Source organism: Triticum dicoccoides, chromosome 3B (assembly GCF_002162155.2).
Source record: "Triticum dicoccoides isolate Atlit2015 ecotype Zavitan chromosome 3B, WEW_v2.0, whole genome shotgun sequence".
In the NCBI taxonomy this organism is placed as follows: Eukaryota; Viridiplantae; Streptophyta; class Magnoliopsida; order Poales; family Poaceae; genus Triticum; species Triticum dicoccoides.
The window spans coordinates 99,128,583-99,199,805 of NC_041385.1; the positions used below are offsets into that span (position 1 = coordinate 99,128,583).

Below are 71,223 nucleotides of genomic sequence, written 5' to 3' on the forward strand. Positions count from 1 at the left end.
TATTAAAAAGTAGCATGGATACAGTGGAATGCGAAATCCACGTTAGAATTGGAGATCGCTACGTGACACACACTCTAATTCAAATAACTAATTATGTGACACACACTCTAATCCACGTTAGCGTGGGTACCATTTTGAATTTTTTTCAAATAACTCATCATTAATTAATTTATAGTACTCCCTCTGTTCACTTTTATAAGACCTTGAAGACATTTCAGACAATGTGCAAAATTGTTCATTTTAAGTTGTCTGAAACGACTTACAAAAGTGAACGGAGGGAGTATCTCGTTTCGAATGACTAATTATTGCAAGGAAAACACGGGCATGGTAATACATACAGATTCATTTGCAAATGAAAGAAGATTCATTTGCATTCTCAAATGTAGGCGCACCAGGAAGACCAGGGTCGTGTCAGGGTGGACGCTGCTTCAGTGCCTTAAAGGCAACTGCCTTTGGGTCACTGACATGTGAGCCAGCCACCTGTTGGGCCCACATGTCATGGACACAAAGCCAGGCGCCTGAAGGCACCGAAGCATAGTCATGTCGGGGTGGTCGCGTGTGTCGGACGGATGCGTAGCACCTAGCCACCCCCCCCCCCCCAAAAAGGACGACGACAAAATAAGTTCGCGCTTCCATGTTTCAGATTGAAATATCTGGCGGCCCCAATTCCAGCCCTGCAAAATCTCTCTTCTCCACCGTCCCCTTCCGCACCCAGATTGCTCAAATCCCTAATTCACTGCCAACCCAAGCAAAGTTTGAATCGCCCCTCGTCTCGTCTCTTTCCCCACCATTCCTCACCTCTGTGTCGGACGATGACGACGAAGACGATGGTCGCGCTTCACCACCGCACCGGAGCTACCTCATCTACGCCCTTGTCCACCGCACCGGGTGGTCCACCGACAACGTCGGCCGCCACAACCGACGTGCATCACAGACACCGAGTTCCACCGCATCAGGTGCGCTTCACCGACGTCGTCTCCCAGCTCACCGGGGCTACTTCACCGAGCACATCGTCGCACCTCTGCCCCCCGAGGCCATTGGGGCTTCACCAACGGTCTCGTCCACCACATCGTAGCACTCCACTGCCACTCAAGATCTGCATCCGTGCATGGCCAGCCAACGCCAGCGCATCACCCTCAATGGCTCTGAAGTGACCCGCACTCTAGCTAGGCGAGCATGCCCAAACGCTGGCCCGAACTAGGTATCCACACATCACTCCCTTGTGCACTGTTCCGATGATGTTTGGATATCCTTTCACTGCTCTCTTAGCTTACACGCCTATGCAACTCTGACTTTAACTCTTATTTCTTCTGGAGATATCATCTGAAACAAGCAAATCCATTTTTAGCGAAGCATGACGGCGCTACGGGATCTGGTACACATCCTGCACACCCGTATAACCTTGTAAGTATCTGTCCTCTGGTACAACATCAAGGTCGATTCCTCTTATTGGATCAACCATTCGCCGTGTCAAAAATGCAGAGGGGGATGCAAGGAGCACACGGCCTGCACATTCAAGCAAGTGGTAACATGGACTTGTACATGGAACATCCCAAGCACGAGCAGAGCTGCAGTAAGCCTGTACAATGAGCTAGTGTAAGTCCCTGCATTTCATTTAATTCGTACTCGCATTCATGTATGATTTGCGTGAAGTGGCTGATCCACGAATTCAAGTTACCAGGGCGAACGTTTAACTTAAAAAATACGAAGGCACTTGCACTCCGGAAATCAACATAACTTGAGAAATGTGAAGCTACATGCACTTTGAAAACCAGCTAATGATCCAAAATAGTTCAGATTATAAACACTAAATGATGCAAGCACCAAAAAACACAAAATGCAACATGGTGTACAAGGACTACAAACATGGTCTGTACCTGCTTCAATTATTCGTTCTCTGGCTGAAAATATCGAAGTGTAATTGCACATATAACCAGTGCGCAAACTGCATATCAATATATCTATCCTGCACAAGTATGCCAATAGTTTCAAACAACATATTAGAAAAGTATTTATGCTATGTTGTCATGATACGGGGACTTTCTGGTAATGGCCTCGACGTTTCCTCAAGCTATGAAAATGCACTATAATTTGCTTGTCATCAATGCCTGCAAATCTTTGTCTCTCTCAACATAGTAGATCATCATTAGACACTAAATCCTTCAATGAGCTTGCAAAATGCTTGCATTAGATCCCTCATTATACACTATATGTTCATCACCAGGAGCATGTAAAATGTTTGCATCAAATCCTTCATTAGCAGTCTGTTCATTAGACACTTCAGGCTCAAGAACAACATGAGCTTGTATGTTTGCACCGGAAACTTGATTAGATACATCAGATTCAGTCAGTTCAGTATTGATTGGGGGAGTTATAAAATAAGTAGAAATTGGTTTCATTTTCTCATAGATTCCCTACATACAAGCAGTTTTACAACACCGTCGGGTTTAACTATTGGCCAGAAATTGAAGAGTTGAATTAGATATAATCAGGGATGTGATGTACCTGCTCGTTGCACATGCTACTCTTGCAAGCTGCGACTGTCCGTTTGCGCAAGCTCGATGCCATGCCCGTGCTGCCACCGCTGCCTCCCACGCAGGCTACACCCAGGGTTGTATCTTCATCTTCTTGTCCTTCCGTTCGCTTGAAGCCCGGCGACCGCCCTCCAACGAGGGCGTGAGGAAGTGCTGTGTCGGCCTGTCCAGTGGCGGCTATGTTAGGAGCGAACCAGACTGGAGGCTGGAGCGAATGAATTGGGATTTTTCCTGCTGTCGATCGAAATGGGAGGCGCTCGTTTGGGCCACGAGCCTGCTATAGGGCCTGCCTTGCACTTATGTTATTGGCCCATCCAAATTGAAACATTTTTCTTCATTTTTACATTGCCTGCTCGTGCATTGGGATGAACAAAACTAGTGTGGGCCAACCTGGACGACTCAAACTAGGTGCACACTTTCCAGTCACCTGAGGCGGCCGCCCATACCAGCCTCTATGGTGGCGTTGCCCCTTTTTGCGTGTATGATTGGATAGTGAAAAATATTCCAGTGGCGCTTTTGATTTACCCACAGAATGGTTGAATTCCTTGTTTCTATGAACTGAGTTCGCCAATAATGTGAAGGATGCCAGTCTTTTCATCCTATTGTAGATTGCTTAGATCTCGATATGCCAAAAGTAATCGCATGAAATATACAGTAAAAGCCAGTGTGATGTGTGTGGCTACAACTAGTCTGACTACACGTCCTCATATAACATATCAAGGACGAACCATCTCACTAAATTAACCATTCGACTTACCCATGCAGTGTGGGAGGAAAGAAGTATTGGGACTGCGTATCCAAGAAATTGATGCCATGGACTCCTCCGTACAACCTTGTAAGCGAAAAAGAAGTTGTAGTGTACCTGTACAAAGAACTAGCATAAGTACAGTTACCTGCTTCTCGGAATTTTAGTTAGCCACTTATTGCAAAATTGTTCAATTATGTTGCTTGGCTTAATTTAGTTTGCTACTGATTACATAATGCCACAGCCTGTTAATCATATTGTAGACTGTACCTATCTATGTGTTTGATACTTACTGTTAAGAATTACCTGTTTGCCTTAACTTAAATGTCTACTTGTTTGTTTAACTACTTTGCTGCTGCAATAGCGGGTTACAATGATGTTAATAACTACTTTTCAGCATCCAATTGAAACTCTTTAATTCCTTGTTTGTTTAACTGGTTTGCTGTTATAACTCCCAGTTGAGATGTTTTGCTAACTTCTACTTTTCTGAATCCAATCGGAACTTTAATGGCAAAACACGTTAGCCCAAGATCAAAGAGCGAGGTCCCCATGGACGTTGCATCATCCCACAGCAGTGGCACCGGCCCAATCATGCATTATGAATTGCCAATTGCTGATGCTCTAGAGGCTAAACTAGTGGTAGAAAGAGATTCTGCTTCTGCACTTAGAGATGAAGTTGACATGTTGAGGAAGCAAACAACACAATCACAAGCAGTACTCAAGACAACCATTAAATATTTGGTGGATTTCAAAATGAAGGAAGCTGAGACTGACCAGATTGTTAAGGTCCTGAAGGAAAAAAGGAAATTAAATTCCTACTTGGTAAATCATAGGTGAAATGTTCTTTCCATCGTTGAATAACCTTTGTGTTGTATGTTCATGTAGTCAATCAAACCATTTGTTTTAGAGATCATGTAACAATTGTTTTTTTTTGGTTTGTGATTTTATTTGAGCACAAGTATGTATTAATTGATAAGACTCAGAGACATTTCATTTGGATTGTTGTGCCAGACCTACAAATATGCCAATCGGGCTGAATGTGCATTCAGCAATAGTAGTAGTATAGATGGACCATAAGTGGCACGCACCGGAAAGGGCCAAGATGCTCGCTAAAAAAAGGATGTTGTTGTAGCCAAAAAAAGTACAGCGGCCTGGCTTTTGTATGTTAGTTGATATTATTGATCCATATACTCTATAAGTGTTTATATGTCTGTTAGTTCTGTACATTCTTGGTTGATTGACTCGGTATTTGAATCTTGATACATCGCTTGTGTACATATCTAAATGGGAGTACACATTATGCTGCGTGTGACATTTGAGTTGGACATGAAGTGTTCCAAATATTCGAATTCACCTTAAACTAGATTCTAGCTTCTGAATTTGAGTATCGGCATTTGTAAACCATATTCATATATGACAGTGGAATACATCTTTGTCGTCCTTTTGAAGATATATAAAAACACATAGAATGATTTACAAAGATTCATATAGGAATACAAAATGGATTCGAATTTAGTTGCCGGGGTAAACGTGGATGCTTATTGTCCCAAAATTCGAAAGAAGCGGCAAAATGTCCACTCCCACGTCGGTTGCCCGAAGCCAAGTGTTTGGGAGATGGAAATTACTGTCTACCCATTACACGGACAATCCATCAGCCCGATTTCCACTGCTCTAAATAGGGGTAGGTTAGTAACTTCAATTAGACGTGACACGACCGCATCTGAGCCCATTCCGACACGGTGTGCGTCAAACATGGGCGGCAAAACACATTTGATTCAAGCTCGTCCGAAAGATCTCTGTTTCTCCCTCCATTCCCCATTCATACACGGTGGGCGGCAAAACAAACTCGACTCGGCCGAAATCAATGTAGGCAAATATTTTCAATAGGGGCAGGTTTGTAACTTCACTCAGACATGACACAACCGCCCTACCTGTCATCCCCATTCATACATCGTGGGCGCCAACCGTGGGCGCCAACCACCCTCTCCTTGCCTAAAATCGCTCCGGGCAAATATTGGCGAGATGCGAGATTACCGTCCTATCCCCAACCGATGAGACGTCCAAATTTTAAACGGGGGCTAAGTTCGTAACTTTCCGATATTTCAGACAGGCGTGTCCCGAAAACATGGTTCCCGGTACCTCTCCCTCCATTTTCCCATTCATACACCGTCCGCGCTAGAACACCCCATCCCCACACCAGCCTTCGTCCGCCACCCCATCCATCGCCACCGTCCTCCACCACATCCATCGCCACCGTCCTCCACCATGCCGGAGCGCCTACCAAGACCGCGTCATCCACTGCTAGAGATGGATGTTTCTCATCCACGGAGACGGATCAATAGCCTTGCATCGCGTCCTCTCGCTTCATCGGCGTCATCGTCCTCTTTGTCGGGGCCGCTCACACGACCTTCTCTTCCATTGCAATGGGACTTATCCCCCGATGCACCCCTTCTACCGACGCAGATCTGCTTCAACACCAAGGACAGCCATCGCACCCCCGATGCCTACATGGCACCGCAAGAGAGGTGGTACTTCATATCTCCTCAACTTTTTGATCTCAACCAGAAAATAGATCTTAACTTCGTTACTATACTTTCTTTTCAGCTCTTAGAATTTAGTTCTTAGTTCGAAGCAAAAAATGGATGGTAAATATCATTTCTCCGGTTTGCAGCTTCAAATCTGCCATGGCACAGCCATAATACGGTTTAATTGATCATGCTTGGGGTTTAATTGATCATGTTGGTTCCGTGGTGGTTTCTTTAATAGAAATCGGAGGGGAAACCCTCTTTTGCTAAAAAAAATATGCTTAGAGTTTCCCCCTTTTATGATCACTATACGATCAGAATACGTGTTTCGTGTCATAATAACACTACTCCACCCATCAAGTTAAACAAGCTTAGTTGTTCAAATACGAATCTGATATTATTAAAATAGAGTTGTTTAATTGGTCAGGTAAATGTTCCTAAATTAGTTTCGAAAATGCATGTTCGCCGCTCGGGTGTGTATGTGCCCACGGTGGGTCGGCCCACCCTGGGATTTTGGGTCGTCCCAGGCCCCGATTCCCCTCTGTTCTACTGCGCGCTTCCGATCTCTACTCGCCCCCAGCCGCCTGCCTCGCCGGCGACTTGCCGTCCTCGGACAGCATGACTCTAGGAGGAGATGCCGGACTAACAGGAGGCCAGGAGCTGCTCGCCCAATAGCGTCACCGCTGCCTGGGCGCACCGCCGTGCCTACCTTCCCAGTCCGTTCAGGGCTCAGGCATGCAACACCCACCAAGCCAACCCGATTTATCCTGAGATACGTCCTCAACACTCAGCAGCCACTCCTCATCACCCATTTTCTAATTGATTCATTACTCATTAGGCAGGACTGTCATTAGGGTTTGTTGTGTGCTCAGTGCTACCTACACTTAATGGTTCAGATGTATTTCGGTAATCTTTAGTACCTCTAAAGTTCACAGGGTTTTCAAAATTCCGGCCCTCGGAACAGACACTAGTCATTTTGGATTGTTGGTCGTAGTGACATTGACCCAGATTACTACTGCAAGCCAGGTTTGTTGACAATTTTACTTGTCTTTCTTACTCATTCGATATAATATCCAATTATTCACATCGATTAGTTGCAAACAATAAGTGCTAGATAAACTTCTTCATTCAGATATTGGATGGTCTCTTACTGCAGTTACAATTCTGCATACTTGTCCTAGTAAGCTCACAAGTAAATGATTGATTCACTACATCTATGCTTGCCTTGTCATATTTGTTGTCAATATTCTTTTAGGGTGGACCACCCTGTTTCTAAATACTAGAGCCGTAGACATGAGTGAATAGTATTTCTCTATGTGATCTCTTCCATCATGTGTGGGCAACGAACACTGCATTGTATAGAAAGAGAGTGTCATTTCCAGCTTTTACATAGGTTTCGATCTTTTACATGGAAGACAATCTGCCTACTTACTTTGTGTCGCACTACCAACACTCCACCCTTGAAGCTAAACATTATGCCACTCATAATTGCTTAGTTTATTTGTTCAAATACGAATTTCATATGATTCTAATGTTCCTACTTCAGTTTTGAAATGTGTGCCTGACTGTTATAGAGACATGAGGGGTTTGTATTTCTGTGTGTGGTCTGGTCAGCACGGTTGGGGAGGTGAACTTTGCATATGCAGGGGTTTATAGGGACACTCTTCGAGTTGAATCCGCAATGCATTCCATAGATAGTCTGACTACTTTTTATGTTTTCATGAATCTCAGATTCTGAACAGCATCATAATGATTATGAGCTTGCGCGCATGAAAAGAATAAAGCAGAACAATGCCATGGCTGTCAAACTTGGCATTAAGGGACTGAAATCAAGTCTGGATGCAATGCAATGCAAACGCTCTCCACCTACAGATTCATGCTCAGAATATGATCCTAATAGTGATTCTGAGCTAGAGGGAGACCTAAGTCAATGTAGCTCCCTAGTGGAGGAGTCGGAGGAAGATGCCCTATCTTATTCACCCATCAAGGTACTTGCTCTAACTTTCCAAGGTTACATTGCTCGCACATATCTTGCAACTGATACTTTGCATTGCTTCTACTTTGTTGAACTGCCATTAGCTTAGTTTACACATCGTGTATATGAATACGCCATGCCTATCCATTTTCAGTACATATTCCATCTGTCATCATACCATATTTATCCATTCAAATGTTGTTCTTGTGTATCAAACATTCAAAAGGAAGAGGGCGATTGTTGATCGTGGAGGAGCACAAGCAAAGTATTTGGAAAAAGGTAGTGGCACCTGATAAATCAAATAGCCCATTAGGTGTAGTTGCAATATCACCTAACCCACAAAACACCCCAACTCTAGCAGACTCTAGCCCTACTACACTGGTCATTTCTGATGCCCCAACTCAGCAGACCCCAACTGCAGCAAACAGTATGATTATGCCAGTTGACATAGCACCAGCTGTACGATGAAAAAACCCCATTCCAGCAAAGAGTACACCAAATCCAGTTGCCAAATCCCTTTTTGAACCAGAGAGAGCCCCAATTGCAGCAAATAGGACCCCTGTTCCATTTCTTCCCAGTTTAGAAGACGAAGCTTATGTTGTTGTCAGGAACTTTGTGCGCATCTTTCCTTCATGGAAATATTATACTGCAGACACAGAACAATTTCCAGTCTTCCTCCGCAACTTATGCGTAAGTAATGTACGAATGTTATTCGTGGTCATTACTGCATATGTTTCTGCTGACAGAAGACACAAGATTTCATTCTTTTAAATAGGCAAGGAGCAAACTGGATTGTGATGACAAGCAAGGGTTGGTTGCACTTTTCAAGCACTTGTTGATGAAGTATCGTTCCTACCTGAGGCAAGCGCACTTTGATGGCAGGTCTCTGAACGAAATTTCTGTAAATTCTCTGGTGCTACATTTATCCGATGGTGACTGGAATAATCTTGTTACACATTGGTCTCGGCTGCAGCGTAAGGTACTGTCTATGATATCACATCAGAATTTGAACTACATTTCTGCATTTGCCTTAATGACTCACTTGTACGAAAATTGTTAGCAGAAGAACATTCGTTCTCAAGGGACCACAGAATCTCGCAACTATACTGCACACTGCATTGCTCTTGTGAGTACCTCTTGCCATGTATGACCATACTTACTTTTATGGTTGTTTGATTATGTAGCATCACTGCACATGTTAGCCTCGTAATCGTCCATTTGGTGGACATTATAAGATCCATATGGACTCTTACATAAATTTAGAATCAACCCAATGCTTTTGAAGAGGTTTAGCTCTACAGTCCTCTTGTAAGGACTGAACATGGTCTATCACTGTACTTGCATTAACAACTACTCCCTCCGTCCCATAATATAAGAACGATTTGTACAGTACACCAGTGTTCAAAACACTCTTGTATTATGGGAAGAGGGATTGGTTCATTTTGTAGCATTCTGAATCTTATATCCCTCGCCCACCATTTACTAAAAAAGATCAGATCTATATTTAATCTTGCCAACAAGCAGAATACACAGACAATGCCAGTGCATAAGTGTAGCTCATTGCTCTTGTCAGTACATTTTGTCTTGTAACGCTTGTACTTCCAGGGATTGGTAGTTGATTATGTAGCATCAATCTGCATCTTATCTTCATTACCCTCTATCCCTTCTAGTATTATCATATCTATAATTACTCTCTACAAAATGTAGAGTACAGACAATGCTTATGAAGAAGATTTTGTGCTGAAATTCTTGAGTTATCCTTCCCTTGACATGGAGAAGGGCATTATAAAGTCGGTGTTAACTGTTAATGTAAGTCAGTCCTTCTAAAGCCTTTATCCTCAACTGCTGTTTAATTTGCTCATACTCCCTATCGTTTATTGCTGTTTAGTTTGTTGTTTCTACCAAAATGCATGTTCGCAAGAACCATAAGTTCTAAGTTTTACTTGTAAAACCAAATTCCTTATTCATACCATGCACATTACTTAATACTCCCTATATGTATGCTTGTTTTTGTGGATCTATAATCCAGTGTGTGGTGAAGCAGCCCACGTTTGCACCTTGTCATCTCCTGTTTTATCTTACTGATGTGGCTGATGATATGAACAACATGCCATGCACATTATCCAAAATAGATACGATGATTTTCTTTGCCCTTCATCTATGCTTGTTATGTTGACATGGTAATCCAGTAGTGTGGTGAAGCTCCCCGCATTATGAACAATGCCAAATTATGCTATTGATATTTTGAACTTACTATTTATTTTCTAATTTGAAATTGGATGGAATTGACAGCAAAGTTATCATCTTTGTTTATACACATGCAAAACATGTCATCTCTCTGCTTTGTTTCAGGGTGATATGCCTGATGGCATGCACAAGTCTGCTGAAGGCAGTGAGACAAACCCAACATATATTGCAACAAAGAAGGTAAAACATCTTGAAGATAGCGAGACAACCCCAAAGTCTTGTCTTAATGCAGTGTTCAAGTTACTTGAGACTAACAGTCAAACAAGCTCACATAATTCATTGTCTGAATCAGTTCGACTTCTTCAGTCCCAAGTTCTAGCAGAAAGGCATTCTGCAACTCAACTTTGACTTGAAGTCCTATCTCTAAGAAAGATTGCGGAGAACACCAATGAGAACCTCATCGCTAAACAGCTACACCTGGAAGCTATGACTGACATGCTAGGACGGTCTCATAGCCTTGCTCAGCAGCTTGCGCAGCAGTTTCCCCGCAAGGCTAACCTTTCTTGAACTGTCTTGGAAGTGGTCTCGGTTCAGTATTATTTTGTTACGCTGCAATGGTGCCCAGTTTTTGTAATCTGCTTCTTCGTTGCGCTTTATGATCACTGGTGGCGAACTTTGATGCCCAGTGGATGTAATATACCTTAAATCCTTTATTGTATAGTGTAGGTTTATTCTTAGTTACTATGTCGTAATTTTTTTATTGTATAGAGTAGGTTTGTTCTTAATTCCTACTAGTTACTGCCATCATTCGCTATCTGAAAAAAATCAGATGTAGTCGACCGGGCCAAAACATTCAACTCTAACGGGCCAGGTTTTTAGCGGGCCACAATTGGGTCGGCCTGCGTCTTTCTTGGGCCCGAATGATTGGGGCCTTCACACATTGCGCTAGGCCCAAACTTACACCGGCCTATATTTTAGTTGGGCCTTTTGTCGACCCAGCGCTTAGTTTGGCCCAGGTAGCGTTGGGCCATTAAAAGGCTGAATATTGTACTAGCCTGTTACGGCCGAGATGAAACCACGGGCCTTTAGCAGGCCCAAATGCATGTTGGGCCTCAACTTTCACTAGTCGTCGATGGACCTTCAGCAGGCCGAAATGTAGACCGGGCCTTTTTCGGCCCAGATAGCTCACGGGCCATTACCAGGCCAAAACATATCTCGGGCCTTAGTTGGCCCACTGATATCATGGGCCTTTAAGAGGCCGAAAGCTTAGTACAGGCATCAACGGGCCGAATTATGCGATATGCCTTTAATAGGCCCAAAGTCACGTTGGGCTTAACTGTTGCCACCTTTAGCAAGGGCCATTAGTGGGCCCGATGTCCCGTCGGACCATAAATGGCCCATGGGCAGCACGAGCCATTCCCAGGCCAGAAGTCACACCGGGTTGAAATGGGCCCATGTCTACATTAGGCCGCTAACAGGCCGAAAGTCACTGGGCTATAGTTGGGCCCAAATATTCGGCGAACAATTAACGGGACAGATCTGGTTCGGGCTGCAAATGGGCCCAAATATTGGGCGAACAATTAACAGGCCAGATCTGGCTTCGGGCCGTAAATGGGCCCAAATATTGGGCGAACAATGAATGAGCCAGATCTGGCTTCGGGCCGTAAATGGGCCTTTATTAAGCAGGTCGTTATTGGGCTGGCCCACTAGTACCTGATTAAGTACTACGGGCCTTTGACTGGGCCGGCCTTTTTAACCTATATGGGTCTCTGTGGGGCCCATTCACGTGTCGACGTATCATAGGCATGTCTCCTCCAATGGACGGGCGACATCTGGTCCATTGACGAGCTGACAGGTGTTCCCTTCGGCCAATCAGAATTTTACACGTGGAAATTTCCCATTGGTCTGGGCTGTTAACGGGTTATCGGATCCAATATCCGACCCGATAGCTTAACGGTGTTCCGTTACGATGGATGCCACGTGTCAGTCACCCTTGACGAAAGCACTTCTATGACGCGCGATTTATCGTCATGGAAGTGGACACTTCCGTGATGATAATTTTGGTAATGTCATTGAACACTTCTACGATAGCACGGGTATGACTATCTTGATTCTGTCATAAAATCATCATGGATGTACATGCATGACAAAAAACGCGACCTACTATGACAAACACGTATCATCACGGAAGTGTATTTTTTTTGTAGTGATGGCGGAAATCGACCGGTAGGGGTAACTCGTGTCACGACCTTTGCGTCACGGTCACGGAAACAAGATCACAAAACCAACCTTCAATACTGACGTGCGCGGCCGATCTCATCGACCCGCACCTGAACTGATCTACATATCTCATATGCATATCATCGAATCTATCACCACACAGCGGAGGCTTTGATACCGTTGTTGGATCATGAGGTACACTACGCTAGCGCCAAATAAAAATTTTCTACCGTGCACCCAAGATCATGCTCCTAGAAATAGATTACGAGATCGGGTTTAATTTCCACTAGACGCGCAGTCACTGCAACGGAAGTAGAGTTGGTGATGCGTGTAGCCGACCTCCGAGGCCGTCTCCTCCTCGTGTCGCCGATCTCCCGTGAACAGTGAAGACCCTTGAACGGTGATCTCCCACGAATGGTACCTCGCGGTTCCCTCGAACGGTTCGTCCAAGCACCGCAGATGTGATGCCTCCAAGGTATCCACACGTGTGGGGTGTAGCGGCGAGCGGCGGACTGCTAGGTCCGGTCGCACGTCATGGGCATGGGGAGTGGCGGTGGCTATCGAGGGTGGGAAAAAGATCAACCCTAAGTGGTGCGCCCACTCCTCTTTATATAGACCTCCGAGGTGGGCTCAACACTTGAGCCTACGAGGAGTCTGCGTCCATTTTCCACTCGAATCCAATCCGAATGGGCTGCAACCCCTTAAGTGTGTGACCCTATAGATTCACGTACCCATGGACACGACCAAGTCGATAGTTGGTAGAGGCTCCTAGCAGAACGCGCCAACTCCCATGTGTGTGTAAAGTCGTTTGACGAACCTTGACAATGTGTCATGTGCAACATTCCTTTTGCCTCACGATATTTGTTGTCGAGCTCAAGGCGAGTACTTGCCACCCTTGTGATAGCTCGACCTCTCTTCTCGAAACCGTGATACAGATTCCTGAACTGGGTTAACACTTAACCCAAGTCGCATGTCCATGCTTTCCAAATCTGATCACTCGAGAGAGCCTAGAGAACGTCTCTCCAAATAGGAGGGTCAAATTTCATCTTGGTCAACCATGTCTCGCGGCATGTCTCACGACTCGCCCGAAAGCTACCTTTATAACTACCCAGTTACAGAGTAGCGTTTGATAGATCCTAAGTGAGTCAATCCTCATCGCGAGAACATGTGAGGACCTCTGGTCTAGGACATGGCATAGACATTGTACTTGAGGCTAACAGATGACTATATCTCGCTACAACTCAAAGTGGGTCTGTCCGACTCGGTGATCTCCATCCCCGAGTCCATACTATCGGTTTAGCATCTCCATGCACATGACTTGTGAAACATAGTCATCAACCGAGTTGTATACTAGTCAAGGATATGTGTACACATAACATTATCAACTAGGGACCATTAGAACAATCATCATACAATACATAGTTCCATAAACAAGTCACATACTTATTGATACATATCATTGATGATGTTGAAGGACAATACAAAGGACTCATGAATACATATGGAAATATCATCATCACATGATTGCCTCTAGGGCATATCTCTAATAGTACTGATGCAAAAGCAAATAAATTCCTCCATGCACTTGTTCTGACTGCCCGTTCTAGCCTCACCGTGACATTATTTGAGCCACTTCTTTTGTTATCATAGGTAAAGGGAACACCTATGAATCCCAAGTCCACTAGTCCACAAAATTCGAGCGTGTCCCTGAATGCCACAATTTGCGCCTCGGATCTTGGTATTGCAGATAAATGCTCAAAATCCATAAGGCTTGAAGTCACCGATTACTAACCATGGCAGGTCGTTCATAGATTTTAGATTCTGCAGTCCACATTAAGTGTCTATTTTCCACTCATGGTTCCCCATACACAAATGTAACTCGCCTCTGAACTGCACCCTCATGTACACGAACCAACGCATCGATATGTCATTCATCTTTGTCGAATCTCCACCATACAGTTTTCATGCCAATAGACCGCCAGGCCATCACTCATTCCAGAACTATCGACTCCACAAAACCCTTTCAGACCCAAACGACTCCTCAATCTTTTCATCTTTCCTTCTTTCTGCCTCGTTTCACATAAAAACACAAACATGGGGGGAATGTGACCGACACAACCTCGCCAATTCTCGAGCTGTCCGGGTATTCCCCCTCCCCGGCAGTTCCAACTTAGACAATTCATTGGGCCCGGCAGTCCTCCATCTCGGAGGCTGCCTCATTAGAAGCATCCATGTCAACTCCGTCCATATTATCATCTGCACCAGCACCATGCCGCATCCTTTTTACTATAGGATTTTTGCCTGCTGTGGAGACAGGCACAACTGAGTTGCCAGAACCATCTCCTATTGCCCCATTTTCGATCATCAATACAATATCCGCAACTTTACCAGCTAAGTTAGGGACGGGATGTCCCCTTACATTGATTGTACCATCATGATCAGCCTCTTGCGAACTGATCAGTCATCCTTAGTTGGCTCGACGTTCTGAATGATATCCATGCCTCTCCCAACATGTGTATGATAAGCATCTACATCCCATCCTCCCATGCCGCATACTCTTCCTCCTCTATCTCCTCTCCCTCCACCACCTCTCCTTCCCCCCTGTGCTCCATCGCCCGGTGCGCCTCCTCCTCTTCCCAACTCATTCCAGCCACCTCTACCTCCCCTTGACCCACTACAAACAGGCTCACTATTCCAATGTAGTGATCAGCCTCCCCATTCACATGAACTTGGGTCGTGTATCCCATCTCCACATTCCTCCACCACATGACCCATACATCCACAAAAGAAGCAGAAGTCCGACAAGTTCTCATAGTATACGTGATATTTTTTTCCTTTCCTTCAAGGTAATTGGGACAAATCTCACTAAGGGTATATTGACATGCACAAAACACTCTGACTCTCAGATAACTTGATGGATTGATCTTCCCTTCATTGACTGTCACCGTAAACGGAGGCTCTCCTACCTTTTTTGCCACCTTCTCCGCCAACTCTTTCTTTCTGGTTAAGCCATCAAGAAGGCCTTTGATCCTTGCCCATAACAGGTACATGTTTAGCGAGTAGTCACACACATTGGTAAACCCATCATATTCTACTAGAACCACTAGATCTCAACGGAACTGCCATGGCCCCCCTTCCATCACGCACTTCCAATCTCCCAAACAATGGCACTGTGCCAAGAACAAGTTTGGTCCTTTAATGTTGAAAGTGACCCCTGAGCGCAAGCCCACACGTTCTTCATGGAATTTAACAGTGCAACATGGATAAATGGGCGCAATGTATGAACCCTAAAGAGAGCTAGCCATCTGACGTCTTTGATCAAATCATCAACCTCACCAGACAGGTCTAGATCCTCCTCCTCCTCTCCGTGCAGATTTGGGCCTGCAAAAACATCTTCTAAACTCGGAACTGGAGCATAACGATCCCAATAGGCATCTTCACCTTCCTCTCGATCTGCATCAGTATTTTTTACTTCCTCGCCGCCCTCCTGACCCTCCGCCATCGAAGGGTCCCCCGAAGTTTGCCCCTCATCCAACCCCTTCATCTTCTGCGCTTCTCCCTCCACCTGAATTCCCTTCGTCCCCCTCCACCATCAGACTTCCTTGGATCCTCCATGTCAATGTCAACCTTGATCGATCGCACTCTAGAGTCACTGATCGCCGGCGGGAGCGCAACAGTTGGCAAAAAATTTATGTGGATATTTGTGGACATCGGCGCCGTCGCCGAAGGACGAGGTAGACCCTAGGAAACCCTAGGGGAAAAACTTACAATGTAGATTAATGTTCATGTGTTGTTGTGGAACAACAAATTTAGACACTTAGATTGATCAAAATATAATTATAATTCACAATGTATACATCGTATGTGACTTGTGATTTGTTACGACAAATAACACCTTATACTTGTAGGCAAATGTATGGGGTGTTCAAACGGGTTATTGGCACTGATCGGTTGCAAGGAGGGGTGTTTCCCGAAGCTGCGATATCACTTTCCCCTCTCTCCCTCTCCTCACACCATCCCCACATGCAGCCCGGGGAAGCCCCATACCTGTCGCCTCTAGCCCCCCTCCCTCCTCCTCCGCCCCTCCTCGCCGTCGCCGGCGCATGTTGACGGGCAAAGCCCAGTCAGCCTGGGCGGCGTCGGGGTATCTTCTCCTCCTCCCTCTGGCGGTGCTTGAACCCTATTTTGTAATAGACTACAAAGCCTTGTTGTAGACAAATAATAAAATGAATTTAGGTGGGGATAACTACCCCGCTTTGACTTTTTAAAAATGCCTTTTGTTTTTTTTCTCCGTGATGATATCAAACAAACTAAAATCCTATAGGATTTAAATAGTCATGACATTACAATTCTATTTGTTTTTCCTGTCCTGCATTTTTTAAATCCATTTCTGAATGTCTGAAAAAAAAAAGAAATCCATTTTTGAAATCCTGCTAATCAAAGAGTTTCTGGAACTTGTAGTCAGATATTTTTGTTCGGGCCATAGTTAAAAAAAGGTTACCCCTACAACATATACACTCGTCGGCGCCTTCGCGTCGGACGAAAGTCCCCGGGGCCGGCGCCGCCGCCGCGGCCCACCCCTGGTTCGCCCTCGCGCCCGACGACGCCCCCGAGAAGCTCCATCGTCGCGTTCGTCAACCCGCGCAGCGGCGGCCGCCTGGGCCCCGTCTCCATGAGCTCATCGGCGAAGACCAGGTCAAACCATCTCTCTCCCCCTCTCATATTTCACATTGCGTGGCGCTGCCTGTGACTGTGAGTGAGCCATTTTAGAGGAAAACATACCGCCACTACGTGATGAGATGGTGGTCGTCCGGCGCTACCTGGAGCTGCTGTCGCGGTGCCGCGGCGGCGCCGACGCGCGGCCGATCGCGCGGATCCAGGCGGCCCTGGTCACGTCGGGCCTGCTCCGGCGCAGCGCGGAGCTCCACGACGCGCTCATCCGGGCGCTTGCCAGCTCCGGGACGCCGCACGCCGCGCTCCCGCTCTACGCCCACCTCATCCGCGCGGGCCTCCTCCCCACCCCGCACACCCTCCCCTCCCTCCTCAAGTCCCTCGCCCTCTCCCCCGCCGTCCCGGGCGCGCGCCGCCTCGCGCTCGCCGTCCACGCCCACGCCGTCAGGCTCGGCCTCACGGGGTTCCTCCTCGTGAACAACGCGCTCATCCGCGTCCACGCGGGCCTGCTAGGGCCGCCTGTCCGACGCGCACCTGCTGCTGCGCGCCTCGGCCGCCGTCGACGCCTCCACGTTCAACACGCTCATCACGGCGCACGCGAGGGCTGGGCGAGTCGCCGACGCCCGCTCCCTGTTTGACGAAATGCCCGAGAAGAATGCTGTGTCCTGGAGTGCCATGGTGAATGGGTACGTGCAGGCTGGGGACGGGAGGGAAGCGCTGAGGGTGTTCTCTCAGATGCAGGCCCAAGGTGTCCGCCCGGACGACACGGTTCTCGTCGGGGTGCTTGCCGCGTGCCCGCAGCTGGGGGCTCTGGAGCAGGGGAAGTGGGTGCATGGTTACCTCAGAGCAAACAATATCAGGATGACCGTGTTCCTGGGCACTGCGTTGGTTGATATGTATGCCAAATGCGGTGAGGTGCAGCTTGGAATGGAGGTGTTTGAGGGAATGAAAGACAAGAATGTACTGGCCTGGACTACCATGATAAAGGGCCTGGCTATGCACGGCCGAGGCTCAGACTCATTGGTGCTCTTCTCCCAGATGGAGAGCTCAGGTGTGAAGCCGGATGACATTGCCTTCATTGGTGCTCTCTGTGCTTGCACACACACTGGGTTGGTTGACAAGGGTCGGCAGCTTTTCAATTCCATGGTGAACAACTATGGTATTAAACCAAAGATTGAGCATTATGGATGCATGGTAGACCTCCTGGCACGGAATGGCCTGCTGAGTGAGGCCAGAGACATGGTTGAGAAAATGCCCATGAAACCGGATGCCTTAATCTGGGGAGCTCTAATGGCTGGTTGTAGGTTTCACAAGAATGTGGAGTTGGCTGAGTATGTTATAAAGCACTGGATTGAATTGGAGCCAGACAAAAGTGGTGCTTATGTACTTTTAGGTAACATATATTCTGCCTCTGGTAGGCATGCTTCTGCGAGGGAAATTAGGCACCTAATGCGTGAGAAGGGAGTTGAGAAGACACCTGGATGTAGCAATGTGGAGATTAACGGAGTTATCCACCAATTCATTGTTGGAGATCTGTCTCATCCGCGCATAAAAGATATTTTGACAAAGTGGTATGAGATAGATAGTAGGATAAGGCTGGAGAGAAGGTTACGTGCCTGATAAGAAAGAGGTTTTGCTTGACATTGAAGAAGAAGAGATGGAAGGTGCACTCAGCCGCCACAGTGAGAAGCTGGCAATAGCATTTGCTTTGATAAGTACAAATGATAATATACCCATTCGGATTGTCAAGAACCTCAGAGTCTGCCAAGATTGCCATCATGTCACCAAACTTATATCCAAAGTATATGGGAGAGAAATTGTTGTTAGAGATCGAACACGTTTCCATTTGTTCAAAGATGGCACCTGTTCGTGCAAGGACTATTGGTAGTAACTGACTAATTTGTCTATTAACAGTGGTACTTGGTCTCAATATAGAGCATGGGCTGTTTAGCACAAAAAAAAAATCTCTTTCATGATACATCAGCGATGCATGAGTTGAGGCGATAAAGTTGGTGAACAAAAAAAAAAATCTTGCTAATTACAATGTACATATATGGTATTAGAGAAATTATTGTTAGAGATCGAACACGTTTCCATTTGTATTAAAATGGCACCTGTTCGTGCCAGGATTATTGGTAGTAAGTAATAGAATTATGTATTAACAGCGGTACTTGTCTCATCATAGAGCATGGGCTGTTGAGTACCAAAAAAAAAAAACTCTTTTGTCATACTCCCAAAATATAGCGTGTATTAGTGATGCATGAGTTGAGGGGATAAAGTTTGTGAAGAAAAAAAGTTCTTGCTAATTATAATGTACACATGTAATCATGCTGTTATTAAGTCGCGAATAGATATTCATTTTCGTCTCTGATAAAAATATATATTACAGGGGTATAACCTTGACGATACAATATCATTAATCTGCATTTGGTTTCATGTTGCATTTAGTTCTGAACCATTTTCATATATCAACCTTTTTGGCTTGTGGAATTTCAATATGAATGCTCGTTCTACCGATAATTTTGGTTCAGATTGCTGCAGTCAGCTTCTTAGCTGTATTGCTGATGCTAAGTGTGTTTCTGTTTTAGCCCGGGTATCTCTTCAGGTAGAGAAAACCTCAGAGTCAGAGTTCAAGTCGATAAAACAAACCGGCCGTTTCATTTGTTTAGTTGATGGCACTAACTGACATATTTGAGCATCGTGTGTGAAACAAACCAGATAAAATACTATCTCCAAAGAAAATGGATTGATTATATACTCCTATCTGACAAGTGTGTAGCACATAAACATTCGGCATATCTTATTTTCAGGAAAAGAATTAACACACTGCATATTATGTGTAATAATTGTATATACCATAAGGTTGATCAGTGTTGGCAATCCAATGCAACGAAAGGAAGCAGCTAATTAACTTCTGCCACAGAAAAGTGGCTTATTTAAGCTGTCTCATCTAACAAGTACAACCCATATGCATCGTAAAAAAAGTACAACCCATATGCACACGGCATATGTTTTTTCAGGAAGAAAACTGAATACAGTACATAGTAAAAGTGCTCTATTATTACATATGGATCCATGCTTGCTTGCAGATCCATCCTTCCACGCGGCAATACAGTCGCAACAAGAATGACAATGCAAAGCCGACTCCAAATCCCAAGCCAACAAATGCGAAAAAAAGGATAATGCCGAGTTTGTCCTGCCACAAACCCTCAGATTCCGGAGGAGCCACTCCAGTTGGAGAAATTGAACTTTGATTGTCACAGTGTTTGGAGAGTGGAACTCCACAGAGACCTGCATTACCTTCAAATGAACTGTCTGAAAATGTTGAGAACTGGTTTCCTTGCGGGATTCTTCCATACAAGTTGTTGTACGAAAGATTCAACCATTCAAGAGAAGTAAGTGAGGTTAACTCCTGTGGTATTTCCCCTGTTATCTGGTTCCAAGAGAGATCCATTGCTTCCAGCTGAGACAAGTTTCTGTACTGAAATGGAATTTGTCCCATGAAGTTGTTGTATGACATGTTAAGTCCGCGCAGGGCAACAAGCCTCCCAATTGACTCCGGAACAGGACCATCAAATGAGTTATTTGAGAAATCTATTGCATTGAAAGTGCTTAAGATTTTGGTGAAACTAAGATCAAACCCTTTGAATGTTATGGTAACAGTATCTTGATAAAATCGTGCACCTGAATATGTCTCATGTCCTAGAACTTCTCCCCCATCACTGACATTTTCCATCATTGCTTTCAGTTCATTAAACCATCCTTCTGGTAGGTTTCCAGAGAAGTTGTTGGAGGCCAAATCAAGTATTTGCAAATTTGCAAAGTAGTTGTTGATTGTATGATCGCCTTTAAAATCCCTTATGGTGCCGTTTAGTTGGTTGAATCTCAAGACAAGAACTCGAAGACGTGGAAGAACACCCAACCAAGATGGAAAAGAACCGATAATTTGATTGTTACCAACATCAAAGAGTTCTAGGCCTTGGCAATTTGATAGTGATCTGGGTATTTTCCCTTCAATTAGATTGTTGTTCAAATCTATTGTCTGAAGCATACATCCTTCTCCAATATTTTCAGGCAGCATCCCATGGAAACGATTCTCTCTCAATTTCAATGTACTCAAGCTATTGCTACCTTGCATTAGACAGGATGGCACCACACCGCTGAAATTGTTGCATGATAAGTCCAGTATCTCAAGATCTTGTTGGGTACAAATAGACCTTAGTATGTGACCACTTAATTTATTCCTGGACAAATCAAGGTAGGTGGTCTTGTAGGGAAGGTACCGACCAAAGTCATGTATAATAGAAGTGAAGCTATTGTTTGAGTAATCTAAAAAAGCCATGGAATTGCTAGCTGTGAGTGGTATAGGTACACTGCCATGCAGTTTGTTGGAACTAAGATTGAGATATCCTAAATTGTGCATATGAACGACAGATGGAGAGTTTTCAAGGCTAGTGAACATATTGTTTGAGAGGTCCAGCGAGGACATGGTATCCTTCCAATTCACCCAGATCCAACTTGGTATGGCTCCATCTATTTGGTTATGTGAAAGGTCCAACAAAAACAACTCATTTGTATATCTCAATGCGACTGGAATTTTTGTAAGGTAGCAAGACGCTAGTCCTAGTCTTGTGATGTGTGGGATATAAGGAAATGGATAGCCATCCTCAACATCTATGACTGATAACATATTATTGGAGAGCAGCAATATATCCAATGCCTTCACCTTCCAAAGAAGGCTAAGTTCCACTGTGCCTTCAAAGTGATTTTAGTCAAGCATGAGAACTTGAAGTCTCATAAGATCAAAGAAAGATTTGGGTATATGACTTGACAAGTTGTTAGAGCTTATGTCGATGTAGTACAGGAAGGAAGATAAGGGGTCTGGAATATCTTCTAGGGTACCACATAGTTCATTTGATAATAAATTTAGTTTTCCCAATGACGGAAGAGTGAACAAAACCTTTGGGATTTTTCCTGCATGCAGATAGAGAATAGTAGTCAAAGAATAGTAAATACCCCCAAAAAATAATGTTATAATGATGTGATATGAGAAGGAAGGAGGCTGCCTTACCGCTCAGCCTATTATCTTGTAAGCCCAAATTTGTAAGCTTGGTCAAGTTCCCAATCCACGTGGGTATTGCCCCAGATAAATTGCAATCAATGAGCTCTAAGCTCATCAAATTTGTACAATTTCTGATCCACAACGGGATTGGCCCAGATAAATTATAGTCTTGTAGCATCAAGTCTGTCATATGCCTAGCGCTGCCAATCGAAGAGAGCATTGGCTTCTCTATTCCTGATCCCGACAGCCACAATGTATTTAGGGATGTAAGGTTAGCAATGGAAGTAAACGTCTGCCTGGGAGATCCTATGTTGCTAAGGCCCAAGAATTTCAGTGACTTGAGATGAACAAAAGAGTCTGGCATCACACTAGAAAGGTTTGTCTCCTCTAGATCTAAGTGTTCCAAAATATTTTTTCCTGGTGGGAAATCTGGTAGTTGCACGGAAAGTCTGGGGTTGTAGGACACATCAAGATATGTGAGATTTTTTAGCAGGAAGATCTTTGTTGGAAACTGTCCTTGCAAATAATTTGCTGAGAAGACAAAAGAGGTTAAGAAAGAGAATTCTGCGAAGAATGAAGGAATCTCAGAAATACTATTTGCCCTGAGGTTGATTGTTGCTAGAAAATGGAGTCGGGAGAATGAATGATGGATATGACCAGATAGATCGCATCCAGACAAGTCAAGATTCTGCAGTAGAGGAACAGAGTCCGCAATAGCAACGGACCAAGTTGGTCCACTGCTGGAGATGTCCACTTCATTAAGATACAGATCCCTAAGATTGGTCAGGTTTGCTACGAGTGTTTGAAACTGTGGCTCTCGAAGATACAAATAATCATTGTAGGAAATATCAAGCGTAAGCAATTTCTCGAGGTGCGCAATTCCAATAGGTATCTGACCAGACAACCCTGTTTCAGACAACTCGAGACTGAGTAACTCGGTCAGCCGCTCAAACCCGAAACTAGGAAGGCTGGCATGGTTGAAGTCGTTACCAGAGAGGCTTAGGCTTCTAAGAGAGGTGAGGTTGAATAGCGCTGAGCTGAGACCACCGGTGCTCTGCAGGCTACGATAACTTAGGTCCAAAGTGATCACCTGACCGGAGGCCCTGTCGCAGCCAACACCCTCCCAGTGGCAACAGTCCGTACCATGCTGCCACGAGGAGAGGTCGGGGTTGTGGAAGGAGTGCTTCAGCTGAAGTAGAGACAAAGCCTGATCAGGGAGGCACTGGACTGTAATCCCATTGCTGCCTTTGGCTGCGTTGTAGGTGGGGCGGTAGTATGTGAGCAGCAGCAGGATGAAGTGAAGCTGTGGGTGCCTGGAGCTCATCTCACTTCTACTTGTCTGCTTTGCAACTTCAAGCTGGTGCCCAGGACAATATATATAATACAGGGTAGCTGTAGAAATCTTCACACTACATTTCGCTCATTCGTTCCTAGCAGTATGAGTTCATGTTCAATGCCACTACCGTTATGGGGCACTACCATTATGGGGCACTAGCAGTTCAAGTGAAAGTTTGTGCACTACCATTATGGGGCAGCGCACGTTGAGGTGCACACTACTGGTTGCAGTACTGGCAGCAGAATGCTTCGTTGTATTAGAGAGACTTGGACTAATTCAAAGTGTAAAGAAGGACTTGATACCATTGATGAGTCAAGGCCCATTTGTCCATTGATTGTACTGTAGTGCCGTAGCATGTCTCCTTGGAAAAAAATATACAGCAGGAGCAAGAGAACGTGGAGGTGTCATTGCTTACTTGTACTCCCTCCGTTCCAAAATAGATGACTCAACTTTGTATTAACTTTAGTATAAAGTTAGGTCATCTATTTTGGAACGGAGGGAGTAGTTATTTTGCTAGTAGCTTGTTGCTTCCTCAACGTAAATGTCTACATATACCAAGAATACTAGGCCCGTAAGGGATTCTTTTTCCTGAATTTTTTGAACTTTTTTTTACGACTCTTGTCAATTTGACGCGTGTGACTGGGTTAATTATGTGCATAGCTTTTTTAACTGGTTAAACAATCTTGCACGTTTCTCTCCTCCACCCTTTGACCGGGCCTTCTGGGCTATTCGATTTACTTGGTACATGCCACGCGTATCTTGCCTGCCCCCGCTTCACACCGCGTGTCCAGTTCTCTCGAGGGCTCTATTCCAGAAATTGCTACATCACAGGTTGCGACTGTCGGTGTACTAGAGTAGGGGTACCCTAGCATCCCGAACTTGTGCACGGGCGGTTGCAGCCACCCGTGGCAAGGCTTGCCGGGTGACCGCCAAGGTCCTCCGTGGTTCCTGTGGAGCCATTCAAGAACAAAGTATCCAAGCCAAGAAGACAAGGCCCCGGCTAGAGGAGCTTGCCGGAAAGACCAACCAAGGCATAAGAACAAAGTATTCACGCCAAGGAGACAAGGCCCCGGCAAGAGGAGCTTGCCGGGAATGCCAACCAAGGCATCTTAAAGAACTTGCCGCGATGTGCCACGTGTCCCGGCGAGGCCCGGTTAGCGACAAGCTTCCGGACGCGACAAGACAATGACCGCGGCAAGGCGCTTGCCGCGGCAAGCTACCTCTCTGTACCTGCGCTCCAGCACATCCACCAACGTGTCGCCCTAGGGCCTTTCCAGGCACGCGTGGCAAGAGGCTATGCAGCCAGCGGTGCGCAGTGCAAGCGGCGCTGACAAGATTGCCATCGTGGCGAGCGGTGGCGTCCCTGACGGTCCCTGTTTGCACTATTTGGGCGACGTAGACGGGCATTTAATGCCTTTGTCCCCTGCCGTCAGGGTTAGGTATGATACACTGTACAGGTTGTTGTACCAACCGCAAGTCCTTTTCCATTTTTTGCCCTTGTCTACGTTGCCACCTGTCGGTGACCCCTTTAGCATATAAAAGGAGGCCCATGCGCAACGTAGAGGGGGGTCGAGGTCAGAAAACATTCACGCTCGGTCTTGTTAGCAGCTGGTGTGTACTGTAGCACTCAGCGCTCCCGAGCAAGAACTCAATACACTCAGACATGCAGCAGTAGGAGTATTATTTCTCCGGAGAGCTCCGAAGCTGGGTAAACCGCTCGTGTGCTTCGCCTCGATCTGCTCTTCGTGCGATCTCCGCCCCCCCGCCGAACCGAAAGGGGCTCGGTCCGCCGGTCCCATAGGTGTTCGTGGATCAGTTTCCCCGACATATTTGGCGCGCCAGGTAGGGGGCGTCGAGGTTGTGTGAACCTGATCCGGTGTTCACACGAGCTAGATCTTCATCTTCTTCATCGACATGCCACCGAAGAAGAAGACTTCGGCGGCAGCTGTTCCGTCCTCGTCGATCCCACCACCACCGGAGCAAACGGGTGGTGGGGTAGACGTCGGAGGAAGAACGGACATCGACGAGGAAACCCACGGTGCTGCCAGGTCCAAGGACAAGGTTGCACAGACCTCGGCGTCCGTACATGTACCGCGCCTATCTCAGGAGGCGCAGGACCGACAGCGTCATGGTATTCGCAGTGCCATACGCTTGTTGGACCAAGATCGAGCTGGAGGATCTCGGGGTGCTCAAGATCAGCGTGCACGCCAACATGCTAGCACGAGCGAGACACGGTCGCCTGGACGGGATACTGCTCCTTCTAACATAGTTAGAAGTCCGAGCATATTCCGCTCTTCGCACCGTTCGCCACTACCGCCCACCACTCCAGCAGAAGCTTTGGCGCGAGCTCAACTGCTCCTGGATTACCCTCCAACGGCAGACAAGATCAATGAATGGAGGGCCACCATTCAGAGTCTCATCGGCTTCGCCAACGGCGACACTCCGCGGCAGCTGAGTACATCGCTGCCGCGGCAGGACTGCCGGGCACGAGCCGGTGGCGACGAAATCGGTGGAGGTGCAACCACCATGCACTCTTCACCCCGAAGGCCAAGATCGCCGACTCGCCGGATCCACCTCGACAGCGACTCCACCGCGTCATCAGATCCACGAGCTCGTCGCGATCAGCGCCAAGTTCTTCGCGAGCGACAGCAAGAAGACGCTCGAACTCGCATCGAGCGCCGAAGAGAAGCGCGGCGTCAATCGGACCAGCGCGCTGGGCCCTCTGTCGACATGCATGCACCGAGGGGACCAGGCGACTTGCTGTACACGGTAGGTTGCCCTGTGTTCACTCATGAGCTGCGGTAAGTCCAGTGGCCCAGCACGAAGAATTTCAAGCCAGACGTGCCAGAGAAGTACGACGGCAAGTCGCATCCGTCGGAGTTCCTCAGCATCTACAACATCGCGGTGCAAGCTGCTGGGGGGCGGGATGACAAGATCCTTGCCAATTACTTCCCGCTGGTACTCAAGCCCAATGTCAGATCCTGGCTCATGCACTTGCCGAACAACTCCATATCCTCCTGGGTAGACCTATGCCATCAGTTTGTCGGCGCTTTTACAGGCAGCCATAAGCCTCCTGGCCAAGAAAGCGACCTTCATCTGCTCGCCCAGAAGGAAGGAGAGCCCCTGCGCAAGTACATTCAGAGATTCAGCCACGTACAGCACAACATCCCAGATGTCCACCCTGCCGCAGTAATCAGCGCGTTCCATCAGAACGTGCGGAACCGCAGGATGCGGGAGGAGATGGCGATGTGCAAGATCAGAGACGTCAGTGAGCTATATGCCCTGGCCGACAAGTGTGCACGAGCTGAGGAAGGAAGGAAACTCCCCGGGGAGAATACAGAAGCAGGAGGATCTGATAGCGAAGGGACTGCCCCGGCAAAGAAAAACCGGCGGCGGAACAACAGGAAGAAGAAAGGCAAAGATGTGCTAGTCATTGAGCAGTCCGGCAACGGAGGTAGCGCCAAGAAAGCCAAAGCTGGTAGCTCCGGCGGCAACAACTACCAGGCTGTGGCGGTCGCCGACAAGCAGCACGGCACCAACAAGCAGTACTGCAAGATCCACCGCACCAAGGGCCATGACCTCCAGAGCTGCAAGAAGGTCGAGCAGCTTGTCGAGCAGCAAAAGGCTGAATACGAGCGACGCGACAAGGAGAAGGCCCAGGAAGGTGCTGGAGGAGCCGGCAAGAAACGCCCCGGCCGAGGAGGACGTCGCGGCAAGGCCAAGCAGCGGCAAGGAGACCGACCTCCCCGCGGCCGCGACAAGGATGAAGATGACGACGAGGATGAAGATATGGATGATGACGAGACCGATGAGCAGGAGTTCCAGAAAGCCACGGAGGTCCTGTGCGTTGACGGCGGTGCTTCTCTGCATACTTCACACCGCCAGCTCAAGCAGTGGGTGCGGGAAGTTAATGCGGCAGAACCACCCGTCGAGTCACGCAGGCCTCTGAAATGGTCCAGCACGCCTATCATCTTTGATATTGAGGACCACCCTGATCGCATAACTGCGGTCGGGTGCTTGCCGATGTTGGTTTCACCAACTATCCGCAACCTCAAGGTCACTAAGATGCTAGTTGACGGCGGGGCCGGCTTGAACCTGATCTCCTTCGCGGTACTCCAGAAACTCCAGATCCCTGATGGCGAGCTCGAAGAGACCGGCACATTCCAAGGAATCAATCCGGGAAGGAGCAAGCCGAAGGAAAAGATCACGTTGCCAGTGACATTTGGCAGCGAGTTGAACTTCAGGACTAAGAGGGTCACTTTTGACGTTGCTGACTTTCCATTGCCTTACAATGGAATACTCGGCCGTCCAGCACTCGCCAAATTCATGGCAGCCTCTCACTATGCATACAACGTGCTGAAGATGCCAGGCCCGATAAACGTCATCTCTGTCCCTGGCGACAAGAAGGATGCTCTTATCTGCGCCGACAAGATCTACCGGGAAGCAGCAGCCGCAGCGGATCGCAAGCCACTTGCCGTTGAAGCTCCCGGGGCGAAGAAAAGGACCAAGTCCGGCAAGAGTTCTGATGCCCACTCCGGCAAGCGCACCTCTTCGGAGTGCTGCGCTACCGTCGAGGACGCACCATCGAGCTCCACCGGCAAGTGTAAGAAGACAATGGCAGCTCCACCAGAGACCAAGAAGGTGTCCGCCAAGGAGGATGGCACTGGTGGTACCTTCACCATCAGTGCCACTCTCGACCCTAAATAGGAAAGCGCGCTCGTTGCTTTCCTGCGGGCGAACGTCGACGTGTTTGCGTGGCAACCGTCTGACATCCCCGGTGTTCCCAGGAAAGTAATCGAGCACCATCTTGCCGTCTGTCCTCATGCGCGGCCCGTCAAGCAGAAAGTCAGGAAACAGGCAGTGGAGCGCCAAGAATTCATCGCAGAAGAAATCAAGAAATTGGAAGCAGCAGGCCTTGTCAGAGGAGTGCTCCATCCTACGTGGTTGGCCAACCCTGTAGTCGTGCGCAAGGTAAACGGGAAATGGAGGCTTTGTATCGACTTTACCGATGTCAATAAAGCCTGTCCCAAAGACCCGTTTCCCTTGCCGCGCATCGACCAGATTGTTGACTCCACGGCCGGATGTGACTTGCTTTCATTTCTTGATGCATACTCAGGATACCATCAGATCTTCATGGCAGAAGAGGATGAGCAGAAGACTGCATTCATCACCCCATGTGGCACATACTATTTCATACGGATGCCTTTCGGTTTAAAGAATGCTGGTTCAACATTTGCAAGGGTAGTCCATAACGCTTTTGAGCCGCAAATACACAGAAATGTGGAAGTCTATATGGATGACATAGTGGTCAAGAGTAAGGACAAGGCGACTCTGATTCAAGATTTAGACGAAACCTTTGCAAATTTGCGCAAGATCAACCTCAAGCTTAACCCCGAGAAGTGTGTGTTTGGAGTCCCCTCTGGCAAGCTCCTCGGGTTCTTCGTGTCTCAGCGGGGAATTGAAGCCAATCCCGACAAGATCAAGGCCATTGAGTAGATTGAAGCACCAAAGCGCGTCAAGGATGTACGAAGACTTGCCGGTTGCATAGCTGCTCTCAGCAGGTTTATCTCTAGGTCTGCTAAGCGCGCCCTGCCATTTTTCAAAATATTGAAAAAGGCAGGTCCAATGAAATGGACTTCGGAAGCGGAGGCTGCACTGCAGGACTTAAAGAGATACCTGTCCTCCACTCCAACACTTGTCGCACCTAAGCCACAAGAGAAGTTGCTGCTATATATAGCGGCAACCAATCAAGTGGTTAGTGCTGCGTTAGTAGCAGAGAGAGAGGCGGATGATGAGCCAGCAACCACGGCAGATGCATCCAGTGACAAGCAGGGGACTTCACCGGCAAGCTCTGGTCCCGACAAAGATAGATCTACGCAAGCGCGTGAGAAGATGCAGAAAAGAATGGTGCAGCGCTCAGTTTACTTTGTCAGTTCCCTTCTGCAGGGGGCTAGTCAAGGTACTCTGGTGTGCAGAAATTGCTTTTCGGCCTTCTCATGGCCTCGAGAAAGCTGCGCCATTACTTCCAAGCACATGAGATCACAGTCGTCACTCGTTTTCCGCTGAAGAAGATACTGCAAAATCCAGAAGCAACAGGCAGGATTGTCGAGTGGGCACTGGAACTATCAAGCTTTGGCCTCAAGTTTGAGAGCACTTCAACTATCCAAAGCAAAGCGTTGGCGGAGTTCATAGCAGAATGGATGCCAACACAAGATGAAGAAATTCCAGAAACGAGCATCCCCGTCAAGGAAGCAAGCAAAGAGTGGCTGATGTACTTTGATGGTGCCTTCTCGCTGCAAGGCGCCGGTGCGGGCGTACTACTTGTTGCACCCACCGGAGAGCACCTCAAGTACGTAGTCCAGATGCACTTTCCCAAGGAGCAAGCAACAAACAATACCGCAGAGTATGAAGGTTTGCTCGCCGGTCTCAGGATCGCAGCAGACCTTGGGATCAAGAAGCTCATTGTCAGGGGTGACTCACAGCTTGTCGTCCGCCAAGTTAACAAGAATTATCAGAGTCCGTTGATGGAAGCTTACGTTGATGAAGTGAGAAAGCTAGAGGAGCACTTTGACGGCCTACAGATGGAACATGTTCCAAGAGCTCAGAACGACATTGCCGATGGCCTGTCGAAGTGCGCCGCACTTAAGTTACCTGTGGAACTAGGGATCTTTGTGCTCAAGCTGACTCAACCGACTGTAACACCGTCAACTGGACAAAGCAAGAAGAGGAAGTTGATTTCTGGCGACTATTTTCCGGCAGAGCTTCCCGAAGCCGCCGCCAAGAAGGTCCCAAAGATCAACGCCAAGGGTGATGAGGAGCAGTCTGCTCCGGCAAGCCCTAGAGTTTGTTCCGTTGAAGCAGACGCTCCCGACAAGTTTTGCTCCGGCAAGCTTGCCGGGGAACGTCAAGCTCCGGATGAGCCGCAGGTTCTCGCCGTAGAAGCGGATATTCCCGCAGCAGCAGATGTGCCTTTAGTCCTTGTTGTCGAGCCGCAAGCTCCAACATGGGCACAGCAGATTGTCTGTTTCCTTCAGACAGGAGAACTTCCCGAAGAGCAAGAAGAAGCGGAAAGAGTAGTCCGGCAGTCAAGTATGTACCAGTTTGTCGACAACACACTGTACAGAAGAAGACTCAACGGCGTGAAATTGAAGTGTATTCACCGGGAAGACGGACAAAAGCTGTTGGCAGAGATACATGGAGGCATATGTGGTCACCACATTGGCGCAAGAGCACTTGCCGGCAAAGCATTCCAGCAAGGTTTCTTTTGGCCGACAGCCCTCCAGGATGCAACTGCACAAGTAACCAAGTGTGAAGCGTGCCAGTTCCATTCCAAGCAGATACACTAGCCAGCTCAAGCTCTCCAGACGATCCCTTTATCCTGGCCATTTTCGGTCTGGGGGCTCGACATCCTCGGCCCTTTTCCCCGAGCTGTCGGGGGCTTTGAGTACTTGTATGTTGCAATCGACAAGTTCACAAAGTGGCCGGAAGTGGAACCAGTGAGGAAGGTGACAGCACAGTCAGCAGTCAAGTTCTTCAGGTCGATTGTTTGCCGCTTCGGGATCCCTAACTGGATCATCACCGACAACGGCACACAATTCACGAGCCGCGCCTTCATGCACTACGTCCAAGATCTTGGCGCCAAGGTCTGCTTCGCTTCTGTTGCTCATCCGAGAAGCAACGGTCAAGCGGAGAGGGCAAATGCTGAAGTGCTGCGCGGGCTCAAGACCAGGACTTTCGACAGGCTGCGCAAGTGCGGAAAGAACTGGATTGAGGAGCTGTCGGTGGTTCTTTGGTCGGTCAGGACGACGCCAAATCGAGCCACTGGCCAGACACCTTTCGCTCTAGTTTATGCAGCAGAGGCAGTTCTCCCCACGGAACTCGTATACGGATCACCTCGAGTGCTCGCTTATGATGAGCTTGAGCAAGAGCAGCTGCGACAAGATGACGCGCTGCTCCTCGAGGAGGATCGTCTTCTGGCCGCTGTACGAGCTGCTCGATACCAGCAAGCTTTGTGCCGCTACCATAGCCGCAAAGTTAGCGCCAGAAGTCTCGAGGAAGGCGACCTTGTTCTTCGGCGCGTTCAGTCCGCCAAGAATTCCAACAAGTTGACGCCGAAGTGGGAAGGCCCTTACCGGGTGAAACGAGTCACTAGGCCTGGCGCTGTCCGCCTTGAGACCGAAGATGGCATTCCGGTGAGCAACTCCTGGAACATTGAGCATCTTCGTAAGTTTTACCCGTAAGGCGCGGTTGCCGGAACCTGTTCCGGCAACCACCTTTTGTACAAGTCTTGCCGATGTTGCATGTAAACCTTTGTACAAAGCCGGGCGCAGATCCCGTGCATAAGTAAAACTCATGTGCTCCGCACATCTTGTCAATTTCATGCTTTCTACTTTTCTTTGCATGCATATATCTGACACTTTGTGCAGCGCCTACCACCGGTAAGCAATAACGAGCCGTAAGGCTCCGTATCATTATTTTCTCTTCTTTCTCTTTCTCAAAGGAAGAAAGGTTCCCTCGCCCACAAGTTTGCCGGGGGGAAAGGAGAAGATAATGGTGTGGACCAGGCGTCGTTCAAGGAAGTTTCGCCTTACCGGAAAGCAAACGACAGAAAAGCTAAGTTGCCAAAGTTTGAGCAATCAGTTAAAAATTTTAAGTTATCTTCCTCGAACGACCCTGCTTTGTATGGAAAATCTGTGCGCGGAGGAACCAACTCATAGCTAGTTGCGCCCTTACTTTGTTTCGAGTCCGCTCAACAACTTAAGTGAGCTGCGACTAGTTGCGACAAGGTTTCTTGTCGGCAGCGGCACCGCCAGCAGGCTGCTGACGTCCCGCACTCAGCGCTCGCGGCAAGGGTGCCTGCGCCGACAAGTTCCCTAAAAGCGTAGGGCAAAAACATACAAAGGAAGGAATCAAGTAAAGGAAATAACATATCAATTAAAATAGAGTCATATTACAAGATAGCTTGTCGCAGCTCTAACAGATTGTTCTCATAATATGACTAGCAGCGACAAGAAAAAGAGAAAACGGGCGGCCTAATCTACGCGATCGCCCTCAACCCTCTTGATCCCGCTCACCTTGTCCACAATGGGTGCGACAAAGGTCTTGAGCGCTTCCAGATCAGCATCCGGCGGTAAGGTCCTGAGGACGTTGGTGAGGTTGAGGCCTGGGTTGCGGAAGGCCACCTTCACCAGCACCTTTTGGAGAGCCCCCGCGCAGATCTTGCGCGACTCGTCAGCCAGCTGCTTTGGGATCTTCTCCCGGAGTCGCTGGAGGACTGTCGCCACGCCTTTGAAGAACAAGCTGAGCTTGGCGCTGGGTTGGAGGTGCTCATCGGAGGAGTACCCGAGATCCTCCATCCCCAGCTGCGCCAGCTCCCTGTCGATGGCTGCGGCGACATCCACGAAACCCTCCGTCTAGTGCTCCACATTCTCCCTAAAGGAGTTATGGGCGGCGGTAGCATTCGCCAGCAGCGCCTCGTCGGCCTTGATCTTCTCCGACAAGGCCACTTCCCGCTCCCTGGTGTCGTCCAGCGTCTGAGTCAAAGTGGCCAGCTTCAACTCAAGATCCGCGTTGGAGTCTTTGGCGGTGCTAAGCTCTTTGCTCCTCTCAGTGAGACGACCTTGCAGCTCGCCATGAGCGGCGGCGTCCTTCTCCCGCTCACGCTTGAGCGCAGCAAGCTCCTTGCCGCTCGCCTTGAGATCGGCCTCCAGCTGCGCCATCTTCGTCTCCATCTCCTTCTTGGCGGCCTCGGCAGTTGCGGCGGCATCCTTTGCTTCCTTGAGAGCCCCGCCGAGTGTTTGCTCGCGCGCGGCAAGCTCCTCCTCGTGGCTGTCAACATTGACCTTGCGCTGCGCCAACTCGCCTTCCTGCGCAGATAGCTTCTCGGCAACAAGCCGCTGTCGCTCTTCAACTTCAGCCTTCTCAAGGAGGAAGGCTTTTCGCTCCTCGTCGACTTGTTCCCGCTCCTCTGCCAGGGCCCGGAGAGCTTCCTGCCTGAAAACCCGGAGCTCCTCCGCGCGCTTCTCGATATCCACTCCCGCCTTCGCGACAAGCGCTTCTCGGGATACCAGCTTGGCTTGTCGGGCGCGGTAGAACGATAACAGCTTCCGCAGCAGCTGCTCCTCCTCAGGCTCGTTGTTGCTGCTGCTTGGCGCGTCAACCAGCGTCAGCCCAGCGGAGGCAAGCACTTCTCCATCCAACATCTCTCCTTCAACCGGCGCCCTGGAGCTTGACGCCCAGGGGAGCTTGATGAAGATGCCGTCGACGGCCTTCAGATAGGCGTCGGGCTGGGGCTCTTCGGAGCCTGGCGCTGCAGCAGCGGCGGAGGAATCGGCGGTCGGCGTAGCGCCTGGCGCTCCTGCGGCCTCAGGGCCGTCAGTGCGATTGCCGGATCCCTCGCCAGCTTCTGCGGCGGCAGCCTTGGCGGCCTCTTCGCCGGCGGGATCATCAGCGCCGGCTTCTCCTTCGGTGGCAACGACGTCGTCGGTATTGCTGCGCTCATTCTCCTCGCCGGCGACCTCGGTTTCCATCGGCTACGTGGCAGATGGATCTGACGAACGGAAAAAGGAGAAGAATCAAGCCAATATCCAAAAAGAAAATCAGAAGAAGAACCCAAGGAAAGTTTCCAAGCAAGAGGATTACCTGTACTAGGACCAGCAGTCGTGGCCTCAACCATCGGAGGGTCGCTGGTGCTGTCCCTTGCCGGAGAACTGTCCCTTGCCGGAGAATTCTCCCTTGCCGGAGGACGCTCCCTTGCCGGGGAATCCTCCCTTGGCGGAGTAGTTGAAGCAGATGGCATTTCGGGAACGGCTTCCAGGCACTCCTGGTGAAGCTGCTCTGCTCCTACACAAACCAAAGTCAGATATCAGCAAGGAAAGAGCATCCATGCGCGCCGAACAGCAGGAAGTAAACCATATACTTACGCTGGGGGCTGCGCTGGGGGCTGATTTGGGGAATAGTTGTCGGGTCCGGCAAGGTGGTCTCGGACGCACCCCCGGCTGTCGCAGTGGGTTCGTCCTTGATGACAATCACCGGGACCTTGGCTCTCTTCGCCGCTCTCTGGGCCAGCGTCCTGAAAAGGAATGGGGTCAGAATGAAGCAAATCAGATACAAGACAAAGCAACAAAATTGAAAAACTACAAGAACAGCAAAGAATCTTACTCTTCTTCTTCCTCGTCGGAGCTGAGCGCGGAGAGATCGAAGTTCGGCTCGCCTCCGGTGCGACGAGGCGGAGGAGTAGGTTCCCTTATCCGCTTGGCAGGAGCAGTAGCGGTGGACCGGGAAGACCCCGCTCCAGTTGCCGCAGCGGCGTGAGGCGCTCCCGCGGCAACAGTGCTTGCCGCGGTAGAGCGTGTCGTGCGGCACGACGGCTGTTGACCCATCTGCCGCCCCGCTACGTCCACGGCCTTGCGGAGACGCCTTCTTGGTGGAGCTGGGGGCTCCGCTTGCGGCAAGCTGTCTGAAGGTTCGGGTCCGACAAGCTCTCCCTCGCCGGGCTCGCTCGACTCATCTTCGGGCCCGACAAGCTCTTCCTCGCCGGCAAACTCCTCGCGCTCGGCAAGGCTTGCTGCCTCTGCTGCCTCTGCCTCCTCCACGGTGAATCCAAACTCACCCGCGGCAGCGGCTGGCGCCGCCTCTTCCAGCCTAGTGGCGATGTGCTGCATCTCCGCGTCGGTGGTGTCGCGAGTAAGGCTCTTCTGCTCGTCGGAGCGGACCGGCACTTCAACCAAGCCGTCAAAGAACTCCTGCACGACAGCGTCTGCCGGCTCTTGCCAAGTTGGGACAATTCCATGCGAGTCGCACAGCGGCATCATTGCACGGATGCGGTCGAGCGAGTTGTTGCACAACGGAACCACACCCCTCGGCAACATGAATGGATGTTGAGGATCGTGCTTGAACAGTTCCAGGAGCATCGCGTCCAGCTCCAGGACAGTGAAGTTGAAGTTGAGGCCCGGGCGCAGCCTCATGATATCCGCCGAGTTCTGGAACTCCCAGGCGGGTCTCCTCCTCTCCTGCAAGGGGGCGATGCGGCGGCGAAGAAAATCTGCGCCAACGGCGCCTATGGTGAGCCCGGCAAGCCTGAGGAGAAGGATCCGGGTGACGGCAATCTTCAGCCTATCGTCTTCCGGGGCCACGTTGCTCCAATCGTTTCGCGCGCTATTGGGGCTTGTCGCAGGGCGGTAAATGGCTGCGGGTTCTTCTCGACAATCCAGCACCACTCTGCTCTCCATTTCTCCCACTTGCTGCGGAGCTCTCCCTCCAGATAAGCTTCCTTCTTGCCGACTCTCGAGATCCAGGCGATTCCGCCGGATAAAGGCTCTCCTCTCTCGACTCGGGGCATAAAGAAGTGGCGAAAAAGAGCTACGTTTGGATGGACTCCGACAAAGTTTTCGCAGAGATGTGCGAAAACTGCCATGGTCAGAACGGCGTTGGGGGTGAAGTCAAGGAGGCGGAACCCATAGGTGTTCATGATGTCACAGAAAAATTCAGAGAAGGGTGGGCAGAGCCCGCAGTAGAAGAACAGCGCGAAGAAGGGGTATCCGCTTGGAGCCAGTTCCGAAGCGGCAGTCGGGAGTACCTTCGTGCGCGGATGCGCCCGCGTCTCCGTCGACCAGAAGAGGTAGTAGTACTCCCTCAGCTCCTTCGCGGCAAGCTAAGGGGGGAAGATGGCCCGCTCCTTTCGCAGCGCCGCGAGCCGCTGCGCCTCGACCGATTTCACGCCCTTCCCCTTGTCGGCTTTCGGAGCCATGGCGGAGGTGGTGGGGGAGATCGACGGCGTTGGTGGTGCTGGTGGCAATGGGGGGCGGAGCGCTGCTCTCTTTCAGCTTCGGGAAGAAGGGGGAGCGGCGGAGATTTGTGAAATTGGAGTAACAACCGGCGAGATGGGCGAACTGCCCCTGTTTCCCCTGCTTATAAAGAGGGAGGGGGCGGATGTTTCGTCCTTCCGAATAAAGAAACCACCCACGATCTCTCTCACGACGCCGCATTCAACGCGTGCCGTTCAGGGAGGGCGCGGTGGATACGGAGAAAGATACGGCGTAACCCAGGCCGCGCGTGCCCGTGCCCTGTTTTGGGCCTGACCCAACAGCGCTCGGCACCGTGTGTGGCCCAGGCCCGGGGGCTCCTGTCGGTGTACTAGAGTAGGGGTACCCTAGCATCTCGAACTTGTGCACGGGCGGTTGCAGCCACCCGCGGCAAGGCTTGCCGGGTGACCGCCAAGGTCCTCCGTGGTTCCTGTGGAGCCATTCAAGAACAAAGTATCCAAGCCAAGGAGACAAGGCCCCGGCTAGAGGAGCTTGCCGGGAAGGCCAACCAAGGCATAAGAACAAAGTATTCACGCCAAGGAGACAAGGCCCCGGCAAGAGGAGCTTGCCGGGAAGGCCAACCAAGGCATCTCAAAGAACTTGCCGCGACGTGCCACGTGTCCCGGCGAGGCCCGGTTAGCGACAAGTTTCCGGACGCGACAAGACAATGACCGCGGCAAGGCGCTTGCCGCGGCAAGCTACCTCTCTATACCTGCGCTCCAGCACATCCACCAACGTGTCGCCCTAGGGCCTTTTCAGGCGCGCGTGGCAAGAGGCTGTGCAGCCAGCGGTGCGCGGTGGCAAGCGGCGCTGACAAGATTGCCATCGTGGCGAGCGGTGGCGTCCCTGACGGTCCCTGTTTGCACTATTTGGGCGATGTAGACGGACATTTAATGCCTTTGTCCCCTGACGTCGGGGTTAGGTATGATACACTGTACAGGTTGTTGTACCAACCGCAAGTCCTTTTCCATTTTTTGCCCTTGTCTACGTTGCCACCTGTCGGTGACCCCTTTAGCATATAAAAGGAGGCCCATGCGCAACGTAGAGGGGGGTCGAGGTCAGAAAACATTCACGCTCGGTCTTGTTAGCAGCTGGTGTGTACTGTAGCACTCAGCGCTCCCGAGCAAGAACTCAATACACTCAGACATGCAGCAGTAGGAGTATTATCTCTCCGGAGAGCTCCGAAGCTGGGTAAACCGCTCGTGTGCTTCGCCTCGATCTGCTCTTCGTGCGATCTCCGGCCCCCCCCTCCCCCCCCCACCGAACCGAAAGGGGCTCGGTCCGCCGGTCCCATAGGTATTCGTGGATCAGTTTCCCCGACAGCGACTTTATAAAAGGCACACTTTCTTGCCTAGGTTCTCATCTTGCAGCGTCGTTGGTCCGTCTCCCAAATTCCGGCGGCGCCCACACCCCCACCAGCGGCCACCTCTAGCCTGAGGCCCGAAAGGCACGCCCGAAGAGATGCAGCCATGGAGCTAAGCATCGCCAGCCTCATGAGCCCGCACAGCCTGCGGGAGCCCCTATGCCTGGAAGCGACGGAAGTGCTTTTTGATCGTGCGTGCCTCTCGGACGGCCGGCGTGCGTGATGTGGCGGCAGCAAGGGCGGGTCTTCCTTGTGCGCGTGCGTGTGGTGGTGCATGTGAGCGTTGGACTGCGGAGGCTGCGGCGACCTCGAGCACGACTACGCGGCGCAAGATTTAGTGGAGCAGGAGCTGGCCGTGGTCGGGCAGGTTCGGGGCGCAGGTGCAGTCGCGCAGGTGCTCGGGAAACCACACGCGTGATAGAAGGTACTGTTCTACACGCACATGAGCGCTCGCTGCCTCTTCAGGGTCAGGCAATTGCAGCCGAGTCTGCGGCTTGGCGCCTTGCAATAGTAGTATGTAATGTTTATTTCTTTGCCACTAATACTAGGAATCAGAAGTAGCTTAATTCCATTATTAGCACAGTTGAAAAAAACAGACATGAGTACAGAGTACACTATATATCATCATCTTTTATTGTGTTTTTTCCAGCAGGACCTGTCTTGCCGAGCCAGCCGCATAACCTTGCAGTTGCAGGGCCGAGCTGCTCCCTGTCTTTGCTTTTCCCCCAGGACTTCAGGTAATTTTTGATATATATATATATATATATATATATATATATATATATATATATATTCTCTCCCTGTTCTTTTTATCTATCGGCCCATGGATCTGTTTTGAGTTGCACATTCCTTTGGCACAGCAATGCATATATGATTCATGATTCAATATGCCTATGTTACATTTGATTCAAATCAAAATCAGACATACATCTGCACAATAATTATTTTAAACACCATTAGTTTGTTGTAACAGATATTGTGGAAGTGATTTCAGATGATAATTATCTGATTGATCCAGTCACCAGGATGTTCTCCAGAAAAATTAAGACCGCGAAGTACAGTAGGTACCATAGACTCATTATTGCATCTCCCTTTTTGTTCCTTGTACAAAAACCGAACCTTGATCTATAACTAGAGAGGATGTTTGGCTTATTACAGTGTAGTTCAGACCTAGGTTTAATATTTCATTTATCTTGATTTTTCTGTTCTCCTTGCCCTCGCACCTTCAGCCTCTTACAGTCTCTACCCTGGTCCAACGCATTTCCAGTTCAGTTCGCCACTTTGATTCTTACTTTCCATGATGTGGTCTGGATGTGATACTTGGACAAGAACTTGGATAGTGCCTTAATTTAAATACACACGATTTAGTGAAGTTCCATGATCTTACTTCTCATCTGAATTTTAATTTGTGGTGTATAGATCCAAACCAACTCTAGCTTATTCAGCTTGTAGTGAGGTTTGACGATCTCACACACAAAAAATGATGCATTTTGTAGAATTTACTGGTGGTCAATATTATACAGGATCTATGACTTGCTTGCTCCTCTTTACATTTTATACTTGCTCTTATTTTGATTCCGGCCTTCTTGCGTAGAGCATAACCTGGTTTATAATGTTCAATTCTAACTAGCTGAACTTCGGATTAGTTGAATTGGGGCCGGGGGAGCTATATGTATCTGTTTCATGGGATTAACCATGAAATGTATTGTACCCATCTCGGGTTTCTTGTTTAGATTCAGAAATCAGATTCAGTTTAAAGTTTCATTGTCTCCAGAAAATTTTATTCAGTGATCAACCGTTCTCCTCCAACTGAAATTTCGTGTTTATGTTTTTTGTTCTAACCCTGTGTCCATCTCCAGTTTACTCAAGAAACCAAGTAGGTGATCATGGAGGTTGACACAAGTACATGCCAAGTCAGCGTAAAGCTGAGATGGGAAACCAAATTGAGCAACTTCAGAAGCGTAATGCACTATCCAAGGTAGACCACGATAGCAGGTAGTCTTGTCATCTTGCATCTTTCTTTTTCGAGGAATTTTGCATCTTCATATATCTCATGCATTGCTTATAGCTGTGGTACAGAACATGTAATGGAAGACTATTCTTTTTCTTAATGCATTTGTAACCTCTGTTTATTATACTGTAGAGAAGAGAACCACATAATCTTGATACTAATAGTTTCATTTCCATAATGGTACAAAAAAGCTGTCTGTAGTTTCCAGATATCTTGCCGATGTTAGCCAGGAAGAGCACCAAAGGAATGAGCCTATGGTATACACCGGAAGCAAGCCACCAAGGGCCTCTTGAGAAGAGGTAGCTTCAGCACTGTACCACTAGATCATAGAGACTGACCCAGCTGGAGGATCGACGTCTCAGTTCTACCTATAGAATATACAGGCAATGGTACCATTGTAAACTTGTAGTCTCGCCTACCATCATGTATCTTAAGGATGTAGCACTAATGCTGAAACCATGTATAACTATATCCATAAATATCTATGTTTTCATGCAAAACGAAAACGTGTTCAATAACCTGCATACAAGTTTAAGCCAAATACAGCACATGAATGTACCAGCGAGTCACGAATATAAAAACTATATCTAGAAACAACTATTGCCCAACTATTATCTTACTCACTACAAAGATACTCACATCACAATGTGGAACAAATTCTCAAAAACTCAATGAAAACAAATCTCAAACGAAACAACGGGGCGCGGCGTGCCGCCGCGCACTACCCGCTAGTAGGAATATTATGATGGGAAGATATTTCTACGCATGCCAGGCCAGTTGTGTTTGGCTCTACTTTCTAGAATTGTTTTGGAAAAAGTAGTAAGAAATTGACAATGGATCGCGGAACAAGGTGATGGAGATTGTGTATTTACACTTGTGACGCCGTGAGTTCAACTGATCACTGTAAAGTACGTACATGCTGACTGTTGCTGTCATAGACCAGTTCATCGGTTGTCATGGGAACAACTTAGAGCATCTCTAACAGGTGACGTAAAATAGGGCACTCAAAAGCAGTTTTAGGGCACCAAAAAGTAAATTTTAGGGCATCAGAAGCTGAGAGTGAGGAGCTCCGTCAGCCGCTCAAACCTGAAATTAGGAAGACTGATCAGGCCAAAGTCATTAGCGGCGAGGCTGAGGTTTGTGTGGGAGGTGAGGTTGAGTAGTGCTGGGCTGTACCTTGGCGTGCACGCTACTGGTGGCTGTACTGTCAGCTGGATGTTTTGTTGTCATATCACAGAGACTTGGACCAATTCAAAGTTTAGAGAGTGATTTGGTACCTTCAATGAGTCAAGGTCCATTTGCCAGTACCCAGTAGGCCCGTTGCAAGCTACATGAGCTAATGTGTGACTGTACTGTAGTGGCAGGAATCTACAACAGGGAGAGCTACATTGTTTGTTTGGTAAAGAAGCTCTACTTTAAGAGCTGGAATTAATTACTCCCTCCGTCCCATAATATAAGACGTTTTTTGACACTACACTAGTGTCAAAAAAAGGTCTTACATTATGGGACCGAGGTAGTAGATTAGTAGAAATAGAGTTGAGTTTTAGGGGATATAAGTTTAGCAAACATAAGTTGCTAGAGGGAATAGCTGTGGTCAAACCCTAGCCTCCCGCTACTCCGCTGGCGGCCGCCGCCGCCACCAAGCAGCCCCCTCCGCCGCCCTCGCCCATGGCCCCCGTAGCCCCCGTCGCTTCCGTCGCCACCGCCCCTCCCCCTCCCCCTCCCAGCCCGGCCGGGGATGAAGGCCCTGACCCGGATCCCGACCCGTGCCCCTCTCCGGCGGTCGTTCTTTTTGCCCCTGCTGCTCCGGCCCCGACGCCGGCCGCTCCGGCCCTGCTGCTCCGGCACCGGAGCCGGCCGCTCCGGCCCCTGCCGCCCCGGACCTGGCCGCTCCGGCCCCTGCGGCTCCGACCCCGACGCCCGCCGCTCTGGCCCCGGCCGCCCCGGCTTGGGTGGAGGTTGGGAGACGGCGCCGCCCGAGCCTGGAGAAGGTGGCTGCTCCCCCTCCCAAGAAGGATGCTGGACTGCCTCGCACTTTCAAGCAGAGGACTTTTGGCCTCTGCTTTCGGTGCTTGGCATCGGACCACTTCGTCACGGGCTGCCGCGGCCTTGTCCGGTGCTTGGGATGTGGCCACTCCGGCCATCGCGAGCGGGAGTGCTTGGCACGGCATCCTGCCGGTTCAGAACCTCGCTGTCCCCCCTCGCGCCTATCGGGCCTCGTCAGCGGCCTCCCCCTGCAGCGGATCGCCTCCAGCCCCACTTCATCGACCTGGTCGCACTTGGGCTTCGGTGGTTTCTCATCAAGACAGCCCTGTGACTGATGGTGTCGTGCCGGCGGCTGACCCCGGCGTGCCTCCTGCTATTTTGGAGCCCTTGCGGCCTCTCCTTGCAGCTCAGGCGGAGGCGCTCGGCGCTGAGCTACAGGCCTTGTTCGCTGCTCGTCTTGAGGTGCTGTTCAAGCCTCTTCAAGACTTGGTTGCTGCTGTGGAGAGTTGGACTGCTCAAGTCTCAAGCCTATGGGAACCTATGGAAGCTATCGGGGGCAGCCAAGACCTTGCCAATGTTGAATCTGCTCCTCCTGCTGTGGCCGTTGGTGAGGATTGCAGTGCGCTTGTTGTGGCTGGCTGCTCAGCTGAGTTGAGTGAGAAGGCTCAGTCCGTTGATGATCCGCCTGCCTTGGAAAAGGTCATGCTCGAGGATGATCCTCCTGACTTAGCTTCTGTCCTACCCGGGATGGTGAGTCAAGGCGTGGAGGAGCGGGCCAAGGTGTCTTCTTGTTTTGACATGGTTATGGCTGAGGTAGAGCTTGTTGAGCAGTCGACATTGGAGGAGCCGAAGGTTTCCAGTGCTCCTTGCACCGGGAAGCCTTCAAAGGAGCTGATCCAGATGGATGCAAATGAGCCTCTTGGGAGAGCCTCCTCTCCGTGGGGGGGAGTTCCTCGAGGAGCTTGCTCTCACTGTGTCGAGCTCGCCGCAAGTTTTGCAGGTGGGAGAGGCTGCCCCTTCTCTCTTAGAGCGACGAAGCTGCCGCTTGGACAAGAAAAACAAAGATTGCGACATTCCTGTAGCCAAGCGCGCGGAGTATAGGCGGGCGGAGGCCTTTGGAGAGGTTCCAACACTCAAGAGCAAAGGAAAAGCATCTGAAGAAGACCTGAATGAGAAGATGCAACACTATCTGCAGATGTACAAGAAGGAACACACGCCCAAGGCGATCGAGGCGGTGCGCGCATTAGTTCAGGCCAATGCTTGACCACTTCTGTTGCGAGGGTGCACTTCGGTGTGCTGCCATTGTAGAGAGTTTGTGGGTGTTTGCGGAGTTCGTCTTTGTTGGATACAAGGCATGGCCTCCGTTCCTAGGTCTAGGGGCTCTTGTTTCCGGCACAGATGATGTGTCATGAGTTGTTGGGTGTGGTTTTTGCCGGTTTCCCATATTAACCGCGCGTTGTATGGTTTTCGGGTCCGGTTTCCCTTTTTTTGCGAGAAAATTTCCGATCTATTCATCTTCAATCATGGCAGTACAACAAATACCAGAATAATAAAAATTACATCCAGATCCATAGACCACCTAGCGACGACTACCAGCACTGAAGCGAGCCGAAGGCGCGCTGCCGTCATCGCCCCTCCATCGCCGGAGTCGGGCACAACTTGTTGTAGTAGACAGTTGGGAAGTCGTCGTGCTAAGGCCCTGTAGGACCAGCGCACCAGAACAGCAACCGTCGCAGATGAAGAATAACGTAGATCAGAAAGATCCAATCCGAAGACACGCGAACGTAGACGAACAACAACGAGATCCGAGCAAATCCACCAAAGATAGATCCACCGGAGACACACCTCCACACGCCCACCAACGGTGCTAGACGCGCCGCCTGAACGGGGACTAGGCGGGGAGACCTTTATTCCATCTTCAGGGAGCCGCCGCCGTCTCGTCTTCCTGAGCAGGACACAAACCCTAGCAAAACTGAAAGAAACGACTAAAAACGGAGCCCTCCCGCCGGCCCTTGCCGAGATCCACCGCGTCCCCATGGCCCTAGGGCCACCGGAGAGGAGGCGGACCTGCGGCGGCAACGGCGGGAGGCAGAAACCCTAACTTTTTTGTGGAGGAAGGAGGAGGCGGCGGCTAGCCTTTCCTTCGAGGGAAGGAAAGAACGATCCTGCACATAGAGATCAAAGGCAAGAGACCATTTTCCCTCTTCTATAATGCAAAGGCAGAGCACCTGCCGTTCACGCTCAAAAAAGTTTAGCAAACATTAGGAAAGGCTACACATATTAATTTTGGCTGATCTGGAGCCTGAAGGAAGAAGGATATTAAGGTTTCTGTTTTAGCTTGAGAGACTCATAGGGAACGACATCTTCTGAAAATTTGGAGGTTACCGTTGCTCTGTAAGATAAATGGTCTCATGAAGTACTTACTGTATGTGCCATTTGGTCCAGAGAGACAGAGCCTTAGTTGTACCTATGAAGTTATAAAACCCTCGGCATATTACTTAGCCAATTCTTGGATAGTGTGGTGTCTTTGTGAACCTGGGGATGAATGATGGCTCCTTGGATAGTGAACTACAATGCCACAATGGTATAGCATGGCAGTTTGTGTTTAACTGTATTGTACAGATTATCCTTGAAGGGACTTGTCAGATATTGTTTCACCACAGAAGAAGGTGATGGAGTATTATATTTACACTTCTGAGGCTGTAAGCAAAAACAATGACCGATTCAGCATATCAAGTGTTGGTCGCGGTTCTGCCTATTTTAGTGTTCTTTTGTGGTTGTGGTAGATACACTTGAAGTGGCTATGCCCAATCTCTGAACCCATTGGTTTGGTTTGTGGTTGTGGTAGATAAATGTTTTGGGTAAGTTTTCTAAGGTAAAACATAAAGGTTCAAGATAGGAAGCACCCATATATAAATTGTTCATCACAGTGAAAATATCTCAAACAATCCAGCTAAAGAAAATGACGGAGCAATTAGCGATCAGAATTGGGGATACCCATGTTCCAGATTTTGGGATACTCGCGGATCACATTGGACCGGGAGTTGGAGGCCGCCGTCGGGTGCTCCCTGCTGGTATTGACCGCCGCCGCAGCCACGCACTCCAACCCCGCCTCCTCCATTGGCGGTGGCACTGCCTCCTGCCGCCCGGCTCCTCTGGTCGCAGCGCGGGCACGGGCTACACCCTCTCTTCTTTTAGTGGGTCACGTCCTCCTCTGGCAGATCCGGTAGCTGCCAGCACCCGAGCAGGGTTCGCTCGACAGCATCGAGGCAACTAGCTCTCTCAAAGAAAGAAAGAAAAACAAAACGTCGATGAATCAGCTGGGCCGCTACCAGGACGCTGAACTGCTCTGCTTTGTTATGCTTGGGCAAGGCTCCTCCGGTTTATGCATTTTGGGCCAGGATCGAAGTCGCCTACTCTGAGCAACCGCTTGCATTTTTGGCTTGTGGAAGCCACTCTGAATGCTCGTTCTGATGATATTTGGTTCAGATTGCTGCGGTCAGCTTCGTAGCTGTATTGCCGACGCTAAGTGTGTTTCAGTTTTAGCCCGGGTACCTCTTCAGGAAGACAAAGCCTCAGAGGCAAAGTTCAAATCGCTAAAGCAATCAGCCGTTTCATTTGTTTAGTTGTTATCTTTGAGCATCGTGTATGGAAAAATACCAAAGAAGATGGATTTATATACTCTTATCTGACAAGTGCGGCACATAAACATTCAGAATATCTTATTCTCAGGAAAATAGTTAACACACTGCATATTATGTGTGATGATTGTATATATAACATAAGATCGATCAATGCAGGCAGTCCAATGCAACGGAAGGAGGCAGATAAGTAACTTCTGCCGCAGAAAAGTGGCTTATTTAAGTTGTCTCATCTACCAAGTACAACCCATATGCATCCTCGAAAAAAAGTACAACCCATATGCCCACGGCATATCTTTTTTCAGGAAGAAATAATACGGTGCATAGTAAAAGTTCTATATTGTTACATATGGGATTCATGATTGCTTGCAGACCCATCCTTCCATGCGGCAATACAGTCGCAGCAAGAATGAAAGTGCAAAGCCGACTCCAAATCCCAAGCCAACAAACGCGAACATAAGGATAACACCGAGCTTGTCCTGCCACAAGCTGTTAGATTCTGGAGGAGCCACTTCAGTTGGAGCAACTGAACTTTGATTGTCACAGTGTTTGGAGAGTGGAACTCCACAGAGGCCCGCATTACCTTCAAATGAACTGTCGGAAAATGTTGAGAACTGGTTGCCTTGCGGGATTCTTCCATACAAGTTGTTGTATGAAAGATTCAAACACTCAAGAGAAGTAAGCGAGGTTAACTCTGGCGGTATTTCTCCTGTGATCTGGTTCCAAGAGAGATCCATTAACTCCAGCTGAGACAAGTTTCTGTACTGAAGTGGAATTTGTCCGGTGAACTTGTTGTATGACATGTTAAGTTAGCGTAGGGAAACAAGTCTTCCAATAGACTCCGGAACATGACCCTCAAATGAGTTATTTGAGAAATTTATTGCGTTGAAAGTGCTTAGGATTCTGATGAAACTAAGATCAAGCCCTTTGAAAGTGATGGTAACAGTATCTTGATAAAATCCTGATCTTGAATCTGTCTCATGTCCTAGAACTTGTCCCTCGTCACTGACATTTTCCATCATCGCTTTCAGTTTATGAAACCATCCTTTTGGTAGGTTTCCAGAGAAGTTGTTGGAGGCCAAATCAAGTATTTGCAAACTTGAGAAGTATTTGTTGATTGTACAGTCACCTTTAATATCCCATATTGAACCATTGAGTTGGTTGGATCTTAATACTAGAACTCGAAGCTGTGGAAGAACACCCAACCAAGATGGGAAAGAACCGAGAATCTGATTGTTTCCAACATCAAGAAGCTCTAGGTCTTGACAATTTGATAGTGATCTTGGTATTTTACCTTCAATTTGGTTTCCATTCAAATCTATTGTTTGAAACTTACATCCTTCTCTAATATCTTTAGGTAGCATTCCTTGGAATTGATTTTCTCTCAATTTCAATATTTTCAGATTTCCGCTTCCTATCAGACACGATGGGATCAAACCACGAAAATTGTTGTATGATAAGTCCATGACACTTAATTTGCTGGCACTACAAATGGAGGATGACACATGGCCATTTAATTTATTGTTGGACAAATTGAGGTACGTGACGTTTTTTACATATTTTCCAAAGTCAGGTAATATGGAAGAGAAGTTATTGTTCGAGTAATCCAACACAACCTTTATGTATGATGAGATGAATACCGATGAGAGGTGTAATATTATTGGTATTGGTATGCTTCCTTCAAGTCTATTATAACTAAGATCGAGGGTGAATAAATATGGCATATCAACAAGAAAAGGAGATCTCTCCAAACTAGTAAACATGTTATGAGAGAGGTTCAATATTTGAAGCTGGTCCTTCCAATTCTCCCATACCCAACTTGGTATAAACCCATGAATTTGATTATTCGAAAGGTCGAGATATTCAACTCTATCTAGATATGTCAGTGCTCGAGGAATTTTGGTGAGGTTGCAAGATGCAAGTTCTAAGTCGTTGATGTTTGGGAGAGAGGTTACTATGTTGTCTTCTTCGTCCACAATTGATAACAAGTTGTTAGACAAACGCAGCGAACTAAGGCTCTTCAACCTCCAAAAAGAGCTAAGTGTAATTGTGCTTGTGAATCTATTTGAGTCAAGATGGAGATATTTGAGGTGATTAAGATGAAAGAATGATTTGGGTATTGCACCCGTGAGCTCATTTTGGTCTAAGTGAATATAACGCAAGGGTGAATACAGTGGGGCAGGAATGTCTTCCAGAGCACCGGAAAGTTGGTTTGAACTTAGAGTAAGTGATTTCAGTGCTGGAAGAGCAAACAAAGATTTTGGGATTTGACCTGCACGAAAATGGTAGGTACTATTAGTCAAAATATAATACCAATGCATATTTGAAGCTGAAAGAATATTTCCCATTAATAGTTATATTTCTGCGAACATCAGAGAAATTCACAACTTATCAAACATTGCAAAACATATTGTGTACTGAAATATTTTACCTTTTCACTAAATACATGCACTAATATAATTGTTTTAGGTAGTCCACATAATGACTATTTTTCTTTTCAAGTTAGACTTCGATATGTCTTGTGGTGTATTTCTAGGTACCATACTAGATTTATTTTTTCTTGAAATATGTACAAGCATGCTTATCATAAATTCATAGAAGAAAGAGCGATATGCCCATCCACCGATTACACCAAGGGATTTCTCCCAAGTCCACCTGAATTACATAGGGATTACTCACTATTAGCCTACCTAGTTAGCTCCACTACGAAGTTCACCAAATCCCCTCTAAATAACCCAGCTACTATCCACAGCTTGCACTCCTCCAAGACCCTATGCATGACGTGTCTAACTGAGAGAGAAGCCTGGTTAAAGACAATATTGTTCCCGTGCTTCCAAATTTCCCACATCACCAATAATGCTAGAGTTGAATCCTTCAAATATTTCCAATCATTGGTTTTAGTAATGAAATAAAAGAACTTTCTCTTATCAAAGTATAAATTATAGATGCAACAAGTGTATCAACTGTGTTGTCATTCGATTTTAGGCAGGAAGAGAAACAAGCATTAGTTAGGATCTCACCAGAAAGGTTGCAGCCCCCAAGATTCAAATCTTCAAGTTGGACCAAGTTCCCAACTGTTGAGGGAATTGAACCAGAGAAGTTGCAATCTGAGAGGTCCAATACTGTCAAATTCGCAAGACTGCCAATCTGGAAAGGTATTGTCCCAAGGAAATTGCAATTCCAAATTATCAAACCTTCCAAACTTGCTAGATTGCCAATCCAAGAGGGCACTGATTGAGAGAAATCATAGCCATATATAGCATCAAGTATGTCAATTGTGTAAGATTGCCTATCCAAGATAGTATTGTATTCTCCATTTCTCCTCCATAAAGTTGCAGTTCATTCAATGATGAAAGATTATGTACTATCTAGATATGGCTTTCCCTCGGGCTCATGGAGTGGCTCGGATATTGGTGAGTGTTCTGAATGTTGACTTCGTGCCTGATGTCGTTCACTGGACATATAGGGGAGAGGTATTCCCGCTCGACATAGAGTTTGAGGACATTGAGATGTTCGCTGACGAGGTTGCTGGGGATGATGTTGATAGGCACGAGAGTGATGGTGGTGCAGGAGCCACGGGGGCGCCAGACGAGTCTGCTCGAGAGGGTTCGACCAGATCTCGTCCTGATGCTCAGTTGCCTGGGGAGGGGTCCGGAGCTGGTTCCACTCCGCCTTCGGTACCCACGACGACCCTGCGGTTTGGGTCCTTTGAGCCTGCTTCTGCGCCTCCCAAGCTATGGAGTGATAGGGTAGAGGCTGATGATGAGTTTGAGCACACACTTCCTTCTTTGGACTCTGCTGAGACTGCACTTCGGGATGTAGAGCCGGAGGTCGCTCCTATTTCCCTTGCTATACCGGTTGAGGTGGTTCCGACATTGTCATCTATGACCGAGGTGGGCCTTATGGGACGGGGGTCCAGGCAGGTGGCCTTGTCCTCTTCCCTACCTATACAGACGTTGGTGTCACCGGCCATGTCGGGGGACGCCAGCGATAGGAGTGGGAGCCCGAGGCAGGTGGCTTCGGCTCCCCCTCCTCAGGCCCTGGCTATGGCGCCATCATCCCCCGGGACGCCCGGGGAGGAGGGGTTGGGGCAGGTGGCCCTAGACTCCCCTTCATCGTCTGCGGTCAGGAGGACCGCCCCTACGACGCTTCGCTCTGAGCCGGTGGGCGGTGCAGGAGGAGGGAGTGGGCAGGTGGCCCCAGCTATCCCGCCTCTTGCCATACCCGCCGGGCACTTGTCTGAGGGCATCTGGAGCCCGCAGCTTTCCCATTCTAGAGAGGAGGTTGTTGCCTTCGGCGGTATCCCAGACCCGGTCTCGACGGGGAGACGGACCAGTGCCCGTGTTCTGGACCTTCTGGAGGTGGACGATATGCTGCAGCGGTGCGCTATGAGGGCGGCCAAGCTTCACGATGCTGCGATATATACTGGTATGTCCGTTAACATATCTAATTCTTTATTGCATTTTGCTCCTGAGGAGATTGTTAATAATGCAAACCAATTAGGAGTTTCTCTTGGCGCTAATGATATTGAAATATCCAACTCGGTGAATGATATGTTAGATTTAGAGGCGGAGCGGGCCTTAGAGACTATTAGTCATCTTGCTGCGGTCAAGCCCATGAATGATGAGGAAATTGAGGAGTTAGGGATAAAAGTGCTAAATAATCTATGTGCGGACCTAGCACCTTCTAATCAGGAGTCGGAGGGCGAGGATGTGCCCTTAGATGATGCAGATAGCAATTCCGTTCAGCCCGGTTATGAGGACCGGGTGAAGGAGCACCCCAAGCTAAGGTGTAAGTGGAAACGAAAAATTTATCCCGACTCTGCTGTTCGTAGGAGTGCTAGGATTCAGACTGCTAAAAAATTCCATGATAAACTATGAAAGGAATCTTTTGGAATAGCAGAGGTCTGAAAGACTTGGCTAAAAGGAGGTTTCTTGCTGAAGCTTCTCTGGAACATCGGTTAGATTTTGTTGCTCTGTCGGAAACCGGTCGAGATAATTTTGCGCCGCAGTTTCTTTCCTCTCTTGTGGGTGGTCTTGAGTTTGATTGGCATTGCCTCCCGCCACGAGGTCGATCGGGGGGCATCTTACTGGGTGTGAGATGTGATGCCCTTGAAGTCCGGAGTGTAGTAATGGGTGATTTCGCGGTAAAGTTTCGAGTTAGGTCTAAAGTTGATGGGTTCAACTGGGCGTTGGTAGCGGTCTATGGTGCCGCCCAACCCGAGCTTAAACCGGAGTTTCTGGCGGATCTGGTTCGGATATGTGGGTCCGAACAGCTTCCGATTTTGGTCGGGGATGATTTCAATATCATTAGAAGGAGAGAGGAGAAAAACAATGATAACTTCGACGGCAGGTGGTCGTTTATGTTCAATACTATTATTGAAAGCTTAGATCTAAGGGAGATAGAGCTCACTGGTAGACAGTTTACCTGGGCTAATGCTCTGCCAAACCCGACATATGAGAAGCTTGATCGGGTTCTCGCCAGCGTGGAGTGGGAACAAAAGTTCCCTCTTGTTACGGTGCAAGCTCTCACGCGGGGAATCTCTGATCACACACCTTTGTTCGTGGACTCAGGGGAGCCGAACCATATAGGAAACAAAAACACATTCTCTTTTGAGATGGCCTGGTTCGAACGCGAGGGATTCTTAGACATCATAGCCAGGGAGTGGGCTAAGGGTGTTGGAGGAAGGACGGCGGTCGAGCGCTGGCAGAATAAAATTAGGCATTTGAGAAGCTTCTTACGGGGTTGGGCTAAGCATCTAAGTGGGGTGTATAAGGTTGAGAAGGATAGACTCCTCTCTCTTATACAGGCATTGGACGTAAAAGCTGAATCTGCGCTGTTATTGCCTACCGAGCTCCAAGTTAAAAATGAGGCGGAGAAGAGGCTGAAAGAACTTCTCCGCGAAGAAGAATTGAAGTGGGCTTTGCGTGCCAAGGTCCGCAAGGTAGTCCAAGGGGACGCGAATACTCAATTCTTCCACCTCATTGCTAATGGTAAACACAGAAAGAAGCGGATCTTTCAGCTAGAGCAGGATGAGGGTACTATTCTAGGGCAGGATAATCTCAAAACCTATATTACCGAATACTATAGACAGCTATTTGGACCGCCGGAGGCCAATTGTGTGTCCCTCGATGAGTCCAGGGTTGAGGACGTGCCTCAATTGACTGCTGCTGATAATGATATCCTGGCTGCCCCGTTCTCAGAAAAGGAGGTGTTTGAGGCTATTGCACAAATGAAAAACAATAAGGCTCCCGGTCCGGATGGGTTCCCGGCTGAGTTTTATAAAAAGTGTTGGCACATTATTAAGGGGGATTTACTACCTATGTTTCATGATCTATTCTCTGGACAGCTTCAATTATTTCACTTGAATTTTGGAACTATCACCTTGCTTCCGAAGAAAATGGATGATGCGAGGATTGAGCAGTTCAGGCCGATCTGCCTCCTCAATGTTAGTTTCAAAATCTTCACCAAGGTCGGAACTAATAGGCTCACACAGATTGCGCAATCTGTGGTGCAGCAATCCCAAACTGCTTTCATGCCGGACAGGAACATCCTTGAAGGGGTGGTTGTCCTTCATGAAACGCTCCATGAAATCCATTCCAAAAAATTAGATGGAGTAATTTTTAAGGTGGATTTCGAAAAAGCGTACGATAAAGTTAAGTGGCCATTCCTCCAACAGGCATTGCGTATGAAAGGTTTTGATGAAGCCTGGCGCCGACAGGTCGAATCATTTACGCAAAAAGGGAGTGTGGGAATTAAAGTGAATGACGACATAGGTCATTATTTCCAGACACATAAAGGCCTAAGACAAGGAGATCCGATGTCCCCTATCCTGTTTAACATTGTGGTGGATATGTTAGCAATTTTGATAGGCCGGGCTAAGGAAAATGGTCAAGTGGGTGGGTTGGTTCCTCATCTTGTGGAGGGAGGTGTTTCCATCCTTCAGTACGCCGATGATACAATCATCTTTATGGAGCATGATTTGGCCAAGGCGAGAAATATGAAGCTTGTGTTATGCCTGTTTGAACAATTAACCGGGTTAAAGATTAACTTCCATAAGAGCGAATTGTTCTGCTTTGGTAGAGCCAAAGACGACCAGGAGTCTTATAGGCAGTTGTTTGGGTGCGAGTTGGGGAGTTTACCCTTCTCTTACCTTGGTATCCCGATTCACCATCGTAGGCTAACAAACAGAGAATGGAAGTGCATCGAGGATCGTTTTGAGAAAAAACTGAGCTGTTGGAAGGGTAAGCTCATGTCATACGGAGGCCGGTTGATTTTGATTAATTCGGTGCTCACGAGTATGCCTATGTTTCTCTTATCTTTCTTTGAGGTCCCAGTTGGTGTTAGGAAAAGACTGGACTTCTATCGGTCGCGCTTCTTTTGGCAGGGTGATGAACTTAAAAGAAAGTACCGGCTTGCTAAATGGGACATCATCTGTAGACCGAAAGACCAAGGGGGTCTCGGTATTGAAAATCTTGAAGTCAAGAACAGATGTCTTCTTAGTAAGTGGTTGTGGAAGTTGTCCGCCGGGACTGAGGCCATGTGGGCGCAGATCCTTCGTAACAAGTACCTCCAAACTAAAACATTGTCCCAGGTCGCAGTCAGGCCGACTGATTCGCCTTTCTGGAAAGGACTAATGAAAGTCAAACAATCTATGTTCAATAGGACGAGATTTGTTATTGGAAACGGTACAAGTACCCGTTTCTGGGAGGATACTTGGCTTGGTGAATCACCTTTAGCCATTCAATATCCGTCTTTATATCGGATTGCTCAACGACGTGAGGTGTTCGTGGCAACGATATTCCAATCTATCCCCCTTAATATTCAGTTTCGACGGTCGCTAGCGGGCAATCGTTGGGAAGAATGGCTTCATCTAGTAAGGAGACTAATGGAGGTTCAACTTTCTCACCGACCCGATGTATTGCGTTGGAAGTTGACTAGATCTGGAGTATTTACAGTTAAATCAATGTATATTGATGTTATTAATTCGACTGATATTCCAACTTCTAAGTTTGTTTGGGCTGTCAAGGTGCCTTTAAAAATAAAAGTGTTTATGTGGTTTGTCCATAAACAAGTTATTTTAACAAAGGACAACTTGATTAAACGCAATTGGACAGGTCCTACTAGGTGTAGTTTCTGTGATCGGGATGAGACGATTAAGCATTTATTCTTTGATTGCCCGTTGGCTAGAGTTCTTTGGCGGACGATTCATATTGCTTTTAATCTTCCTCCACCGACTTCTGTCTTTGCTTTATTTGGGACATGGCTTCATGGGGTTGGGCCTGTTCTCACAAGACATATTCGGGTTGGAGTTTGCGCTTTGTTATGGACTATCTGAAATTGCAGAAATGATTTGGTTTTTAACAGAACATCACGGATTCATTTTTTGCAGGTTATTTTCCGAGCTACGGCACTGATCCGTTCATGGTCGCTACTCACTCCGATGGAGGCCAGGGAGCATTTGGTTACTGGATCTATCCATTGGGAGATGGTCGCTCGGGATATCTTCAACCGGTTTGGATGGCGGTCATGTAATAGGATAGGCAATTAGTTTCCCTATCTATTGTTAGCCAGCCGGTTGTGGCATCTGTTTTGGGCTAGTCTGTATATCTAGCCGCTTGGAGCTCTGTGTGAGCTGCATTTCTCTTTTTTCCTTTTGGTTTAGCTGGAGACTGTGGAACCTTGTTGGCACTTTTGCCTTTTTTTTAATAAGATGGCCGTATGCATCGTTTTGATGCAGAGGCCGGGGAGCCCCCCTTTTCGAAAAAAAGAAAAAAAAATCAAAGAGAGCTCCATGGAAACTTCTGAAGTGCTTAGACCCAAATTCTTCAAAGACTTGAGATTTGTAAGAGACGACCGTATATCACAAGACAAAGTGGTCCCTGCTAGATTTAACACCTCCAGGTTATTTCCAACTGGGAAATCTGGTAAGCACACAGAAAGTTTAGGGCTCTCAGATAAATCTAGCACCCTCAAACTTTTCATCAGGATAATTTTTGTTGGAAATTGCCCTCTAAAAGAACATCCTGATATATCAAGAATTCTCAAGGAAGAAAATTCAACAAAGAATTCAGGAACTTTGCCAGTGAGCCTCTCATTGTTTCTGAGATTGATAATCGTTAGGGAACGAAGCCTCGAGAAAGAATGATGGATAGGGCCAGACATACCGCACAGAAACAAGCTAAGAATTTGCAGCTGAGGAACAGAGTCCGCCAGAACAATGGACCAATTTGATCCGCTGGTGGAGATGTCTACTGCATCAAGCCGGAGCTCCCTCAGATAGCTTAGATTTGCCATGAAGGTCTGGAAGTTTGGCTCTTGTAGATATAAGTCAAAATTATCAGAAAAATCAAGAGTGGCAAGGTTCTTGAGGCGGGCAATTCCAACAGGAAACTGGCCGAAAAAACTGGTAGAGGAGAAGTTGAGATGAATGATATTTGGGAGCTGCTCGAACCCGTGAGTTGGGAGGGTGGCAGTGCCGAAGTCATTGTGTGCAAGGCTGAGGTTCCTCAGAGATGTGAGGTTGAAGATTGCAGGGTGAAGATGACGGCTCATCAAGTTAAACCCACCAAGGTCTAGGGAAATGACTCTCCCAGAGTCCCTGTCACAGGTGACGCCCTCCCAATGGCAGCAGTCACTTCCAGCTCGCCATGAAGCCAACTTTGCATCGACGTCGATGAAGGATTGCTTTAGCTGGAGCAGGGAAGAAGCTTGATCAGGGTGGCAAAGGACAGCGGTGTTATGCTTGGCTGCAACAACTATGGAGGAGGAGCATATGAGGAGGAGCAGGAGGACATGGAGGTGGTGTTGCTTAGTTGGAGTCATTCTGCAAGTGGCTTGCAATAGGTTGATGCTTGCTCAACGGCGTACAACATCTATTTATAGGGGCGTTTGTAGATATTTTTAGGCATGCAAATTTGTGTACAACTTTTATCCTACTACATGTTGGCTAAGGCGAGATGCATGGTCGAATCCATGGCTGTCGGTGTGCAGACTGCAGTACAGTTTCTGCTGTTGTAATTGGACCACCTTGCTTTGTAAGAGGATTTTTTTTCGCCACCTTGTATCACTTCGGTCGTTTTTGCTTTATTATAAAGCAAGGTGAATGCCTATTTCGAAAGCAGTGAAAAAGCCATCACCTAGCCGCCTGATTGGGAGTATTTAATTTGCTTGTGCAGTTATGCTTGAGCCGATGTTATGATCCGTGCGTAGAAACAGGAGTCACACAACAAGTGCATGGTTGATATCTAACACGCAACATGTCAACTAAGCTTGCCATCCCCGTGTCACTAAAATTGTCTCGAAAATGTTCGATTTGTCATGGTCAAATCTTGAACGTTCCACATCTATCATTTTCGAGAAAGAATGCCTCACTAAACTGCAAGGCAGAGAAGAACTATTGGCTTCGTGCCTGCCAACTGGAACGTGGATCGTACTACTACTTTGTGCAGAGGAGCAAATGATGGACGCGTGTCGCGCCAAAGCAACGACCCCTGGGTCTGCAGCCGAAGACGCCAGCCACGTACGCGGTTCCGCCGTGTAATTGGACCGGCTCGGCGCCTCGTGTGTTACTCGCAGAGCCGTGGTTGGCGGTCGATGTCCTTGTAGACCAGGGCCGTGGAGCATTGGCCAAGCCCTCCTGCCGCGGTACACTGTGAAGTCGGAAGTGTGCATGCATGTAAAAGTGACTGTCCAACTGCCTGCTGTGTGTCGTTTAGGAAGCTTGGAAGTCGGAACAACAATGATGAAAGTAGACGCGCGTGTACATTTCACGGGTCACGGTCGACCAATCGTCAAGTGCTGTCCAAAATCCTCAAGTACACGGCTGACAATGGTGGACGAGGCCACGCGGTTCCGTAGCGGCCTTGTCAGGGCCTCGCGACCAGCTTGACCGACACACGCGAAGACGGGGATGAATCAGCGGCGGCAGAGACTGTTAACTACCCTAGTGTTTTGCATTATTTTCGCTTCTTTTTGAGTTCGAAATGCAGAGCATTTGTCGTGTAAATATGAGTTATTTTCCCAAAACCACCACATTTGGGGTTAGGGTAACAACTTGATACTACATTTGAGGCAGGACACAAGAAACCATCATTTTTGTGCCTAACGAATAACACAGAGCACTGATAGTCGGATAACCTCTCGAAAACAGCCAAACTGACCGGTTGGGTCCACTTGTAAGGCTGACGTGGCATGCCTACGTGGAAATTTTGCTGACTTGGATGAGGATCCCACATGTCATCCACACATTGCCTTCTTCCTCCCCATCTCTTCAACAGGTCACGCAGAGCATGGGAGCGGTAGGGAAGGTGGAGAGGAGCTCGCCGGCGGCGGCTAGGAGTTGTGCAGGTCACCACACCCCCGTAAGAGAAAAAGAAGGCCAACACGCTCTGGTGGTGGAGAAGTGCTCGTCCGCGTCGCCCGCCTTACTTGGCTGGAAGAGAAAAAAGGAGGGGAGGCGCATGGCGGCGGCGCTCCAATTGCTGGACGGCGGCGGTGGATGGTGTTGGCGGCGTGGAGCTCCACGACGGCGGAGGAAGACGCTAGCGGCGCTCGTGACTGGGAGCAACGAGCCGGGGTCGCACGGCAGAGGGAGCGCACGATGCGGGCGCGGAGCAGGCCGCACGACCTGCTGCCGATGGTGCTCCCGCTCGATGCCTTCGTGCCTCCTCCATTCGTTCCCTGCCGCGGCGCCATTGACAGCGAAGTAAGGATTTGAGGCACCTCCTTCTTGCTGTCTGCGTTGAGCGGGGCCGCAAGCAGAGCTCTGGCGAGATCCCGCGTCGGCCATGTCCTCGTCCACCTCCGACAGTCACTACTTCCACGACGCGGCCCGTAGATGGGAGCTGGTCTCCCGGCTCGACGGCCTGGGTAGGCGTTGTCGCTGTGCACGTCCTCTATGGTGGCGGCGCCGGTGATGGCCGTGGTTCAGCGCCCACAACGTGTTCGGTTAAATGCCGATAGAGAAAAGGAGAAAGAAATAAAAGAGAAAAGTTGAAAAAAAATAAACACTTGAGTCATTGACATGCGGGACACTCGTCCAAGTCAGCAAAATTTCCACGTAGGCATGCCATGTCAGCCTTACAGGTGGACCCAACCGGTCAGTTTGGCTGTTTTCGCGAGATTATCCGACTATCAGTGCTCTGTGTTATTCGTTAGGCACAAAAATGATGGTTTTTTGTGCCCTGCCTCATATGTGGTATCAAGTTGTTACCCTAACCCCAAATGTGGTGATTTTGGGTAAATAACTCGTAAATATGAGTTATTTACCCAAAACCACCACATTTGGGGCTAGGGTAAATATGGAGTGTGCATCGTACTATATATCTTGCATACTGTTGAACACGGAGTCAGGTTCATGCTTAATTAGTTCTATCGTGGCATGGCATCTACGTACACATCACCATTGCAAATATATACGTCAATACAAGTAAACAGGGCACGAAGCGTGTGTCGTGGATATAATTCTGAGAATAAGTATAGGGGTATGAACGTAGAGGGGTACAGCCTACGGAAGATGCATAGGCTGTACACACAAAGAATTATACATGTTCGGCCCCTCAACGGTGGAGGTAACACCTTACTTCCTATTGAGGTTTTTCTCTTGCATATAAGATGATTGCAATATGACGGGAACCCTCAGCCCCAGCCATGGCTTACATATATAGAGTCTGCCAACACGAGGGGGCCATCTATGTTAGTGGAGTTAAAATATTGCTGGTTGGTTTTTTTTTTTTTTTGAGGATAATTGCTGGTTGGTATACATGCGTACTTCAAAACTGCCTGGCGCAAGCATAGCCAGCGGGCCGCTGGGTATACCTTGGGCTTGCAGTTGCCGTCGCCGAGGAGCGCTTCCATGGTCTCCACCGCCTCGCCCTCCGGGCCGCCGAAGCTGTCGAGGATGACGGCCGATGCGCTGGCCGCACACTCCGTCTCCAAACATGATCATGTATTAAAAAAAAAGAAGACTAAAAAAAAATGTATTAAAAAAATAGTGAAAACAATTGATCATGTATATAAAAATGTTAATCAAGCATTTGAAAAAATATTGAACAAGTATTTGAAAAATATTAAATGTGTTTACAAATTTGTTTTACCATGTGTTCATAAAATCTTAATATTGTATTTAAAATGTTGACCAAGCATTTGAAAAAGGTTGACCATGCATTAGAAAATGTTAATCTTGTATTAAAAAATATTAATAAAGTATTTGAAAAAGTTTAGAAGGTTTGTAGAAAAAGTTTGACCATATATTAAAAAATTGTAACCTTGTATTTGAATAATTTTAATCAAGCATTTGAAAAAATATTAAAAATATTTATAGAAAAATGGTGACCATGTATTAAAAAGATTAAGTTTTATTGGATTTTTTAACATTTATTAGAAAAATATTGTTAACATATACGTACAAAAAATATAGAATGAAAACAAGAAAAAAAAAGGAAACGAAAAAGAAACAAAAGAAACCAAAGAAAAAAAATAAAAAGAAAGAAAAAATGCAGAAAGAATGAAAAAAATGGAGAGGAAAAAGAAAAGAAAACAAAAAAAAATCCCTGAGAAAACCGGACCGACTCGCTTCAGGTAGGTCGCGCTCTTTTACTTATCACAAACAGTAGGCTGGCAGGGTGGCTAGCAGCGCTAGCTATAGTCTCGTGGTGGGGGCGTGGTACGCCAAACAATAATGCTACCCGTACAGGATTATACAGGCTTTTATAGGTTGACTTGAAAATAATGTGACGTGGAAGTTTGTGATTGGATTTTAATTGTCAAAGTAGGCCCCACCTCCTGAAAATCAGGAGGGAGGGGGGCAGTGTTTAGTTTGTTGGAAGGTCCTCGTACGGGCCTGTAGGTGCCCGTACGTTTAGCATTTTTGGTACGCCAAAAAGTAGTTGGAGATACAGGATCCAGTCATCATTCTGGACCTGTTCATACCTTGGGTCGGGTTAGTTTGTGGGTTGGGCTTTCAAAAGCCTTATATGAAAGTGCTTAGCCTGGCCCTAGCCTGGCCGATGGCCTAGAAAATTGTATTTCTATTTTTCCATCTTCTTAAAAAAATGCACTTCAAAAATTAAACAAATGATTTTCGGGATAAAATAAAATAAATAAAATACAAAGGTCACAGTTTTGGGCTTTCTACCAGGTCTGCACACGTAGCAGCTCCTTGAAAATTCCAAAAAAGAAGATCGTTACATCCTTATATGGGAAAAGAAAATGTCTCTTCTTTTTTTATTTGCACGAACCTAATCCTACAGTGAATTGCTTAGACCTCAGTGAAATATGAAAACCGCTCTGTCTAAAGTATTGCATGAATCTAATTAATGTGAACGGCAATACGGAACGGGAACAAAGCTATGCAGAAATGAGGCGAATTCGCCCTATCCACAGATTCAAAATCGTGTAAGCCAGCAAACCACGTTTGATATGATCTAGTTAAATGTCCATCAAAATGTGCTTATTTTGTTTGCAGTCGCTTGAAAACAAACCAATCCAAATTGAAATATATGGTTGCAGTTTACAAACAGAGGTCACTGATAACTGTCGTTTAAGGGACACATTTCATAAAATATGGTAATTTTGCAGCACAAACGTTTGGTTTCCCATGGATTAATCCCGCGCGACACCGTGTGCGTCGTCGCCGTTCTTGGGCAGGAGTACATCCCGGACCAACTCGTCGAAATTGCGGTGGGACGAACCGCCGGGCTTGGCCGCCATGATGGCCTTCTCCTGCCACTCCATCGCCCTCTTCCTCATCTGCTTGCCCTTCTCCCCGTCCATGAGCTCCGCGATGAGGCCCGTGACGGCATCGCGCTCGACGTTGTTGTCGATCTCCATGCCGACGCCCCACTCTTTGCACTGGTACCTGCAGTTGGTCTGTTGGTCGCCGAAGAAGGGCCAACTGATGACGGGCACGCCGCCGCACATGCTCTCCAGTGTCGAGTTCCAGCCACTGTGCGTCAGGAACGCGCCCACCGCCGGATGGTTCAGCACCTCCTGCTGCGGGCACCAGGAGGCCATGAGCCTGCGCCCCGCCGTCTCCGTCAGGAACTCCGGGGGAAGCACCGCGGAGTCGCCCCTCACGAGGTCGGGGCGAATGACCCATACGAAGTGCTGGCCGCTGTTGGCTAGCCCCCACGCGAACTCCACCAGCTGCTCGCTGGTCATGACGACGATGCTCCCGAAGTTGACGTACACGACGGAGGCGGGCTCCTTGCCTTGGAGCCACTGGAGGCACTCCTCCTGCTCCTTCCACAGGCTGAGGCTACTGATGGTACTGCTCGTGGAGCGCGGCGCGAGCAGACTCAGCGGGCCGACCGTGTACACCTTGGGCTTGCCGTTGCCGTCACCGAGAAGCGGTTCCATGGCCTCCACCGCCTCGCCCTCTAGATCGCCGAAGCTGTTGAGGATCACGGCCGTTGCGCCGGCTGCGCGCTCTGTCTCCTTGATGGCGTAACGCACCATGAACTCATCTGGGTCCGTGCTGCGTATGAAGGTCGGGAAGTCCCTGAGCCTCATGCTCCTCAGGCCCGGGACGTCTTCCACCGGCATGTCAAGGTATCCATCCGTCAACTGTTTCATATCTACGGCCCATGCATGCAGGTAAAGAGATGGTATTATTGCCAGAGCAGATAGGTCCACAGATAGCCAACAATGTGTGTTCGATCGATACATGTACGTACCTTTAAGTGGGGCGATGCCGCGGTCAATGAGGAGGCGGTAATGTCGGTACCCGAGGTAGCTGATGGTGCTGGCCGTCCAGAGCTGGACGTAGGGGAGGCCAAGCTCCTTGGCCGCGTCCATGGAGAAGCCCATGATGAGGTCGGAGACGACGCAGGTGACGGGAGGGCGGTCCCTCGCCGCGTTGAGCTCGGCGAGGAGGCGGCGGAAGGGCCCGAGGCAGGTCTCCGTGGTGGACTTGCATAGCGACGGGATGTCCTGCGTGACATCGTCATCTTCGCCGCTGGACGGCGCCTGCATGCCGTCCGGGATGGTGGCGAAGCGGAAGCCCGCGGCGCCGGCCATGGCGGCTGCGCCACGCGTCCGGACGAGGCGGGCGTGGTTGTACTCGGAGTTGACGAAGGTAACGTGGAAGCCGCGAGCGTGAAGCAGCTTGGCGACGTTGAGCATGGGGGCGATGTGGCCCTGCGCCGGGTACGGCAGGCACACGGCGTGGGGTTGGGGTGGCATTGTCTCCGCGGCCATTGACGATCCTTTTCTCCGAAATGGCAAAAGGGCTGTGGGATTCGTATTCTTCTTTTGTGTAGACTGTAGAGTATTCCTTGATTTGGTTGGTGCAAATCAAATCGTGCTGGATATGGATATGGATACTGTGGACACGGAGTATTTATAAGCTAGCGAGCACGGCCTCATCGACCAGCCATTGCGAACGCGCGCCTGTGGTACCAACGACGCAAGCGATTACGTTCCTCTTGGTCGCGTGCATGCTGACAATTACTTCTTGGTTTGGTCCAACTTGAAGGGGTGATAGCAGCCGGGCCGGATTTTTAATTTAGAGGTAATAGCACCAGCAGTCCTGGAACTTGTCCAGGATGTGATGATCTAGTTTAAAACTTACAAAAGCAAACTATTACATCCCACAACTTGCATTTAATGTGTAAATTTGGTCCTAGCCAATCAGACGATGACAAATGGAGCCTAGTCAGCAGAGCCGGTCAGCGCAACACATTTTGCAATTACCCCTGGACTTAGCACTAATGAACCCGCACTACACAATTATTCAGGTAAGAACAAGAGGCAGCATTTCCTTGGTCTTCGGTGCGTTCATGAAGGGAGGGTCCAGCTTCTTGTTCTTCCAGTTGTAACCTGTGAGAATTGCATCATCGGAGCACGGATATGTCGGTCAGTCACTGGATCATCATCGCGCAAACGAAGATCAACTGAATGTTTGGTGCCATGTCAACGACGTTACCAAACATCCCGTGGAAATGGAACCTGTCGTAGGAGCAGCCAAACATGTGCAGGTGCAGGTCGAGGCCGCCGCGGCCGTTGTCCTCCTCGAAGGCGTTGCCGACGTGCAGCGACCACATCTGCGACGGCGTCTCGACCCCTCACGTCTAGACTATTTTATTACTTAGACGTGGGATCGATGTAGGCCGCAGAATCGTTTTATTTAATACTGCGTTGGCAGGGTCTTGAACTCAAGACCTCTTGGCTCGGATACCATATTGAATTAATGCTCCAGCCAGTTGCTCCAAAAGTCCGAACTGATGGAGGAAGGTGGGCAATATATTTCAACATGGTCCGCCTGCCCGGGTCCAGCGCGAGCGCCGCGATCATGGGGTGCGTGCGCGTCATGGCCAGCATCGACCACGGGATGTCGAGCCTGATCCTGTTGCCGAGGACGACGTAGTGGGAGTCGGTGAAGGCCCAGTCGTGGATCATGAGGTGCGCCGGCAACACGAACTCCCGCTTCTGCACCAGCCTGAAGCCGGCGTCGAACTCTGCATACGTACCACCAGTGATTTGATTTTAATGGGCATATGGATGGACGAGGGGGTGCTGCCGACCGTAGAAAGTGAAGTTGGCGCGCGGGAGGAGCATGTCCTCGGAGTTGCAGGCCACCATGAGCAGCCGGTTGCGCTTGGGGTCGACCTTGTAGTGCGCCAGCAGCCGCTTGGGCGGCATGCTGAACACGCATGCACGGGATAATGGCGACCGTGCCGGCGCACAAACGTCAGATCATCCACGCTAGCTCGGTGTGCAACGCCTAGTCTACTCTACTCAAAGTGAACATCACGCACCACTGAGCACGGGGCGCAGCAAGCGGGTGGCCGCGTCGAGCCCAGCCTCCGCTGCGGTGCTGCAACGCGATGCTCACCGGGCTGGCCGTGCACGGGCAGGCACACGAGGCAGCGACGTTGTTCCACGGCATGTGGAGGTCGGGGCTGAAGCCGGACGGCATAACCTTCACGGCGGTGCTCACCGCATGCCGATCCATGGGCCTGGTCACCGAAGCCTGGGAGTACTTCGACAACATGGAGGCCAAGTACGGCGTGGCGCCGACGGCCGAGCACCACGCCTGCATGGTCGACCTGCTGGCTTGGCGCCGGTACCTCGACGAGGCGATGGCCTTCATCCAGCGGTCGCCGGCCGACCCCGGAGCAAGCTCCTGGGGCGCGCTCCTCACCGGCTGCGCCATCTACGGCAACCTGGACCTCGCGGAGTCCGCGGCGAGGCACCTCTTCAAGCTCGAGCCGCACAACTCGGCCAACTACCTGGCGATGATGAGCCTGTACGAGCAGCACCAGATGTTCGACGAGGCGGAGAGCCTCAAATACGCCATGGAGGCGAGAGGGGTGGACGCCAGGCCGGGGTGGAGCTGGACGCAGGTCGGGCGGAGCGTCCACGTCTTCGAGGTCGACGGCGGGTCGCCGCCGTACTCGGAGACGCCGGAGATATACGGCGAGATGAGCCGGCTGGTGTCGCAGATCAGGATGATGGGGTACGTGCCGGACACCGGCTGCGTCGCCTACGACGTCCCCGAGGAGGAAAAGGAGCGGCTGCTGCTCTGCCACACCGAGAACCTGGGATCCTCGAATTCATTAGTGCTAAGTTCAGGGGGGTAATTGCAAAATGTGCTGCGCTGACCGGCTCTGCTTACTAGGCTCCCCTTGTCATCGTCTGATTGGCTAGGACCAAATTTGCACATTAGGTGTAAGTTGTGGGATGCAATAGTTTGCTTTTGCAAATTTTGGACTAGATCATCACATCCTGGACAAGTTTCAGGACCGCTGGTGCTATTACCTCTTTAATTTACAGGCAACAAGTGTGCGATGCAAAGATGATGATGAGCTGATGGATGTTGCTGTGAAAAGTGGAAGGACAAGATGACACAATATTGAACTGAGCGAATGACAACACCAAAAGACCAAATTACTCCCTCCGTCCTAAAATAAGTGTCGCTGGTTTAGTATAAAATCCGTATCTAGATAAATTTGGGAGGAAGTAATACTATACAACTTTGTAACACTTACTCAGTCCGTTCCTAAATATTTGTTTTTCTAGACATTTTAAATGGACTATCACATACGGATGTATGTAGACATATTCGAGAGTGTAGATTCACTCATTTTGTTCCGTATGTAGTCACTTGTTAAAATGTCTAGAAAGACAAATATTTAGGAAGGAGGGAGTATTTTATAACAGGGGAAGTACAAAGAATATGTTGCATTATAAAGGTAGGAAACAAGAAATACAAATATAAGAAATAAACTAGAGAGGGTACGGTGCTCAGTAGAGACGAGGACGTCGATGTTACCTTGAGGTGGTACAAATTTTAGCTTCACACTCATGCTCATAGCAGAAGTACCTTCACTCGTTGTCTGGTTTTTTTTAATTTCGTGGCTAGTATAGGTGAGCAATTTTCCAAAATCATATTTGAAATGCACGAAATGAGGCAGAGATATGAATGATTATTTTTGTTGAAATAGAGGCAAAAGATTTGCCTCATCTATTAAAGTAGAGGAGAATAGAGTTTTGTAGAGTTACACAAGGCCGGAGTACGGCATGACAATTACTCGCGCGATATAATTTTTCCTAATTATTTAGCCCCTGCAGTAACCCATAGGTTGGCCTCATCTATAATAAGTTTGAGAAGGATTGGTGGTGGCGTCTCTTTGTGGCGGAAGAGACTGTATATTTTTCTCAATTGTTCCCTTCTTATTTCTGCATGTTTTCCTCATGTGTTTTGACCATGCACGCATGGTCGTTGCTGCCAGATGAGCCGGTAGAGTCAACTGAGAGGACCAGATTGGGTTTTTCTTGAGAGAGAATGCTGCAATTTATTAATTAGTATACATCAGTACATAGAGTTTGCCTGATACATTCTGAAGTAGAATAGTACACGGCTTTTGAACTGGCAAACTCACAGGACCTAGCTAGTATATGAGCAGCAGCATTCAATGACCGCTTGACATGGCAGAAGGAAACTGAAGAAAAACAAGCAACCAAACGCTTAATATCTGACACCACTACACCCACTTTAGACCTGTCCATGGATGAAGAGTTCATTCTTTGTACTAAGGAGAGGTAGTCTGAAGCGAAAATGACAGAGGTCAGCCTTTCATCACGCGCGAGAATCACGGCATGACGGAGCGCCCAGCTTTCAGCAAGTTCTGGCTGTACCATCCCTTTAAGTGGCTCAGTGCAAGCGACCAAGCATTCGCCTTTGTGGTTCCGAATCAGGATGCCAATTCTCAGTTTGTGCAGGTTTGAAAAGATAGCTGCGTCGACGTTAATAAGGACTGATCCGGGCGGCGGCGGAGACCATCTAACCAATGAACTTGATGGTGTCTCACGACTGTGTCCCGCAACAGTCGCATTCCTTGCTTTCCAAATATGCCATACGGTGATTGCCAACACAGTGGACTGACCAGATTGGGTTTTGCTGCTGCATGCTTCAGATGTTCGATCACTGACGACCAACATACGAACATACACGTCATGTCTATTCGACGACCGGGTCAAACTAGTACTGTGTCGTTCTCGTTCATCTTTTTTCTTTTCTTTATTGCCGAGGTATTCTTGTTGTTGCGGTTATGAGATTTTTTTATGTTGTCTCAAGTTTTGATATATCGAATACTGTATAAACGTACACAATCATGCTCAGCGCCGCCCTACACACTTTCATGTTGCCTTACGGAACACCATAATCTTGGAGTTTTCCAAAATGATGAAATCACCTTAGGTCTCCCACTGTTGACGTGGAAGAGTAAATTGCATGAAACCATCACTTTTAAGGCTACCTACATTTTTGTTGCACAAAACAACACATCTTGTGTAATCGTTTTGCAAAAACTACTGATCGGTGAATTAGAGGTCTTTGAGCATGATTATGATAGATGGGTCCCTCTTGTCAGGAGCTAACTGCGCAAAAACATACCACGCGGGCACTTTGACTGGTCTTCTCTAGCCAAACCAAAAAAGTCATCTCGTTTTCTTCCACACGCGCCGCCACCCAGACGGTCTGCGTCGTCACTATCGGCATCAGCGGTGCGCCCAACGGCCCCTCCGGCTCCTCTCCCCTCCCTCTACTCGTCCCGATTGCCCGGATTGGCCTCGAGTCGCCGTCGCTTGAACCACAACGCCACGGGCGAGTGTGGCTGCCCCCTGTCCTCTTCTCCGCCCCGCTGCGAACGTCCATGATCTGGATCGGGCTACGCCGAATGCAAGACAAGGGCGCCCTTGGGGAGGAGCTGCCCCTTGTCTCTACTACCATCGTCCTCGGGGAAGTATTCGAGACTGGCTTGGTGGCACCGGCAGCTCGCTGACAGGGTTCCTCACACCTCTTGCCTCGTTCTTCACCTTGGCCAGCACCCGGGAGCGGACCACCACCCACCTCATCACCGCGGAGCCCGCACCTGCACTCCACCAAGCGCCTCCCTTTAGTGTGCCGCCCCCGTTCCCTGCGATCTCAAGCTCCACCATGGCGGGTAGCACTCGACCGCGCCCTGATCCAACGAGCCACCCCTCTGTATTCTTCCGCTTCCCCATCCCCTCCCTTCCCCACTAGTTCAGAACGTGGCCATCGGAGCACCCTCTGTGAGGACCGTGGCCGGAGTTGATACGTCTCCAACGTATCTATAATTTTTCATTGTATCATACTATTAAAGTATAGATCTTGGATGTTTTATGTACATTTAGTAGCAACTTTATATAATTTTTTGGGACTAACCTATTAACCTAGTGCCCCAGTGATAGTTGCAGTTTTTTGCTTGTATTTTACTTCGCAGAATATCAATATCAAACGAAGTCCAATTGCCACGAAACTTTTGGAGATTTTTTTCTAGTGATAAGAGACCCTGGAAGCTTCTGGAGCACACAAGAGGAGTCCCGTGGGGCCCAGTAGACACCAGGGCACGCCAAGGGCCTCCGACCACCCCTGGTGGTTAGTGGAGCCCACTGGAACCTTCTTGACCTACTTCCGCCTCTATAAATACTCTAAAATCTCAAAAAGCCTAGAGGAGTCGACAAAATACTTTTTTCTGCCGCCGCAAGTTACAGAACCATGAGATCCAATCTAGAGGCCTTTTTCGCACTTTGCCGGAGGGGGCAACGATCACGGAGGGGTTCTTCATCATCCATGTTGCCCCTCTGATGATGTGTGAGTAGTTTACCACAGACTTACGGGTCCGTAGTTAGTAGCTATATGACTCGTTCTCTCTTTTTGATCTTCAATACAATGTTCTCCTTGATGTTCTTACAGATATATTTGTTGTCACTTTTGCGGTGTGTTTGTTGGGATCCGATGAATTATGAGTTTATGATCAGATCTATCCATGAATATTATTTGAGTCTTCTTTGAACTCTTTTATGCATGATTGTTATAGCTTCGTATTTCTTCTCCGATTTATTGGTTTTGTTTCGCCAACTAGATTGATTTATCTTGCCATGGGAAGATGTGCTTTGTGATGGGTTTGATCTTGCGGAGCTCAATCTGACAGAAAGAGACATGACACGCATGTATCGCTGCTATTAAGGGTAATAAGAAAAGATTTATTCATACGTAAGTTTATCTTGCCTACATCATGTCATCCTTTGTAATGCATTACTCCATTTTTCCATGAACTTAATACACTAGATTTATGCTGGATAGCGGTCGATGTGTGGAGTAATAGTAGTAGATGTAGAATTATTTCGGTCTACTAATCTCTTGGACGTGACGCATATATACATTATCATTGCCTTGGATATTGTCATAATTATTTGCTTTTCTATCAATTGCCCAACAATAATTGATAAAAGTAGCACGAATCTCAAAGTTACAGTGGTCAATTGATCCATCCATGATAAAAGCCCACTCTCAAGGGATTATGGACTTAAAGATACAATGTCACATATTGGCGTTTTTGTCTTGGCGGTACATTTTTCAATACACTTGTTTGAAGCACGAGCATAACAAAGCTCGAAGCCCAGCCCAAAGACCCAAAAACATCACGGAAGGAAGATTATGCCTACCCTTAAAGCCCAAAGAGAGCATCTCCGCAGCCTGATGATGAAGCAAAGAGCTCCTACCGAGGGAATATCCTATGTGACGCACGTTCCGGCAAACTCTTGAGGAAACGCACAGGGTTCAGGCGCGAGCGACGCAATCTGGGCCGGCCCGTTAGCAGTTAGCGTAAGTAGGGGCGGGTGGTTTCTCCCGGTTTTGGGAACCTTCAAGACGGTTCCCCGAATCGTTTTTTTTCCTGTTGTTTTTCTGGCTGGTTTTCTTATAGGTTTTTTCTTTTTCGTTTATTTTCTCTTCTGTTTCTTTTTTTATTTTCGTTTTGGTTTTTTCTTTCCTGTTTCTTTCTTTATTTTTTTCATTTCTTTCCTTTTCTGTTTCTTTCTTCAAAAATTCGGAAATTTTAAAAATGTATAGAATTCAAATTGTTCGCAAATTTGAAAATATGTTCAGGATTTAAAAAAATCGTGTTTTCAAAAAAAAATTCAAAACTTTGAAAATATGTTCTTGTTTTCAGAAAATGTTTGCTTTTAAAATATAATTTGGGATTTTCAAAAAATGTTCCAGTTATTCTAAATTCCAAAAATTGTTCATGTTTTCATTTTTTTAGGAGTTTCAAAAAATGTTCTAGTTTTGAAAATTGTTCCTGTTTTCAATAAATATTTGGGTTTTCAACATTGTCCATGTTTTTTTTAAATAAAGAGTTTCAGAAAATGTTCCCATTTTCAAAATTTGTTCCGGAGTTTAAAAATGTTCGTCTTTTCAAATTTTGTTTGATTTGTTTATTCGTTCGGGAGTTTAAAATGTTCCCGTTGTCAATAAATGTTTGTGTTTTCAAAATTGTTCATGTTTTCTAGAAAAACTTAAGAGTTTCATAAAGTGTTCCCATTTTCCAAATTTGTTCTGCAGTTTATGAAAATGTTCGTGTTTTCTAATTTTGTCCGTGTTTATTATTTTGTTTGGGAGTTTAAAATGTTCCCGTTTTAGAAAAATGTTTGTGTTTTAAAAATTGTTTGTGTTTTTTAAAAAAACTCAAGAGTTTCATAGCATGTTCCCATTTTCCAAAAAAAATTCGTAGATCCTAAATATGTTCATACTTTCGAATTTGTTCAATGTTTTAACAAATATTCCTGTTTTGCAAACTTTGTTCAATGTTTTGAAAATATGTTTCCGTTTCTCAAAATTGATCAATGATTAAAAAAATGTTGATGTTTTCAAGAATAATCAAGATTTTCCAAAAAATATTTTATGTTTTAGAAAACTGTTTGAGTTCCTTTTTCGAAATAATATGCACGTTTGCAGAGAAAAGGTTGCGTTTGAAATTTATTTGAAAAACGGATCTGTTGTTGGCTTTCCTTCTAAAAGATTTGCGCTGCAGTTTTAGTCAGTAACTGATGTTAGATCAGGTGGCAATGGGGACTATCAAGCGTAGCAGGAGGTCTACGGTTCCCCGGCCCAGTCGGGCGGTCCCCTGTGTGAAGCCCTGACTGTGTGCCGCAATAAGCGGCACATAGGAGCTCCCCCTACCATGGCGCCGGTTGGGGTTTCGGGCTCCCTCGCGGCTGCTGCTATTTGCCGGCCCATTACAAGTAATAGCTAAATCGCTAGCCAGCGCACACCTTTGTTACTTTCATTCAAATGTTGACCGGTTGACGGTTGAACCATTCACCGGTCAATTATTGTCTTTTGAAAAATAGGCAAATAAAAATATATTAGATTTATTTCGAAAAGACAGAAATTCGTGAGTTCAAAAAATGATCACAAATTTTAAAAATAGTTCACTAATTTAATAAAATCTCGAAAGTTTCAAATAAATTCATCAATTAACAAAAGTTCGTTAATTTTGCAAAAACGTTCATCAAATTTGAGAAAACGTCAACAATTTGAAAAAAGCTCATCAAATTTTTAAAGAGGTCTTCAATTTTTTTATGGAATCTATCAAAATTTCATCGAATTTGAAAAAAAAGTTCACAAAATTTAAAAAGCTCATTGATTTTGAAAATAAATTCATCAAATCTTACAATTTCATTGATTTTGAGAAAATCTCATCAATTTTGAAAAATACATCTAATTTAATAAAATTCATCAATTTTGATTTTTTTTAAAAGCTCATCAAATTTGAAAACAGTTTACTGAATCTCGAAAAGATCATTGAATTTGAAAAGAAATTCATGGATTTTTTATAACACTTTAGAAAACAAGGAACAAAACCGTTCCGAGGAAAAAGAAAAATGAAAACAAAAATGAAAAAAATAGGGAAAACCGGACCAAACCGTTGCAGCGAAAAAAAAGAAAGAAGAAAAGAAGGGAAAAGCTATAACTAAACACGTCAAGGGAGGGTGGCTTGTTATGGCAGCGAATTTTGAGCCAGGCAGTCGCTTGCTCAAATCACAGTACCCGAGCAAGGTGGGCTGGCCCAGCGTGGAGAAGGGGGTGTGCGCCCTCTGCCGTTAACCCTATAATGGGCGCCGTATAGGAAATGCCGATGAAGCTTGTCCTCATTCCTCTCTTTGTACTGTAAAAGACGAAAGAGTACTCGACGGTGGCAGATGATGAAGGCATGTTGATAGCACTAATCTTGGGAAAAGCCATCTGCTCGGGCTAAGCGAAAACTCAAAAAAAAAAAAAACTAATGTGCGCAACAAACTGACGTCCAAAAGCTCATTCTGTCAATTGGCAGAAATCGCCGAGCTAACTCGGCAAAACCTCCCCAATAACCAAGCTCATCGCACGCACGCACGCACGCAACTTCTTGGATATCCCTGTGAATCTGTCATTTTGATGTGCTGCAAACGGTGTTTTTCAGGGATTTTTTTTTTTGACGAAAAACAGCGTTGTGCTGATTTCATTCATTAAGATAGGATGAGTCACCCCAAGAGACACAGTTTATGGTTCACAGAACGGCTGACAGCCAGAAAGGAGTAGGAAAAGCTATACAAATGTACACACTAAAGGAGGAAATAATGCTATCCTGTGCCAGTCTATTGAGCTCCTCCAAATCCAGCGATTATCCAAGAATTAAGCTCGTTGATGATGCTCTCAGCGACCTTCAGGAAATGGTATTCTTTCATTCCAAACATGCCAGGAAATCGCCAATGTTCAGTCTTTCATACGGTTGTTTTTCAGTTTTCAGTCTTACCGTTTCCCTCTCCAGTTTCTAGTTCTCTGCCAAGGCAGTGTTGCTGCTAGCCTTGGCGTGCT

At 48.0% G+C, this 71,223-nt stretch overlaps 2 protein-coding genes, 1 long non-coding RNA gene and 2 pseudogenes across 4 annotated transcripts; 2 read left to right on the top strand and 3 right to left on the bottom strand.

Moving 5' to 3' along the window:
* The first annotated feature begins 15,799 nt into the window (after nucleotides 1-15,799).
* Nucleotides 15,800-18,974, top strand: LOC119279359 (annotated as a pseudogene).
* A 906-nt stretch (nucleotides 18,975-19,880) lies between these two features.
* Nucleotides 19,881-23,243, bottom strand: LOC119275006 (receptor-like protein 9DC3). Its single transcript, XM_037555785.1, has 2 exons — nucleotides 22,597-23,243; nucleotides 19,881-20,984 (listed from the first exon to the last, which is right to left on the bottom strand). Exons 1-2 carry the CDS (start codon nucleotides 23,241-23,243, stop codon nucleotides 19,919-19,921), a joined length of 1,713 nt encoding a protein of 570 aa, XP_037411682.1. The 3' UTR covers nucleotides 19,881-19,918.
* Nucleotides 23,244-37,474: 14,231 nt separating this feature from the next.
* On the top strand, nucleotides 37,475-39,883 carry LOC119275007. Of its 2 annotated transcripts, XR_005135402.1 has the most exons (4): nucleotides 37,475-37,845; nucleotides 38,071-38,158; nucleotides 39,281-39,416; nucleotides 39,624-39,883. It is a non-coding gene; the product is annotated as an uncharacterized LOC119275007 (long non-coding RNA). The 2 variants fall into 2 exon arrangements; XR_005135401.1 differs by having other exon boundaries at nucleotides 39,281-39,883.
* A 5,532-nt stretch (nucleotides 39,884-45,415) lies between these two features.
* On the bottom strand, nucleotides 45,416-46,081 carry LOC119280917 (annotated as a pseudogene).
* Nucleotides 46,082-59,489: 13,408 nt separating this feature from the next.
* Nucleotides 59,490-61,348, bottom strand: LOC119275008 (7-deoxyloganetin glucosyltransferase-like). Its single transcript, XM_037555786.1, has 2 exons — nucleotides 60,737-61,348; nucleotides 59,490-60,637 (listed from the first exon to the last, which is right to left on the bottom strand). Exons 1-2 carry the CDS (start codon nucleotides 61,257-61,259, stop codon nucleotides 59,664-59,666), a joined length of 1,497 nt encoding a protein of 498 aa, XP_037411683.1. The 5' UTR covers nucleotides 61,260-61,348; the 3' UTR covers nucleotides 59,490-59,663.
* Nucleotides 61,349-71,223: the final 9,875 nt, after the last annotated feature.

Coding starts and splice junctions, on each gene's coding strand:
- LOC119275006 (XM_037555785.1), bottom strand. CDS start 23,243: ATGAGCTCCAGGCACCCACAGCTTCACTTCATCCTGCTGCTGCTCACA. Junction 20,985..22,596: donor CTACTGCAGAATCTTGACTT/GTCTGGATGCGA, acceptor AATGCAAGGTAG/CAATAGCTTGAGTACATTGA.
- LOC119275008 (XM_037555786.1), bottom strand. CDS start 61,259: ATGGCCGCGGAGACAATGCCACCCCAACCCCACGCCGTGTGCCTGCCG. Junction 60,638..60,736: donor CGGCATCGCCCCACTTAAAG/GTACGTACATGT, acceptor CATGGGCCGTAG/ATATGAAACAGTTGACGGAT.